At 34.1% G+C, this 72,089-nt stretch overlaps 1 protein-coding gene and 2 long non-coding RNA genes across 13 annotated transcripts; all 3 read left to right on the top strand.

The window, feature by feature from the left end:
* The first annotated feature begins 25,201 nt into the window (after positions 1-25,201).
* LOC106799464 (uncharacterized) lies at positions 25,202-28,816 on the top strand. Of its 2 annotated transcripts, none has more exons than XR_005892257.1 (3): positions 25,202-25,397; positions 25,556-25,739; positions 28,755-28,816. It is a non-coding gene; the product is annotated as an uncharacterized lncRNA (long non-coding RNA). The 2 variants fall into 2 exon arrangements; XR_001389204.3 differs by having other exon boundaries at positions 25,206-25,397; positions 28,738-28,797.
* A 307-nt stretch (positions 28,817-29,123) lies between these two features.
* LOC102669847 (uncharacterized) lies at positions 29,124-38,552 on the top strand. Of its 10 annotated transcripts, XR_005892252.1 has the most exons (7): positions 29,124-29,185; positions 32,778-32,991; positions 34,298-34,341; positions 35,300-35,429; positions 35,546-35,633; positions 35,727-35,813; positions 36,432-38,552. It is a non-coding gene; the product is annotated as an uncharacterized lncRNA (long non-coding RNA). The 10 variants fall into 10 exon arrangements; XR_005892253.1 differs by having other exon boundaries at positions 32,778-35,429; positions 36,432-36,530; positions 36,677-38,552; XR_005892255.1 differs by having other exon boundaries at positions 32,778-35,429; positions 36,432-36,530; positions 36,707-38,552.
* A 6,740-nt stretch (positions 38,553-45,292) lies between these two features.
* LOC100815805 (uncharacterized) lies at positions 45,293-48,986 on the top strand. Its single transcript, XM_003530271.5, has 3 exons — positions 45,293-46,056; positions 47,306-47,830; positions 48,560-48,986. Exons 1-2 carry the CDS (start codon positions 45,657-45,659, stop codon positions 47,806-47,808), a joined length of 903 nt encoding a protein of 300 aa, XP_003530319.1. The 5' UTR covers positions 45,293-45,656; the 3' UTR covers positions 47,809-47,830; positions 48,560-48,986.
* Positions 48,987-72,089: the final 23,103 nt, after the last annotated feature.

Genomic DNA, 72,089 nt, shown 5'->3' on the forward strand with positions numbered 1-72,089 from the left:
CATTTAAATCTTGGCCCAATTTTAAATGAAATTGGAACAGAAGGGGATACAAGGGTGATGGTAGCAGGTAATTCCTTCGAATATAATAAGGAAGGGGTTGACCTTTGTGACTCTCAATCTGGTCCTTTGACCCCTAAGCAGGATCACCAACCCCATAGTCCTATTCCCCCAAGTAGCTTTAATAATGATTTCAATGGAGTGGAAGGTGATCAGCATTGGGAGATAGCTCGTCAATTGGGTATATCTTTTGATGAAAATTTTAAAAACAGGGGTAAGGAGTTTTTGGATGAGGCTAGTACAAGTCATTCAGCTGCAGCAACAACAGAGATGGGAAACAACACAATTGCTCCATGAATATTCTCTCTCTCAACTCTAGAGGTTTGGGTAGTGGAGTCAAGAGGTCAGCTATTCGAAAATTATCTCTGGCCAACAAGATTGATGTTCTATGCATTCAAGAAACTAAGAAAGACTCCATTGATAAGAAGCTATGTCAATACCTGTGGGGGGATAGTAATGCTACTTGGGAATGTCTCCCTTCTACTAATTCTGCTGGTGGCCTGTTATGCATTTGGAACAATGATTCCTTTGTGGTGAATAGGAAGTCAGTGGGGAGTGGTTTTATTTTGCTGGAAGGATTGTGGGTAAAGGAAAACAAGAAAGTCATCATTATTAATGTTTATGCGCCTTGTGATATACAAGGGAAGAGAAATCAATGGGAAGAGATTCTGCTTTTGAAGTCCTCCTATCAAAATGAATTGTGGTGTATCTTAGGAGATTTCAATTCGATAAGAAATCATAATGAGAGATTGAGTTCATCTCAGAATCTGGCTAATGCATCCAGTATTGAGGAATTCAATTCCTGGATTTCTCTTATGGCTGTAGAAGAGGTTAGATCTATAGGTAGAAAATATACCTGGATCAGACCTAATGGAAGTGTTATGAGCAAGTTGGATAGGTTCTTCATTTCTGATAATTGGTTGACTCTTTGGCCTGATACAACACAGTTTGTACTAGACATAGATTTTTCAGATCATTGCCCTATCCTTCTAAGATCCAAAAGTGTTGATTGGGGTCCTAAGCCTTTCAAGGTCATGGATTGGTGGCTGCAGGACAAGGGATTTCAGGAAATGGTGACCCTTAAATGGAGCAATTATCACCCTAATGGATGGGGAGGATACGCACTCAAGCAAAAATTGAAGTTCATTAAAGCCTGCATTAGACAGTGGAGTTCATCCAATGGAGTTATTAATGCTAAGAAAATTCAGGTTTTAAAGAAGGAGTTGAATGCTTTGGAGGCTGGTATATCTAACAGAATTATGAATCAATCTGAAAGGGAGCTCAAGAAGTCTCTTCAGGAGCAATTATGGCAAGCTGCTAATGCCTATGAATCTATGTTGAGGCAAAAGGCTAGAGTGAAATGGTTAAAGGAAGGGGACAGAAATTCAGCTTACTTCCACAAGCTGATAAATCATAGAAGAAGACATAATGCTATTCAAGGATTGATCATTGATGGGGAATGGGTTCAGGACCCTAGTAGGGTTAAATTTGAGGCTTTCAATCATTTTAAAGAAAGATTTTCTGAGCAGAATTTCAATAGACCAACCATGGATGGTGTGCAGCTACCTTCCATTGGTCAAAGTGAGAATGAAGCCCTTGTGTCTAGATTTTCTGATGCTGAAATAACCTCAGCTGTGTGGGACTGTGATGGTGATAAAAGTCCGGGCCCGGACGGGCTTAATTTCAATTTTATCAAGAAGTTTTGGAAGACTTTGAAGCCTGACTTTATGCGTTTCATGGATGAGTTTTATTATAATGCTTCTTTCCCAAAAGGAAGCAATGCCTCATTCATAGCTCTTATTCCCAAGATCAAGGATCCCCAAGCTTTTAACGATTATAGGCCAATTTCTCTTATAGGCTGTGTCTACAAAGTTGTATCCAAGGTCTTGGCTAATAGATTAGCCCTTATTCTACCTCAGCTGATTGATGAAAGGCAAACAGCCTTTATGAAAGGAAGGCATATTTTGCATGGAGTGTTGATAGCTAATGAGGTTATAGTTGAAGCTAAATCAAAAAATAAACCTTGCATGTTCTTCAAGGTTGATTTTGAAAAAGCTTACGACTCGGTCTCTTGGGGCTTTCTTAATTACATGATGTTAAGGATGGGTTTTTGTGAAAGGTGGAGAAAGTGGATCCATGGTTGCCTTGCTACTGCATCAGTTTCCATTTTAATTAATGGAAGTCCCACCTCGGAGTTTGCACCCAAGAGAGGTTTAAGGCAGGGTGACCCCCTTGCCCCCCTCCTTTTTAATTTGGTGGCAGAAGGGCTTACAGGTTTAATGAGGACAGCTATATCCAAAAATCTGTACAGCAGTTATCAAGTTGGAAGTTTGAAGGAAGATATAAATATTCTGCAATATGCAGATGACACTCTATTCTTTGGTAATGCTCTTTCAGCCAATGTCAGAGTTCTAAAGTCTATCCTATCATGTTTTGAGTTGGCTTCTGGACTCAAGATTAATTATTCAAAAAGTCAGTTTGGATGCTTTGGAAAATCTGAGGAGTGGTGTAGAGATGCGGCTCTTTTTCTCAACTGCAGGCAGATGGATATTCCTTTCTTATATCTAGGAATTCCAGTGGGGTCTAGTCCAAAAAGTGGGAGTGTTTGGCAGCCTATCATCAACAAATTTCAGACCAAGCTGGCATCTTGGAAGCACAGATGCCTTTCTATGGGGGGCAGCATTACCATTATCAACTCTGTTTTGACAGCAATGCCTATTTATTTGTTGTCTTTCTACAGAATTCCCAAAAAAGTTGCTCAAAAAATAGTAGCTATCCAAAGAAACTTCCTTTGGGGCGGCGACAATGACACTTCTAAGATCCCTTGGGTTAAATGGGATACAGTCTGTTTATCAAAAGCCAGAGGCGGATTGGGTATTAAAGATTTGAACAAGTTCAATGAAGCCTTACTAGGCAAATGGGGTTGGCAGGTGGCAAATAATCCCCATCAGCTTTGGGCAAGAACTTTAGTGTCTATATATGGGGGATGGCAGGCCTTATTACATGGTAGAGGTAGTGTTGACAACTCTCCTTGGTGGAAGGATTTAAAATCGATCTTCCAGCAGCAACATCAGAATAGTTTGGCCAATAACTTGAGGTGGAAGGTGGGCAATGGGACCAGAATCCAGTTTTGGAAAGACAAATGGAGGGAAGATGATATAACCCTTAAAGACAAATACCCTGTTTTATATCAGGTGAGTCAGCAACAGGACCTCACTATCAATTTAATGGGTCAGAATATTGACAATGGGTGGGATTGGAAGTTTCAATGGAGGAGAAATTTCTTCGATCATGAAATTGATACGGTGGAAGCTTTCATGGATGAGATTGATGGGGCTCAGATTCACTCTTCTAGAATGGATTATCTCACTTGGAGGGCTGAACCTAGTGGATCCTATTCCACAAAGTCAGCATACAATTTCCTCATGGAAGACGGCGGATCAGATTATGAAGATAATGCTTCCAGGTTTATGTGGAATTTGAAAATTCCTCCAAGAGCAGCCGCTTTCTCTTGGAGAATCTTTAAAGATAGATTGCCTACTAAGGCTAATTTAAGAAGGAGGCAGGTGATGTGAACCTGAGTAGGAGCGGATCGTTTGATACAGGCTACGGAGGTTTTGGATGACGCCACTTCCGGTGAAGGAAGATAAGTCCGGGTAGACGCCACTTCCGGTTAAGGAAGATAAGTCAGGGTAGACGCCACTTCCGGTGAAGGAAGATAAGTCGGGGTAGACGCCACTTCCGGTAAAGGAAGATAAGTCTGGGTAGACGCCACTTCCGGTGAAGGAAGATAAGTCTGGACAGACGCCACAAGGATTACCTTGATAAGTCTGATAATTGGTTCAACCAGGAACCTAAAGAGAAACTCTCACCCAATTTTATGAAATGTCAAAAGTTTCTTATTCAAAACAAAAACCCATACTTATAGTGTAGCTGAACAAAAAGATAAAAATAGGCATGAGCCTTTTAAACAGTTTGGGCCAAAATTACAATAAAAATAAATTATAACTAAAAACTTATTTAACTTGGGCCTTCAAATTAGTTTGGGCCTTCAGCAAAAATTAATAGTCTTGATAGTGTCTCTGCCTCTGGGCCTTCATCCTTCTCCACTTGGGCCTTCATCCTTCTCCACTCGGGGGCTTTGTCCTTCTCCACTTGGGCCTTCGTCCTTCTCCACTTGGGCCTTTAGCCTGTATTTGGCCAGTTTCATGATTCTCATCATTCCCTCCTTCTTGGAAAACATTTGTCCTCAAATGTTCAGGATCATCACCGGGTTCAAGTACCACTTCCTTCCTTTTCTTGTGGGCTTGCTTGACATAGCTTTCATTCTTCTTTGCAATTTGCACCTTCACTTGGTCATACAATCTTTTCACATACTCAACTTTGGCATGTGCATCCTTACGTTGAGTCTCTTGGGGATTGCTTTTGTAAGTTGGCCTGTTAGGCAATGAAGCTCCGGGGAGGAGATCAACTTGATGTTCTATGCCTCTTGAAGGTGGTAGTCCATGAGGAATCTCCTTAGGAAAGACATTTTTAAATTCCTGCAATAATGGTTGAACACTAGGAGAAATAGAAATAGTAAACTCATTAGAATTATCAGTAGAAATTTTACTGTCTTTGCAATACTGTAGATTGAGTGGTTCATGAGCAGGTAACACTTTCGTCACTTCACTCGCCTCTGCAAAATAATTAAATTTTCTCTCATGTGTATCACTCTTTTCCTCGGGTGTATCACTCTTCTTTTTCATATTCCTTTGTGGTGCCTCACTATTTTCTTTCTCTTGTTCTCTCTTTTCTCCCATTCTGATTTGGTCATCACACACTTCTCTAGGGGATAGAGGTTTAAGAGTAAATGAAGAAGATTTGGCTATTCGTCTGTAGGGCTTTTCTTTGTTACGGTTCAACAAACGTTGCATTTGTGTAGTCCACGCATCCAGAAATAAGCGTTGAGATTCGTCCAGTTGATGATATACACCACCATTGTCACCAGCTCTTGCCATGATTAAGGAACAAAGAATTTTGCAATAAATTAAAAAAAAAATTCAGGACCTCACCACACTCTACTCACGTGTTTCACTCTTTGATGGTAGTTCACTCGTGTTTGATGCTCTCAATATAGGCTTTTGTGTGATGTTTTCACTCTTGCCTTTTACCACTCACTCCCTCTTAAGTTCCTGGATGGATCGAATTAGACACACAAGGTAATATAAAATAAAAGGAAAGACAATATAATTATCAGAGTAACAGATTTGATTTGGGATAATAACTTGGACTTGATTTGGATAGCAGATTGGATTTGATTTGGATAACAGATTAGATTTGGATAACAAATCTGATTTGGATAAAAAATTTGATTTGATTTGATTTGGATAATAGATCAGATTTGGATAACAAATTAGATTTAATTTGGATAACAGATATGATAACAAATAAGATAACAGATAGGATAACAGATAAGATAACAGATATGACAATTAAACTTCAAATGCTCATAACTTTTGTTACGGTTGTCTGTTTGAGGCCCACTATATATCAAAACGCTCAGAATTCAGAGGAGAATCTAGATAAGGGGATTTGGTACACGATTTTCTGCCAAAAAAAAGCCTCTAACTGCCTCAATTTCGTGTTCAAAGATCAAACACCCACTTTCTCTTTTTTCTTTTTCTTCTTTTCTTCTCTTTTTTTTTTTCAAAATTTCTGCAACTTTTTTTTTTAACTTGAAACAGAACTCAAACAATTTTTTTTTTTACACAAAGTCTGAAAGACACTAGAAACAAGAACACAAACGTGACAAGAACAAGAACGAAACAAAGACACAAACAAGAATGCAACAAGACGCAAACAAGAAAACAAATAACAGAACAAGGACAAAAACACGAACCTAGACAAATTACAAAGAAAAAAAATAGGATAGGATAGGATAGAACCTGTATCAAGAGCCGAAGCTCTGATACCAGATGATGTGAACCTGAGTAGGAGTGGATCGTTTGATACAGGCTACGGAGGTTTGGATGACGCCACTTCCGGTGAAGGAAGATAAGTCAGGGTAGACGCCACAAGGATTACCTTGATAAGTCTGAGATTGGTTCAACAAGGAACTCAGAGAGAAACTCTCACCCAATTTTATGAAATGTCAAAAGTTTCTTATTCAAAACAAAAACCCATACTTATAGTGTAGCTGAACAAAAAGATAAAAATAGGCATGAGCCTTTTAAACAGTTTGGGCCAAAATTACAATAAAAATAAATTATAACTAAAAACTTATTTAACTTGGGCCTTCAAATTAGTTTGGGCCTTCAGCAAAAATTAATAGTCTCGATAGTGTCTCTGCCTCTGGGCCTTCATCCTTCTCCACTTGGGCCTTCATCCTTCTCCACTCGGGGGCTTTGTCTTTCTCCACTTGGGCCTTCGTCCTTCTCCACTTGGGCCTTTAGCCTGTATTTGGCCAGTTTCATGATTCTCATCAGCAGGTGTGCCTTCCATCATATTCCTGTCCTTTATGTGATGGAGAGGAGGAAACTATTGGTCATGTCATGTTTGATTGCACAAGAACTAGATGCCTTTGGTGGGAGATTTTGAGATGGGCTGACAGAGTGGGTCCCTTCACCATTGATCCTAAAGATCACTTCACCCAATTCTCAAGATGGAGTAGCAAAAGATGTATAGACAATAGATGGGCAGTGCTTTGGATAGCTCTATCCATGACTATTTGGAAACATAGAAATTCAATGGTTTTTAATAACCAGAATTTCAACTCCGAAAAAGTCATGGATGAAGCTTTATTCCATTCTTGGGCCTGGTTAAAATGTATGGACAAAGATTTCCATATCCATTTTAATCAATGGTCCACTAGTTTGAGGGAGGAGCTGTCTTAGGGATTGATTTTTTGTTTCAGATAACGTTATCTTGTATTTTTCAGATGGGTTAGGCAATTTTGCCTTGTACTCTTTTTCCTGTATGCAGTACTCCTAGTACTACAATATATATAAAATTATATATAGATTTTTGCTGTGCAAAAAAAAAAGAAACTTAATGACAGAAATGACAGTTAACAGTTACAAAGTAGGAAACATATCATAACAGGGGAGTTCATGTCCACCTCAAATGCAATAAACAATGAAACTATAACTGATAGAACGAACGCAGGCAGAAGGTACCTTAGATTGAACAACACACGATGCTGGCCTCTGTGTTCTGCTGGCAGGAATGACGACCTGCGATTAAATTAGGGGTCTTTGGTCTGGTCATTTGACAAATAGTATAGATTATATATATATATATATATATATATATATATATATATATATATATATATATATATATATATATATATATATATATATATATATATATATATATAACTATTAATTTAATCAAGGGACGAAATTAAGGTTTAAGGATGAGAACCTGCAGAAAATCACGGTGCTGCGTGTGACTTAGCGAGTTAGGGTGTTGCAACTGGAGGATAAAAAGCACAAATTGAGGACCAGAGAGAGCTCAGAGCTGTTCCAATGTTGTTGAAGACAAGATGTTTAGAAATTTTTTTGTTTTAATTTAGATCATTAAAATTCAAAAAGGGGTAAAAAATAATAGAAAAAACATTGTGGCAAATTATAGCCGCCAATAAATGCTAAGACCAAATAAACCACAACTGTATGCTTTGTGACGTTTATAGCCAATCAGTATTTTAATTTTTAAACCGCCGCAATGTATATATTGTGTTGGGATAAAACACAACAATCCATTTTATCCCACAAAATAATGGCCATACCATAAAAAAAACAGAAAGAACTATTTATCACTTTATCTTTATCATGAAAATTTAATTGATTTTTTTCACCATCAATCTAATCCAAACACACTAGTAAGTTGAATTCCAAAGAATTCCTATGGGGGGGAAAACCAGATAGTAGGAAGATTGCTTGGATTTCTTGGAGCCAGTGCTGCTCTCCTAAGCATATGGGAGGGTTGGGGATTAGAGATCTTCCAAGTCTTAACAAGGCTCTGTTGTTCAAATGGAAGTGGCTGATGTTCCACCAACCAGACCAGCTTTGGACCAGAATTCTGATCTCTATGTACAATGGCTGGAGGGGATTGGAGTATGGTCCTCGAAAGCAGTATTTCTCTACTTGGTGGGCTGATTTAAGGGCCCTCTTTCAACAGCAAAATGTGGTCAGTGCTGATAATCAAATCAGGTGGAAGCTGGGGAGAGGTGACAAATTCCTCTTTTGGGAAGATCCTTGGGGTGATGAAGGAGTTCCTCTAAAGGATCAATTCCATGAGTTATTCAGTATTTCTTCCCAAAGAGATTTAAGGGTGGCAGAGGTGGGATCCTGGACAGAGAATGGATGGGTCTGGAATATGGTTTGGAGAAGACACTTGTTTGATAATGAGGTGCAGCTAGCCTCTATTTTCATTGATCACATCCACCAAATCAGAGTTAACAACAATCTCAATGATACCTGGGTTTGGGGAGCTGAATCCTCTGGGATTTTGTCAACTAAATTTGGTTATCAAGTTATTAAATCTGAGATGGTACATTCAAGGTCTGTACCTGGGATTCAAGAAACTTTGGGAGATCAAACTTCCTCCTAAAGCCCTTTCTTTTGTTTGGAGGTTATTATGGGACAGACTTCCCACGAAGGACAACTTGATCAAGAGGCAGATTCAGGTAGATAATGATTTATGTCCCTTCTGTCACAATCAACCCGAATCCGCATCCCATCTATTTTTCACCTGTGGCAAAACTATGGCTATATGGTGGGAATACCTTTCTTGGGTAAAGGAAGACAAGGTGTTTCACTGTAGGCCTTTGGATAATTTTATCCAGCACTACTCCTCAGCAACTTCAAAGGTTTCTAACACAAGAAGGACAATGTGGTGGATAGCAGCTACAGTATAAATTTGGAGGCTCAGAAATGCTATCATTTTTCAGAATCAAACTTTTGATCTCAATAGGCTGACAGATAGCACTTTATGCTAACTAGGATTCTAAATTTTGGGAAACTATTCAAGATTACGAATTTTATGTTATTCCTGGAGTGGATATTATTGTCCTACTTTTCTCTATTTAAGACAACAACCTTATTTCTTAAGGATTGAATTTTGATTTGACTTTAAATGCAGGACCTATCAAACTTTTACAATGGGTTTGGTATACATGAATGAAAATGGATGAAAGTGTGAGGAATGAAAAGAGATGAAAGAGAGTAATGTATACTATTCTCTGAGTGGCTGTCATTTGTTTCTAAAAGGAAACAGCATACTGACTCAATAATTATAATATAAACACAAAAAACAAAAAAAAACATTTGCATTTGGATATACTTATTAGTATAAATATGATAATCTGCTCCTAAATACACCATAATGATCTGATATCCTACTGTGGGTCGTGTTGAAACATTCAAATAGGATCTAAGTCAAAATGATTTTACAAAAAGAATCCCTTTGCAGAGGGAGCCACAAATTGTAACGCAGCAACTACAGAATCTACAGAAACACCAAAGATACACCAACTTACCAACCAATAACACCCCATAAGAATTTTTTTTTTAATCATTTGTAAACGCACAATCAAAATTAATAATCAAAAAGTACCTTGTGCCAGCAATAGATGCAGAAGGTGGTTCAGTCCTTATGGTCTTCAATTTAACCTTGTTGAGTAAGTCTTCCAATTGATCTAAGTTCCTCTGAAAAATGTAACAAAAATAATTCAAACCCAAAGTACACAACGCAAATAATTATCCAACTCGAATAGCAGTTATTGGACTCTTAGTTTGAGCTGTGTGCTTAATTACTCCAATTTGCTGACTATGTAAATGAGTGAAAAACCTGTATACATTGTTGATCCGATAACCAAGTAACACATGTTTCCACAAAGAAAATAAAAGCGAAGCTAACTTTTTCTGACTAAGTAGAGAAATGCCAAAACAACACATAAAAAATGGAAATACTTATAAAATCAATGATTTTAAACTGCATTAACTGCACTTTTACACGTAAACAAGAAAAAGAAAAAGAAAAAACACATGGTCAACAAAAAAAAAACAAAAAACAGGTTAGGATGTTACCTCTTATAATCTAACCACGTTCGGATGCTTCAGCAGCTTCAAGGTGGATATTTCCCTCTTTATCTGCTATGAAAAAATGAAGATGAGAAAACTGATCTTATGTATTAATTTGAATCATAAATTATAAGCAAAGAGAGGTAAAGAAACAAACAAACATAAATTTGCACAAAAATTGCCAAACAAAACCCAATACACTGTAAGAGTTTTTAACACCCAAATTTCCAGAACATTTTGGCACATTTGATTCATGCTTCTCATTTGATTCATGCTTCGCATATGTAATAATGGAAGAAAATAATCGAAACCACAATTGCATATGTAATAAATCCAACAACCTATGCTCGAAGTGCACCAATCCAGATAACAAAAACGCGAAACCAAAACAACCAACAACATCAACTTCGTTAGTACTCTGACTTAACTAAACCCTTTGGCCTTCAAATCCTTTTCGCATATTCAACGATGACATTGTTAGGGCAACTCAAGAAGTCGATAATCACATTTTAAAAGTCTTATATTATGAAACAAGAACTAAAAAACTTATATTATGAAACAAGAACTCAAAAACTTCGACATGCTTACCTTCACACAAGCAAGGTCACGACACCACTCCAAAGGGCACGAGATCGGATATGTGGTGGTGGTCAGAACAATGGCTAGGGTTTTTGTTCTTGGTGGTCGAAAAGGCAATGTGACGGTGGGCACGACGGAGTCGTCGCTGGGATGACTTCAGGCAACAGAGCGCTCAGGTATTAGGGTTTTGGTATAGCTTTTTCGAGGACGCGAGAGTGTTGAAGCATCGTGAAACAAGGAGTATTTAAAGAACAAAATTAAAGACGGTGCACACGTAACACCGTCTTTGTCTCTGACCACAACTACGACGGTGTCTTCAAACACACCGTCTTAGATTAGTTCCACCAAAGCTACAAACGCGGCGTTTAAGTGAAACGTCGTCGTATACGAAAGGCGCCGTATATAAAACTTATATATTTACGAAAATGCCACCGTGTGCATTACTACGTCGGGTAATGTATGACCGACGTAGAATGTGCGTCGTAAAATACAATATTTCTAGTAGTGTTTATTTCATTTAGATGTTGTTTACATTGAATTTATGGAATACTCTTCAAATGGCGGTGGTTTTTTATGCTTGGTTATAAATAGATGAGGCTCAAAACTTGAATTTTTGTTTAATTTTGAATAAAGCTAAATTTTTTGGACTAAGTCATAGCAGAGATTCATGTTTCTAACTGATTTCTAGGGACTGAGTTAGCTAGATAGTGTGTGGTTGTTTGTGTGAAGTTTAAACATCAAGTCACAATGATTTTCTTTCTCAACCCTTCTTTCTTTTTTTTACAAGTTGGAGCCTAATGCAATAATCACTAAGTTCTTCTTCAGTTTTGCAATTTTTTTTAGTGAATCGAACAAAAAGTAGGCAAAAGAGAGACTAAAAAATAGATTTATGCTCATTTTAGGTTTCTGTAAAATCTATGTTTCATTTCAGTAAACAATTAGATATTACTTGGAAAATTGGTTATGTTGAACTACATTCTACATCAGTGGATATGTTAATGTTTTTGCCTATTTTAATACATGAATATTTTAAAGAAATGGTTTTTTTTCTCTTATATTTTTTCGTGACCCAATTGCTCCCGTATTTCTTACTCTGAGGGATGTTGTCAATGTTATCAAATCGTGAATCGGCAAAGCTTCTTTGGTAGCAATGTAATTAATACATTTAATTCATCTTTTATATATTGATATTTATATGTAAATTTATTATTTTCATAATTATACTAAAGTAAAACTTAGGTAAACTTTTTTTCTTTTATAAAATTAAGATGAAAAATTTACACTTTAACTTACCGGAATGAACAATTAACTTGAAGCTATATTAAATTATTAGAGGAAAATTATTTTTTCATTCATTGTTATAATAATTTTAATTTAATTTATTTTTTCATGTTTATTATCATTTAACCTATTTAAAGAATTATTTTTTAGAGAATTTTATATTTTCATATACTTTGCATCACGTACTCAAACAAAACTGTTATTCTTTTTTAAATGTAATAATGCTAAAATGTGATCATAAGTGAATTTTTTTTATCTATATATGTCATTTAATTTAGGTTGGTTAAACATGGTATAAAAAGGACTCAACAAACAAAAATTGGAAAATTAAAATGACAAAAAATTTGATTATCGATTTTTATATGAACCATTCACTTTACGATATTATTATCAATATTGAAAAGTACTGAATATATTTAAAAAATATAAATATTTGTTTATGCATTGATATAGAAATTATATATAAAAAAAACTTTTTTACACTTTATTCCTGGGGTTGAATAATTAAGTAAAAAAATTTATATTTTATTCGTGAGGATAAACATTATAGAAATATTTTTTTCCAAATAATCAAATATGAAAATTTATACTTTATGAATAAAAATAACTTTATTTTGTTGCAAATTCAAGTAAGAAAATATATAATTTATCCAAAGGGATGAACAATTTATCTAAAACCACATTAACATTTAAATTATCATAGGTTAAGTTAATTTTTTTAATTCATTATTATAATAATTTAATATTAATATATATTTTCTTGATTATTATCTTATATCTTATAATATACAAATTTAATCAACTATATCATTGTGCGACGCACAAGTACGCACACTAGTATGTATGTGCATGTATATGTGTATATGGGAGGATAAGCCATTTGGGGCTGCACTTTATTTACATATAAAATTATTAACTATTGGACTTAGTTGAATTTGGGAAGAAAGTTTGAGTTCAAGTGGCATATAAGTTTATTCATGTTTGTTAAGGAGGCTACAATTGAGAACAACGAAAATGCCTCCCCCACCAACGATTAGTCTAGAAGCAAAATTCAAGCCATTTGGGGCTGCACTTTATTTACATATAAAATTATTAACTATTGGACTTAGTTGAATTTGGGAAGAAAGTTTGAGTTCAAGTGGCATATAAGTTTATTCATGTTTGTTAAGGAGGCTACAATTGAGAACAACGAAAATGCCTCCCCCACCAACGATTAGTCTAGAAGCAAAATTCAGAAACCCAATCATGTGGCCTACACAACTCTCCAAATGATCTTAAATTCGTACACCCCAATAAACCAAACGTTGCTCCATTAATCTCCAATTTACCATCAATTCCTGCTTCTGGTACCATTATAACCTTTTTAGAGAAATTGGATTGCTCCACGACCTAACAAGAAGGAAGTCGAGATGGAAGACAACATGGGAAAGAGAAAAATAAATTGAGTTATTTTTATTTTTAATTTATGTTACTCTAAATCAAGTAAGAGTGGCTTTTTTGTCCAAATAAAAAGGTATTAAATGTTAACATACACCTTCTAATTTTTAAATGAGTCTATGTTAGCAATCCATATATATATATATATATATATATATATATATATATATATATATATATATAACATTATAATCTCAAGTATATAAGGTAGCAATCACAATCAATATCATAATTAAAGTAGGCTCTCTTACACACGATTGTCAACCATGACATTACATAAACATTATAAAAAGCGAAGTAACTCTTATCTTAATCCTAAAAATATAAGGTGAGTTGGATGATTAAGAGAGATAAAAAGATGGAAAAGTTTGCAGGTTTGGTTTTATCTTAATTTCACATAAATTACACCTATCATGGTAACTATCCCCATGGTGTTATGATTGGTATGACATTTTTTTTATTTCTTAGTGTAATATCTACCATTTCCTAATTATGTTGTCTATGACCTTCATAGGGTATCATTGCAATGTCTAAAGGTTTACCCATACTATCAAGTTGATTTTTACCTAGTTCGAAAGATAAGACAATTATCTACAACTTTTATATTGATCTCAAGATCTAGTTTTATAGCCTACTATGCTGAAAACTGACAAGAACATGAAATTATTTACAAATTTTAATAACTTGATCTTTACTCACTAAAATAGTCATATCGAGGGTTCTAGAAATTTGTGTTGAGTAAGACAAAATCCATTAGTTAGCTAATGTTTAGTGTTGCAACTTTCATCAGACCACTTTTTCAAATTCACACTTTAAAATTGAGTTTTATATGTTGTAATCAATTGCACCCTTTGTAATTAATTACAATAGAACTAGAATCCAAAACCAACTTTGGAACTCAAAATATATTAGTTGCAATACCTTTTAATTGATTAAAACAGAACTAGGATCAACGAAGTAGCCTCTGGGACTCAAAGTAATTGATTGCAAGTCTTTGTAATAAATTATTATAAACGTAGAGCAAAAAATCCAACTCTAAGAACTCATTTTTTCTATTCAAAATGTAACATAATTTATCAAATTGTTAGTAGTGGTGAGAAATGAGATCCTACACCATAAATCTTGTTTTTTAACAACCCAACACCAATTTCAAACATAGGAACTTCCAACAATAAATTATATTATCCCAGCGCAAGATACATATAAGAAAACACAAATTAACACATTAAACAAAAATTACATGGTTCAATTTTAAAGAAAACAAAAAGGGGCAAAAACACCCAAATCCCACAAAACCCCAATTCAAAAATAAATCCCAAATCAGAAGAATCTCATGACAGTATAAATAGATTGCTTTAGGATATTCACAACCCATCCAAGAAATTAAACGTACAATAAACTTATACCTAAGATCATGCAACCTACTCATAGCTCATTGCCATACAAAGCAGAGAAGGGAAAGACAAAACTTACTCCCCTTTACATTAAGAAGTAAAACACAAGAAGAGGCACTCCTCCACTATTGATTCACAGTTTTGGTTACACTCTTTGCAACGATTCTTTCATTGGTTCTATGCTGACACAATTCGAGAGAAAGAAGTTATGGTTTAGTTTATGGGAAGAAAATGAGACTTTTCTTATCTTGGGTGAGGACATAGGTCTTTTTAATGGTTCATAAGAAAAAGGTCCACTAACATACATAAAACTCAACACTTAACTTGTTGAAGCATGTTCACAATGTTCTTCTATTTTTTCTTGTCTATTTACATAAAACTCATTTTAATTTTCTTTAGTTATAAACCCAAGTATCACTTATTTAATTAATTCATAGAAACAATTTCACAATATTTATATCATTTAAAACAAGCTAAAAGATAATATTTAATATATAAAGTATTTAGTAGCAATAGAAAATTTTCAATTATTTACATAAATATTTCATGAATGTTAGTGGGCATTTTCCTTATGATCCATTAACAAAACTTGTGTCCTTACCCAAAGAGAAGAAGAGTCTAATTTTCTTCCCAAAAACAAAACCCAAGCTTCTTCTTTTTCTTGGATTGTGCCACCATAGAGCCAATAGAAGAATTGTTGCAAGGGGTCTTACTAGAATTGTGAATCAAGATTGGAGGAGTACCTCTTCGTGTGCTTCTCATGAGGTAATGGGAGTAGGTTGTCTCTTTCTCTTCTCTCATATGTATGGTGTGACACCCTCTACCCCTCACATATATACTAACAAAGGAATAAAAATTCAAATATTAATTAAAAGTTTTTTTTAAAACATTTTAAATACAAGTCTTTTAAAGGGATAAAAGGTTCACATTCACTTTCTTCTACATCATATAATAAAGTCATCTCGGTTCAAACAAGACCATCTAAGACTTTATACAATTAATATAAAACCCTATACCCCAATGTCACATCCTATCAGAGCGTTGTGTCTTGACGTCCTTCAGCACAAGATTCCTTAAATCAATTCACCTAATCATCTGCTCCCCCGAACACAAAGTTCAAGATCATCATATGATCCAAACACAAACAACACACGGGGAGTGAGTTATCACATTCCTAACTAATAGAGAAACAAGACAACTAGATATACATATCATATAAACCAAATAAAAGTTACTTACACGTAATTCACGTAATTCCACCACTTTGTCATTCAAAGTTCACTTTTCAATCATCAATCACATTACACAAGAATCACACGCTCTGATCAAGACATAATAACACGTCAATTTCATATACACAATTAGCAAGCGTATGAGACAGTTATGCTAAGACTCAAGCCTATATGCAATGTGGTACCATGTCAATGAAAAACCACCCTGGGGCGCTTAGGAGTACATAACAAGACGCACCACACAATGGGTTTGTCAGATCACTCTCACTAAGTAAGATCATAGGGAGACCAGTCAGGGTCACGATGTTTTGCGAGAATGCTCCAACCATATGGGATCAGCATAGGCTTAAAGGAACACTCAAACTCGGTGACCCCCAAGGCCTACACTCCGAAGAGTCCGTCAGGGCCTCTCCCTCCTGATTCAGGTCCAACCCCTAAAATCATTTTAGCACACAGACACTGCTCGTGAATTATACAATACTCATGACCTCACACTCGTGTGTTAAACACGTACAACATATTGCGCTACAATTTAACACTGGTTCCTAAATAGGAACCTACACTTTCTCTTTAACACTGGTTCCTAAATAGGAAACCTACATTTTCTCTTTAACACTGCGTATTTACACTTTTCTCAAGATAACACTGGTCGGGTTATTGTACAATTCATAGCTTACAACACAAATAATGTCACATCAAGAGTTAATCACACACTTATTCACAACCAAAACTCATTCACAATTTCACATCTCATAATGTCACAATCCATCATCACATATTTTCACGTATCTCACAATTCAACACCTGTTCTACTTTACATTTTTACTCAATCTCAATAACAATATTATAATCTCAAGGCAACATATTATTCCACAATTCATCACATATTTCATTTATAAGCACTGCTCATGAATTATACAATACCACGACCTCACACTCATGTTTCAAGCATGTTTAACACAATTGCACTACAATTTAACACTGGTTCCTAACTAGGAACCTACACTTTCTCTTTAACACTGCGCATAAACACTGGTCGGGTTATTGTATAATTCATAGCTCACAATATAATTAATGTAACATCAAGTGTTAGCACATCCACTTATTCACAATCGAATATCATGTCCACACTTTAACATCTCATAACATCACATCAACCATCTCATAACATTTCCAATGATATTCATAAGGTACAACATACACATGTTCATGAAATTTAACCATAATATTCTCAAACTCCAACACTTAATAATTTTTGGAATCATACTATAACACTCTACAATATTATTTACATAAATTATTAATATAAATAACTACCTCTATATATACATATAAACTAGCATACATCATATTGAATCACAAATTACAAAGTAAGCTTTCAATGCACAAATTCTAAATAATTATATGAACACTTTGGTCAATTTCAATTATGATATTAATTTTTTAAATTATATATAAAAACCTAGACAGCAAGAAAAAGAGAAAATACAAAATCAATATCTCTCTAAATTTCTCCTTACTTTATTTCATCAATTCATATTAATTAGAAAAAGTACTCGATTTATAGGGTTCACGCTCAACATAATAGCATATCAATTTCACAACAATTGGTTTATCAAATATATATAATTCACTATAATAATTATAAGGATAAAATGAAAATTGCAAAAATACCCCAAAACTCATTCCAATTGATATCTCTAAGGATCCTTACACATGTTCTCACTAATTCACAATTGTGAATAACTCATCCATTACCTCTAAGCGGGCTCACGTGTCTTCAGCCAGCGATAACAGCATCTCTAGCGGTTTCCTAAAATTCCTCCAATTTTTTTTTCTAACTGCTCCGATAGAGTTCCCAACTGTCAAAGAGACAGAGAAGGGATTGAAGCCTCCACTTGTACTGTCATCATGCGATTTATTTTTCTCCACCCACAAATATTATCCGCCAATCCCAACGGTTAAAGCGTGCTAAACTGAATTTCGAACAACATATTTAAATTTCATGAAAATCCAACGGTTAACGAAACCGAGATCGTAGTTTTTCCGAGACAGCTCTGGGTTTCTGCTGGAAAGGAAAATGCTACAATGTGAGGGGTATTTATCTTAGCTCAGACATAATATCGAAATTCCCAATGGTGAGAATGCTCGGAAGTGGATTGCGAGCGTGGTGCTCAAATTTCACGACGATCCAACGGTGAATGAGTCCAAGATCATCATTTTTCTGAGACAGGTTAGGTGGCCTGCGGGAAAAAGTGAGGGTTTTGGGAGAAGAGAGAAAGAACGAAATTGCGAGGCAGAGGAGGCTGAGGAGTCAGTTTGAAAACTAACCTATCATGTTGCTATTTATAGCTAGGGGAATTTTCGACCTATTATTTACTCTATTTATTTATTTATTATTTTATAAAAAAAAAACTTGATTTTATTCTCTATCAAACAAATAAATAAAATACCCTTTTCATTTTTTCTCAAATCATTATTTTAATTAATAATTATATCTCCTTATTTATTTATTTATAAAATCTAATCATTATTTTTAAAATTCTATTTATTTATAAATAACAATTCTTTTTAATCTAGTTTACAAAAATTGGGATGTTACATATGGAAATGAGTCATGAGGAGGTCGTATGATCTTAGGTCTAAGTTTATTGTATGTCTAATTTTTTGGACAAGCTGTAAATACCCTGAAGCAATCTAATTTATATTGTCATGAGATTCTAATTTGAGATTTTTTTTCTAATTGGGGTTTGGTAAGGTTTGGGTGTTTTTTATCCTTTTCGTTTTCCTTAAAATTGAACCATGAAATTGTTGTTTGATGTGTTAATTTGTGTTTTCTAATATGTATCTTGTGTTGGGATGATATAATTTATTATTAGGACATTCTTATGTTGGAAATTGGTGTTGGGTTGTTAAAAAAAAATTAGGGTGCAGAGTCGCATTTCTAACCATTGTTAACAATTTGATAAATTACATTACATTTTGTCTAGAAAAAATAAGTTCTTAGAGTTGGATTTTTTGCTCTATGTTTGTAATAATTTATTACAAGGACTTGCAATCAATTACTTTGAGTCCTAGAAGCTACTTCGTTGATCTTGGTTCTATTTTAATTGATTAGAAGGTATTGTAACTAATTATTTTGATTTCCAAAGTATTTTGGTGGATTCTAGTCCTGTTGTAATCGATTACAAAAGGTGCAACTGATTACAACAACTAAAACTCAATTTTAAAGTGTAAATTTAGGAAAGTGATCATGAAAATTGTAGCCCTACCTGTTAGCTAACCCATGAATTTGGTCTCTCCCAAAAAAAAAATTTAGAACTACCAATATTATCATTTTAGGGAGTAAAGGCCAAGTTATCAGAATTTGCTAATAATTTCATGTTCTTGTTAGTTTTATGCATAGTAGGATATGAAACTAAATCTTGAAGTCAACATAAAAGTTGTAGATAATTGTCTTATCTTTCTAAAAAGATAAAAATAAACTTGATGGTATGAGTAAACCTCTAGACATTACAATCATATCCTATGAAGGTCATAGACTCATAATTAGAAAATAGTAGATATAACACTAAAAAATTAAGAAATGTCATACTAATCATAATAACATGTTGATAGTTATCATAATGGGTGTACTTTATGTGGAATGAAGATAAGACTTTCTTCTCTTTTTGTAATGTTTATGTAATGTGATGTTTGAAAATCATGTATATGTGTGCCTACTTCAAATATGACATTTGTTGTTACCTTATATACTTACATTGAAATTATAATGTTATGACGATGTATATATGTATATGAGGTGAATCAAGTCATATCATTGTAATGTGTTGTAATGAGAAGTATGTGACCCAAGTTCATGTGGAATAGAGACCATCATGTTGTGATAGTGTGAAAATACAATAGATATCTTGTATGCCTCATGTACAATATATATCATATTTTTCGAGCAATGTGATTGAGCTTAATTGAAGAGGGCACAAATGAGTTAAAGCATTACTATATCCTTGGGGTTGTTAATTGATTTGAAATCTTTATGTGGCTCATGTTGATCTCATAGGTTGGATTATTCTTGCAAGATGTGACAACCTTGATGCACCTTCGACAATCTCATCTCAATTAGAGTGTGCTGTTGAGTTTCTCATGGTGTGAAAATTTGTCAATTTCATGTCCTCGTAATATTTCGCGATGTTTTTAACTAGTACCACATGCATATAAAGTCATAAGCTAAATTTGCATCATAATGCATGTGTATATATGAGAATGTACATGATTGAGTGATTATGGTATGATTGAATTGCCAAGTGTAAGGATGTATGCTTTTATCTTTATATTGTATATAAATGAGGTGAGACGTATCTCACTCCCTTTCTTATTTGCATTGCTTGTGTTTAGGTTGATTGCCATATGAATGTGATGCTTAGTCAAAGGTTGATGATGTTGCAAGAGGAGAGGCTTAGACCTCATTTATTATACTTTAGGATTATATCTTATTATGATATATAGTGCTTGATAAACCGTGATGTCAAGGTCAAACTTATGATTATTTCATTTGGACTTATATTTCAAACTTGTAATAGTTTACTTATGAATTTGTATGGTGTTTGGATTGTCCAAATGTTTATTTAGTTTTTACTCGTATGTGATATTTGGGAATGCAAAAGTATGTGACGTGTAACATTATGATTTTCTTAATTATATGATTTAGTGATTTTAATTAAATTGAAAGAATGAATAATTTATTTTCTGTTGTTGAAAAATATAAATTAAATGAATGATGTTTTATGTTTTTTATGAGAAGTGAGTTGTATTGGAGGTTTTGGCTTGGGTCGTGGGCTATTGTGGGAGAGGCCTACTCCTCATTCCTTCTATTCCTTATAAGCCACCCTTGAGCCAAGAGAGACACTTTAATTCTTTCCTCTTATGAACCCTAAAGCTCTCTTCCTCTCTTCTCTCAAGAGCTCTCTCACTCTTTCTCTTTTCTCTCTTCTCTCAAGAATGAGACTTGATTTTCCCTTCAAGAACACTTGTTCTTCCTTTCCCTTGAGCTTGAGACTCCTTTTTTTGAAGTGGTGAGCTGTCTTTTTCTCCCTTTTCTACCTTCCACAAGGTGACCCATTTGGGGTTTTGATTTCAAAATCTGAGTTGGTGTTGTTTTGATTGATGATTTTTGTGGTTTTGGTAGACGTGTTGGTGTGTTTGAGAAGAAGCTTCTCTGTTGGGCACTAAGGAATTTTCTTTCTCCACATTATACCCAAATCTCAAAAGCTTGGATCTTCAATAGGTTATGAAAGCTTTACCCTTTTCTATGTTTTGGTTGATTTGGATTGGTTTAAAAAAATAGGTCGAGAATGAATTATGATGCATAAAAATGGTTGATTTGGACTAGTTCGAAATTGTTCTGCATAATTCTTGTTGGGTGCAACTTTTGGCTCATTGGACTAGAATTCAACTTTTTGAAAATGTTGTCTCTAGCTGGTTGGGCACCACGATTTTGGCTTGTTAGGCTAGAATTCATGTTTTTTAGAATGTTACTTTTGAAACATTCTAAATGAATCATGACTTCCTTTACTCACTGGGCTAGAATTTAGTTGTGTTGAAAATCCTCTTCAAACACTTCCACTTTTTTATGATTCAAATGACATCAAAATGTTTGTGCAAATAAAGTAGGCTTATTTATACGATGATTATGTTGTTCTTGAGGCGTTTATATTATGGTCAAGTGGTTTCATTGTTGTTACAATAATTATGTTTTGATGAGGCAAATGTATTATTTTTTTAGACGTATATGAACTATTGATGAGATGATGATGGGTGTGATGTGATTTTGGTTTGGAATCACCCCTATATGTTGGGAAGAGTTAACTCTGTCCTTTGGGAAGTTTCTTTTATGTTAAAAAAGGTATACTTGGGAGGGTGAGTTTCACGCCAGAACTTCGCCTCACTAAAGCGACCCAAGGGTCTTGCTTAATGGGGTATGCTCTCGAGTACCACCTCTATGTTTTGACTTTGAATGACGTGTTAGAGTGTTGAGAACTACTTCCCAAAAGCTTTAGTGACCCTTTAATGGATATGGAATGGGTTTTTCACTACTAAAAAAATGAGCTTTAACATCACCCTTTTAAAATCAGTTATTTGAAAATCGACGTCGTTAAGCACTTACAACATCGGTTTTCAAATAATCGATATTAAAATCACACTAAATTTAGTTTTAATATCGATTATTTGGAAACTGATGTTGTAAGTGCTTAACGACATCGGTTCTCAAATAACTGATGTTAATATAAACTTTTTTTTTTAATTATATATATTTTTAAAAAAAATCATATATTGCGTTATTAATTATATTTTAACTAAAAAAATATAATAATTAATAAACAATAATAAATTCAAAAGGTAAGCATTTAAAAATTAAACTAAATTTTTAAAATCAATTTCTTAATTTTAGTTTTATTATTTCATGATTATCATTTAAATATAACACACATTTATATAAATTATTTGATATTAGTTAATTTGAAAATAAAAAAAAAACTGTTTTTAATAATAGAGTTTAACTTTTATAGAATTTTTATAGAATGTTGGTAAAAAAAAATTATATCGTAAAAAAATTAAAATTTATTATTAATATATATTTATTTAATTATTATAAAAATAAAAAATTAGTTTTTTTCTTCTTAACAAGGTAAATGGAGAATATTGTTTAAAAATTCAATGAAATCCTACTATATTTATATTAACGTATTATCTTTAAATTTAAAGTAAATTAAAATATTTGTATATATTAATTTGATTTATTGAAAATATATGTTATAGTGGTTTAATTTAAATAATTATAGTTATCTCATATATTTGTAGAATTTAAAATAAATGATATTTTCATTATTTTTAAACAAATTTTTTAGAACAAAAATAAAAATATTTTCATGAGACACGAAAATTATGTTTTAAGTCTTTAAATTTAGAGTTAATTATAATCCACATGTAATTTATTTTTATTACATTTGTCATTTTTTTAATTATTTTTAACCTTATTTGTTAATTATGTTGGGTTACAAGTGTGAGGTGAAGTCCCACATCGGGTAAAAGTGGAAAGGTTGAACACCATATAAGTGAGGAGAAGACCCATAAACCTGAGCCTTAAGGTTTTGGGTTAGAGTGTGGTGTCAGGTCTCCTTATGTGGTGGCTTGTGGTCCACAGGTGTACCCCTCGAATCTCCCCAACAATTGGTATCAGAGCCGATGGTTCAAGTTGATGACCGGCTCAGACGAGTATGCAAGTACCACAGGTGGCCATGGCTATACTCGTGGATGATAAAGACTTCCGCTCGAGGGGGAGACTACCATGTGGAAGAGACTCACACTTGAGGGGGAGATGTGTTGGGTTACAAGTGTGAGGTGAAGTCCCACATCGGGTAGAAGTGGAAAGGTTGAACACCATATAAGTGAGGAGAAGACCCATAAACCTGAGCCTTAAGGTTTTGGGTTAGAGTGTGGTGTCAGGTCTCCTTATGTGGTGGCTCGTGGTCCACAGGTGTACCCCTCGACTCTCCCCAACAAATTATGTGAGTTTTTTTGTTAATAAATTTAATAAAAAATTATTTAGGAAAAAAAAAACAAAGAAAAAGAATTATATTTAAATAGTGATGAATTTTTTTTTGTCAAAAGTTATTTTAATACTCAATTAAATATTTTTTTTAGATTTACTTAATAAAACTTTAAATTTTAATTCACGAACTAAGTTTGAGAAGAGGAAGAGCATATTAGATCTGGTAACCACGACACACTCAAGAGGAACAAAACACGCCAACAAAATAAAACATAATGAAATATCAATTAAATTATTAAAAAATTATTAAATTATTTTCATGAAATATCAATTTTCTTTCATGTAGGAAAATTTAATGGGTTATGTCAAAAGTGGAAAACATAATGAACTTGTCAATTGATAATGGTACGGTGACATCCTTAAATGTGTTTTTCATGAACAATTATATGTTATCGTATTAAAAGTAAAAAATATACCTGGATATTAACATGTGGCGATGAAGATAATCAAAGATTATTTAATACTAAAAATATTATATATAAAAAAGTATTTGACAAAATATAATATATTTAATTTAATATATGTAATCATGTAGCTTGGATAAAAAGTTGTCATTAAAAAACAATATATATATATATATATATATATATATATATATATATATATATATATATATATATATATATATTAATTTATTTTTTAATTTATAAAATGGAAAAAGTATCTGAGCAACACGGGGTATGAACACTAGTTTTATACATCCAAAAACCTTGAATTCTATTTCTATCTACTGTTTCATAAAAAAATAAATCATGAAAAACATGAATTTTAAGATAATTATAATTATACTATAAGTCATGTGAAAAAATAAAACAAAAAACTAATCTTTAATTCAAGAAAAAAAAGCCAACAAAAAAATATTGAAAGTTGAAACAAATTCAATTATCGGAATAGAAAATTAACTCACATTATTAATTATCGGAATAGAAAATTCAACACTATACTCATAAACATACAAAAAGAATGAACTTTAAAATGATTAGGCTAAATTTTTATTTTATTTTTTCTTTAATAATTGATTCATAATTTTGTTTTTTTTATTTTTTTTTGTGACTTTAGTATTTTTTTCTTTAAAAAAATTACAATTTTAATCTAATAGACTAATATTCAATTTGCATATGTTTATTTCTTTTATTTTTATATTTATTTAATTAAATTATTTTTATTGTACTTTTAGTTAATATGTTAGCTAAAAATACTTGTCAAACATATATTAAATGTATATTCCATTTTTGAGTGAATGGCAACATAAAGGAAAAGGGTATTAAAAAAACAAAACAACAGCAGCAATTAACTAAATGTCAAAGAGGGAAAATAAAGTTTTATATTCTTTTTTCAGAATATCAATTTTTATTTTAGATACAGACAATTAATGAGACAATAAAAAGTTTTGTTTTTAGAGAGAGAAGTAAAATGAGAAAATATTGGTCATGATTATTCACAAATGATAATATTGTTTTAATTAATTTAATTTTTAATATTCTATTTCAATTACAAAGTTGAGATTGGTTCCTATTCCATTTTTATTGTACCTTTTTCGCTTCAATTCTACCGCTAACGCAGCCTCTTATTACCCGCAAAACAAATTTTAATTTTATTCTTTCTTTCCTTCATCCAACAACAACAGAGTCACCCACTACGTTCTCTAAAATTCACTCCCAAACCCTAAACCTCACAACACATAGAGGTTCGCTTTTGGTCAGTTTCTCCGCCATCGCAGTAGCACTCACAGCTTCACTAGGTCATTTTTTTTTCTCCGTTACCGATTTCACTACACACACACCTTATTCTTTCTTTCCATGTTCTGTGTTCGATTGGATGCGCCCTTTGCAAAAAGGTTTCGATTTTCCTTTGACTTTATAAATATGCTTTTAACTATATTAACGGTGGTTTTTACAGGAAGTAGCTAGTCCATTTGATTACTGTGATATTGTCACCTCAACCACTCACAAAAGTCTCTGAGGTCCAAGGGGAGGTATATCTTTTATAGAAGGGGGGCAAAACCAAGGAAATTTCAGATTGGTGATTGATGGGACCGACAATCATCTTTTGCTATGGGATCTAACAGCACTTGGCTTAATTGGTAATTTCCTCAGTCAGCCTCATTTTTTGTAGTTTAAAATCTTGGGCTTTATTCAATTAATTGCAAAGTAGAAAGAGCATATATATGGATTAAAATTTTTGATTGGTTTAACTATTCATCACCTAAAAATTAGATAAACTATTAGTATTAACTCTAAATCATAGTTGTTCTCTTTCATAACTACCCTTACAGTATTCCATAATATCAGAACAACATAGAGTATATGATAGAGATCGAAATTGGCACGTTTTAGGGTGGAAAAAATTGTGCCTACTTTGGAACTACCTGGACCATACCTTTGGTGCACCGACTTAATGTTTAGAACATTAGATGATAGCCTGATAGAGGCCTAAACTTCCATAACTAATACCAGTCGAGATGGTAAACATGAAAGCAACTATGATTTGTTTACATAAAAGGAAAAAAATTCATATAAAAGTTTTTTACCTTGTTCACTTTGGAATAATGTTACATTGGAATAATGTTACATTGGAATAATGTTAGCTCGTGGTGGATTGGAAAAAAAGTCCTATCAATGATAGCAGGAACAATGAGATTAGGAATGTAGATGGGAAGGAAGTATGTTTAGCATGTAGCTCATTTCAACGCCCCTCTGACATTTTTAGATTTTTAATAAATTTATGGAAATTGAGTTTTGATTTACCTTTTTTATAACTAAATATATTTGCTTGTGCTTATTGGTTGTGGCGCTAACATTATAAAAGGAAACAAATTTTTTTGATGCTAAACGGCCAGTTAGTCCTGGAATTAGAGAAACTAATAAAAAGTCCCTCAAATTAATCTAAAATATAACTTTCACCGGTCAATGTAGTTAACAGTTAACACTACTGATTTAGCAAGTTAAGTGCCATGCAAGTATTTCATGTCATGTGTCATCCCAATTAGCACCGACCAAAATGAACAATTTAATTATTTAATCACATGTTGCATGACCTCTTTCTTGGTCTCTACCTTCCCTGATTATGTTTCTCTCCCCTCTTTGAAGGTCTGTTTCTCTGTTCGTATATAAAAATTTGATTTTGCATTCACTTGGATTGAAATGCACCAATACACACAAATAGACAAGTACATATGTCGCAGCAAAAACACACATCCATAGTTCGCGGGTCTAAAAATTGTAACTTAACATTTATAGCATATTCTAAGGAAGAAAAAAATGAGGAAAATATGGAGAAAAGAGCTAACATGAAAAGTGACTAATTTTTACTATTAATAGTTGCCTAAAATTTTGTCAAATAATAAACAATATTGCATATATCATATAAAAGTAAATATAACAATAAATAAAAATCATTTACTTCTTATTTCTTTTAATTAAAAGATCATTCATCATTTTACAAACTTGTTTTGAAATTTCTGAATTTTATAATATAAGATGAGGATAAAATATATGAAATTATTGACTTCTTTATTCTTGAAGAATGAAGAAAGAGTTTTTTAAATTGTCATACTTTAGTACATTATAAAATTAATATATTACACCTAAAATTAATTTATCTACTAAATTTTAAATATTATAAATCCTTAGATGACAATAAATAAAATTATTTTAAAAAAAATTAAAATCAATTAGAAAAAATTTAAATTATAGTGTAACATATATCTATAAAGAAAAAAGATAATTAAAAGAAATTAAACTAGCAATCCAAATCCTATAAGATATATTTATCAATAGATAAAACTTATTATATATTTTATATGTTTTGAGTTTTGATTAGACAGAAAACATATAAAATAAACTAATGAAGTATATTTTTTTGGTTTAGAAAAAAAAGTATATTAATATTATTGATTTTTTTTAAAACATAGAACACTAAAACCGTAAAAATCTAAAAAGGGGTACACTAAGGGAGCAGCAACGTGAGTAAACGTGGACACATAATTGAAAGGAGCATGGGAGAGGGGGTGACAACATAAAATTCAAAAAGGAGAATATATTATACAAGTGTTTTTATACATACCTTAAGAACATCCTGGGAGTTCAGGGAGGTTACTACCCTTGCCGATTGCCGATTCAATCTTGAATTGAATCACCTCTCCTTGACAATTTTGGTAACTATTAATTTTTTTATTAGTCAAAATCAAATTCGGATATCAGAAAATTTCATATAATTTAATGAACAGAGTTAGATTTTAACTACATGCCCACTATTCTTGTATATTTTAACTTAAATAAAAAATAGGAATTCTTCTTCATTTCTTCATAAAAAATCAGTCAAATAAAATATAGAAGAGCAGTGGGCATGTAGTTTTATACAAGTTTTAGATTTTTGCCTGGTAACTTTTCACATATGTATGTTACGTGAATTTTATGAATATGTAGGAATTTGATGTTCCTACTTATTTTTGTTGATACCGTGTAAACTCTAAACTCTAATTAAAAGGTTTCTCCGCTACTAATTTTGTTAGTCCATACATACTTCATACTATTCTTGGCTGTATTTTAGTTACTATTATCAATGAAATGAGGTAATTCCATTTCTGTCAAAAAAAATTAAAAGGTTTCTTTTTTATATAGAAAATGGTCTATCAAGTATTTTTAGTACGACTTATGATTCCTTAGGGGAGTAACATTCGATTTCTCGTGTCACTATCTGCATTTCGGTTGATATGATTTAGAGTTGAAAGTTATTCCTTTCGACTAAAAGATGCATGCAAGAGTTGAATTAATGCAAGATGTTTTCGGTATGTTGTTTGCTTATGTCGTCCTATTTTATAAATATTTTTTAAATTATGTGACACTGAATTCGAATGTCATATTTCAACCAAAGAGTTGTACTATTTATGTTTAGCCGGACAATATATTGAATTTCTCTAAAGTTTAGAGGATATAGTGCACAAATTTTAACCCTTTATTATAATATAATGGTATAGTAGTACAAAAAGAGCTACCAATATTTTAGAGGTTTATTTTAACTAATGTAATACTTCCTTTAGTCCTTTATATATAAGTAGCATATTGATATCTGTTTTTCAGAATGATGATTGATGTAGGTGTTCATTCAGTTATTTCTTTGATTCTTGCTTTCATTTTGGACCGTGCTGCTCATCATCACAGGTACAAATGTTTGTTACCAATGAATATTTTTATTACGTGTTCACTGCCATTAATGACAATTGATATATGCTATACAAATTGTGTTCATGATGAGTGAACCTTAGATTCCCATTTGAGATTGGATGCAATGATTCTTGCGGACAGTTTGCATTAATCATTGTATTCAATCTTGAATACATAACAGGCCAGACAACTACCTTAAGGGAATAATTAACAGGTTAGTATTGTTTTCAATACATTTTCATTGGCATAACTCAACAACATCAATATTTTAATGTTCTTCATATTCAACACTAGTGCTTTGAAAGGACTTGATGATACTCCACAACCTAAATCCAAGGCTACTGCTAGGTGAATTGTTGTTAAGGTACGTGATTTAAATAAAACTTCTACTTATAGATATTTTATGTGTGCACAGTATTATCTAAAAGTTGGAAATCAAACATAGGATGTTAGGCAACTATGTAACTTTAGGTTACTTAATTAGTTTACATACTTTGCATTACATTTTTTACAATTGTTGTTTCATTTTAACATTGAATAACCTTTGTTGATAGCTAGTTTTCTGCTAAAACCTATTTGAAAGCAGAATGCAAATGATATATGTTGTGTGCTGTGTGGTCTGATTTTAAATTTACAGGTTAAATTTTGTTTTTTTTGTAAAAACAGAGACATTATTTAAAAAAAAATCCTAAAAATAACATTGGTTTTTTTGGAAAAACCAATGTTAACGAATGTGTTAATTTGACAGTTAACATTATATAACACATTCGTTAACATCGGTTTTTTCCAAAAACCGATGTTAACTGTTAACATTAACACATTCGTTAACATCAATTTTTTTTTTACAGAAAACCAATGTTAACTGTCAACATTAACACATTCGTTAACATCGATTTTTTTAGAGAAAACCGATGTTAACTTTCAACATTAATATACATTTTTTGGGTGCAATTCATATTACTAACCGATGTTGGTAATTTTACGTTAACATCGATTTTTAAAAACCGATGTTAACGATAATACTATCAACGTCAGTACTTTCAACATCGATTTAAAAACCGATGTTAAAAGTCATAAATAACCGATGTAGAAAATATATTTTCTAATAGTGTTTGTTGTGGATTGTTGATCATTAAGACTTGGTTCCTTCAAATTGACCATAGGTTGCCATGAGTTGATTGCCATGTACAAGTTAGACTCAGCCAGAGGTTGTTCACATTGCACGAGGAGAGTCGTAGACCTCACTTATAGTAGTTTATGTTAATGTTTTATTATGAGATACAATACTTCATTATATGATTTTTGGTGAACTGTATGCATCAAAAGGTGCATGTACGACTCTTAAGGAAAAAAATGGAATCCTAATCAATCGACTTTATCGAGAAAGATTACTTTTTTTAGATCAAGAGGTTGATAATGAAATATCGAATCAACTAATTAGTCTTATGGTATATCTTAGTATAGAAGAAGAGAATAAAGATTTGTATCTGTTTATAAATTCTCCGGGGGGTGGGTAGTAGATTATGACATTTGTATCGAACTTTATAATTGTTTCTTTAAGATTTATATTTCAAACTTGTTATAGTTTACTTATGGACATGTATGACCTTTGGAATGCCAAGAGGCTTATTTAGTTTCTATCTATATATGCTATTTGGGAAGTAAGAGTATGTGATGCCTTTTATTTTATAAGTTATGTTTAAAAAAGTTTTTGAAAAATTCATTTAAAATATATTCTGCGATGTTAACTAATAATGATAATTATATGTTGGGGTAAAGGGTGTCGCACCTAGAAACTAGGTGGATTCTCTTACTCTAAAGCAATTTTCTTGGCAAAGATTGCCTCACTTAGCAAGACAGTTTGTGAAACTTTCTATCAAATTTTTGTATAGAGACATTTGAATTCACTTAGTGACACTTACCTATTTTTCTCCCGGAGGCTAACTGCTTAGTGACTCACTACATGCATCCTAAATGGATTTATTATCTCAATTTCGCTCAGCCAATCCTCTACAGGAATTTCCTAGATTTTTATCTACATTTCACTCAACGAAAAGAAGTTTCCCCTAGCAACATACTATTTTCACTTAGCGAGATAAATCATGCCCAATGACTCTGCTACAGAAGTTCCACTCATTATCTGATTTTTTTTTTCACTCCCTGATATATAGTTGTTGCACAACAAATTGGCTATAGGTGTTTCCTCCTACCTACTACCTTATTTTCAGTTAGCGAAGGTGGATATTCGTATAGTAAATTTCCTCTCCCTCACTACTAGAAAAGATTGTATTTACGACGCGCTATCTACGACAGTTCTAAAAAACCGATTTAGAATATGGCGTGGTGGCAATTTTGTAATTAGGTGAATAAAAATTTGTTTTTACGTCGTACATTCTAAGGCGGTTATAAATAACCGTCTTAGAATGTGACACGATGGCATTTCCGTAATTATCAAAAGCTTGAACAACGACAGGTTTAAAGCAAAACTGCCTTCGTATTCCTTCCTTTACCACTTATTAACCCTAGCTTAAGCTTATCCTCCCCCATTGACGACAACTTTCTTTCTCTCTCTCTTTCTCTTTCTTTCCCCTTTTCGTATTCCTCCCCCATTGCACGCTAGGGTTTCTGCGCGCATTCGACGCTGCTCCTGACGCTCCCAATGCCTTCGTTCACGATGTTACAGTGCTCCGTGACTTCCTCGCCAACACGCGTAGGGACAACGCCACCGTTTAGGTCCCCGTCCCCAAGGTTCTGTCGCCGCTTCTTCCTCCGTCCGACGCTGTTCCTCTTGGCCCTGACGCACTCGATGAGTCCGCCTCCATGAAGGCCAAGCGCATCGCCCTCCAACGCAAGGGCGCCGCCGCCATGATTGTCGTCGAGGAGTACGCTCGCCACTTCAAGTTCGACGATGTTTTGGTGAGCCTTCTCTTCTCTTTTGACTAAGAGTGTTTGGCGTTGGTCCTCTGTGTGTGTCTGTGATGGAATCCTAATTTCATTGAATTGTATTGTTTTCACTATGGATATTTTTATTCCATGCTTCTCCATCCAGCACCTACATTCATCCAATTTAGAGTCTCAAATAGTACTACTCCTTTTGTTCCATGCTCTCTAGTTTTCATAAGCAAGTTTGGTGAATTGTGATTGCTTCCTATATGATTCAAATACTTAGATTTTTGAACTTTTCTTAGCTTCGTTTATTACTTAATGAGTTTTTCTGGTTTTATGGTCAGAGAGATTTTGTTCTTGCTTGTAAATTGTAGTTCATTATGTTTGTGCCTATTCTTCTTTACTTATAGTTGAGAATTTTTGTTCTTTCATTTGACTATTTGAGTATATTATCTCCGAAACAGAGCATTTCATCATGTTACTTTGGTTTTGGCTTGAGATATGCTGAATTAGTTCCTTTTCTGGTAAATCTGTTTTTATTTTCTTCTTCTTTGAAGCCTTCTAAGCTTACTTCCTTTTTTTATAAATGCTATTTTTTCGTGGAGGATATTTAAATGAAAGTTGGTTGAGATTGTAAGACATGAAAGGGCTTATAATACGGCACATAAAATTAATATAAAACAAAAATCTTAAATTAAAAGTTAGAATTATTGTTTTAAAATTAAGTATGAGCCATTACAGATTGAGGGTGTGTGGCGCATGGATAAAGTTGTTGCCTTTTGACAAAACAGCCTCTTTGATTTGATTGCGGGAAAAGCTTAAAAAATAATAAAGTGAAATGAATACTATTCAATGCAATTAGAAATGTCTAACATGGATATGTGTAGATGAACATGTATAGCAGTTCGAGCTTTTTGGTTAGACTTGTTTCATTTCTTTTTATTAGAATGGCGATTTCCAGAAAAATGTTTGATAAGGAGTGATGATTGAGTTTTATGTTCATAGTTTATTTTGTTTGCACTTGGATTTTTCTATTTGTTGATAATTCACTTGTGTGTTATGTCTGTCAGATAATTCTTGTGCTACAAATAGGGAAATTGGGTTGTTCAGAATGGTACAAAAAATGGAGAAAGAAAGATAGTGCTTGGAAGAAATATTCACACCACGTGCCTTGAAGTCACTGAGCCTGGTATAGATGATGAGGTTATTGGGGAAAGGGAAGCTTATATGGCAGGCATGTTGGCTAAATACAAAAAATCTCTGAAAGGACCAACTATCATTCAGGTATGATACAACATTTATTTCTTCCCTTAACTTCTAGAATTAGTATTTTCTATCTCATATACTAATGTTTATGAAAAATCTATTACAGGATACCCCTATAATTTGAATTTTGACTATGATGCACTCTCTCAGCTTTAGCATTTATTTCACCATATATACTATTGGTATTTTTTTAATTAATTAAGTTAATACGTGTATAAGTTAATTTATTCAAATGGATTATTTTTTTAATTTATTCAATTTTATTTATTTATTTATCAATTTATTGGCTGTTGTTCATGGAGATAGTTGGTGTCACATTTCTTTTCCCTAGCCACTTTACTATTTTCTTATTCACCATTTGGTTCTGCAATCATGGAAGAGTAGCTTTTTTTGGTATTTTTGTGTATTTATTCCTCCTGTTTGCCACTTGTTACTTATATGTTATAGTCACAATTTAATAATTTAAATGTTTTTCTTTAGCTTTAAAATCCTGCATGGTTACTATATGCCTTTAGAGTTTGGATTTAATTTATTATCATGCATATGAACTTGAAGTATAAAACTTTAATTAGCCTGATTTTTAAAATGATCTGGCAAATTTTCAAAAACACTTATACATGTTAAATAAATAGACTGCACTTGAGCATTTAATTTGAAAAGGAAACCAGATTTTTGTTTTGTAAACCTAATCTAACTGACTTAATTCACTTCCATGATCTCACGGATTGCTTTAATTAATTTGCCGTTTATGTTTAGATTTTTTTTATATTAGAATGTCATATTATTTACGGATCGAGACAAGAGAATTTTATTAGGAGCTCCACGTTTAATTAAGAGAAATATATTAGTATTTTATTATATCAATGAAAGTGTCCCACATAAACCTATTACTTTGAAATGTATCAATAAAGCAGGAGATAATAATAGCTTACTAATGGTATTACTCAGAACTGGAAAGTGCCAGTGATCACAAGATTCGAAAATGTGTAATTAATATCTTATTTGAGTATTTTTTTTTATCATATTTTCATATTGTTGCTCCTATTAATTATGGATTCCTCGTCCCTGCGTATGTAAGAATAAATATTTCTATAAAAATTGTTTACATGTAAGGATTGGATACATTGAAAAACATGGCACGATATGAATGAGGTTAGTTAGTTGCTTTTTGTTTTTTGTTAGAGTATAAATTTAATCCCTATATTCAAGATTGTTTTAGTCCCTTAATGTAAAAACTCAACATTTTGGTCCCTGCATGAAAAATTGTCTACAAATTACTCCCTAGCCTGTACCATTTATTAAAGTTATATTGCACCGAAACCAGATGAGGAAATGCCCAAAGAAGAGCCCTTGGTTGTTCGCCTCAAGGTAACCTTATTGTGCAGCTATTTATACTTTTCTTCGTCCTAGAAAATTCTTATTTGATTTTCTTTAGCTGGTTTTGAAATTATAGGGTTTAGGTAGGGAAGAAGGAAAAGAGAGAATCAAGACCGTGAATAATGGGATATTTATTTGATATGATATGATTGTGATACAAAATACTGACCCAATAATCTTAACTTCAATCTTATTTTGCTAACTAGGTATTGTCTTTATACTTTATATAGACCATTCTCGTCATTCTATCTCTTTCATGTCTTTAGAGCAATTAGCATAAATTAGATTAGGAGTTACAAGCTTTATTTTAGATGCATCTATGCGTCCAATTAGTTTCAACTAGAGAGTTTAAATGAGGACAATCAACATCATACTCTTATTCTTTTTTTTTTTTTACTGCACTCCTACACTTTTATTGAAAATATACCAAAACATCAGTGAAGTATGTCCAACCTATTTTGTAGGAAGACATACAAAACTGACCAAAAATATTTCTCTATAACTTATAAGTAATATACTAACTAATTTCTTTCAAACATATATTGTAGTGATAGTCACGAGAAAACCTGATAAAAAATTGATCTCTTGCAAGCATCCAATTATAAGAAACAATTAGATTTCTAAGGATATAAATTGGAACGAATGACATTCTTTAACTTAATGTATCCTGTTACTATTAATTTTTTATTACTTTTTAATATATCCTATTACTATTAAAAAATTTTCTGTAAAACATTAAGATGCTTGCACAGCGTGCAATTGTGTTTCTAGTTTATAATTATATTATGGTCAAGTGTAGTAGTATTATTGGCACAAGTCCTAAATCCATTAAGGTAACACGATTTAATAATCCTAATTAAGGAAATAAGAACTCAAGTACCTTGGAAATGGCGATGCCAATTCCCATGTTGAAAGGTCTTCAGAGATTTAGTGCGATTTATGATTTCAGGCGCGCATGCAAGAAATGAAGGAAAAAGAACTCAAGTACCTTGGAAATGGCGATGCCAATTCCCATGTTTGTAAAGTATGTTTTGAATCTCCAACTACAGTAATTCTGCTTTCATGCCGACATTTTTGTTGTGAGTCTCTTCCTAACTTGTCTCAATCTCTTACCCAAAAAATTTGTTGGTGATTTTCCTTTTTTGGATTTACAATTTTTGTCTGAATATTTATAGCCTCTTGTTTGATCTTGCAGTGTGTAAATCTTGTTCACTTGCTTGTTTTGAGGGTCCAATATGCCGCACAAGTATTACTGATAGGATTTTTGCTTTTACATAACAGAGGTCCTGCCCTTATCTTACAATATTTTTATGAACTCTATTAAAATGCTGTTAAAACATTAACGTGTTTAATTTTGGCTTTTTATTTTTTTGCAGGGCTTTATCCCATTGAATTAATATACTCCATGCTATTACGGGTGCAATTCTTTTATTAGTTTGCCTATATGTAACTGCGTTTAAAAGGTATATCAATATCTTTCTTTTACACTACCCCAGGGGAACTGTATTATAGGGGGGACAAAGGGGGTGCGGAGAAAGAATGTAAAAAGAAAAAAGGTGTAAACAACACTGCTGAAGTGCATATGCACAATATATGTTTGTTTTATGTAATCCAGCAGAATTTTGTTGCCCATCCTCTGTATGTTCTTTACTGAGTGTAAGAGTTGAGGTTTCTTATTGATTCTCTCCTGCTGCAACATGTGCATAATACTGTCACTGCGAGTTTTATCCGAAGTTTCACGAGTCTCTTGCACTAATGTTATCTATAATTTTTACAAACTTCAATTATTACCATTTAAGGAAAAGGAGGGATATATAATAAGGTACTAAAACTATTACCGGGCAGAATATTAAGTGATATGTCTAGAATCCTGAAGGATAGTAGAGATATATGTAGAGGATTAGGCCAGGTACTTTAGGCTATAGATTTGTTTTTCCATGGTTATTCAAGTAGACTCTTCCTGGGGAGATTTCTTTGGAAAGGATGGTTGCCACCCACAATCACCAATTCATTACTCTATTTCTTCCTGCAAAATGTGTTATTTTTCATCTAAACATGTGACCTTTTTCTGAACACTGCAGGTGCTGGATTTGGATCTAAGAGAAAATATATGTTTCGGAAAGTGACCATCCAGCTCAAGCTTGTGAAGGGTGACTCTGCTGGAACTGGACCATTTCTATGTAAGTGGAAATTTATCTTTTATTTTAAAGAACAAATTTGCTTATGATGCTCTTTTGATGTTTTAGTATGATGCTTGTGATAATTACTATTTACTAGCTATAGTGCTTAGTTAACAATGAACATAATTTACGGTGTACATATTCAGCTCAATGCATTGAGCTTTTCTCAAGTGCAGACAACCCGATTTGCATCAATGAATTGAATATTACCGGTTTAGGCATCATGGAGATTCCTATTTGCTTAGGTGGCTCCATTTCATCCACTGGCTCCACTTTATATGTGCTCATGTTTTCCTGCTTTTACAAGATCGAATGTCTCTTGGATTCCAATATATATGTCTTAACTTCTTAGTCATATATAGTTTCTGATACAACTTTTAATTCACTCCCTTTTTGGCTGCCAACCTTGCAAACGAAGGGTGGAATCCGTAGGCCATAATGTCTTTTGATTTTGATACAAGAGATGCTATAATGCATGAACCTCTTTGGGTCAAAGGTAGAATCCAATGCGCTTCAAAATGTCCTTTGTGACATAGGTTCCTCGCTAAGGAACTTATATTAGATAGAATAAGTCGCAAAGGGGTATAATGGATATTGCTATAAAAAAAAATTAAAGCTGCTAAACCTTTTTTTTAACTTGTTGAATATAGTAGAAGCAAAATACTAAAAATAATAACTTTACTGTCCTATACATTCTTTGGCTTTGTCACTAGTGGACTCTTTTAGTATTTAATTATGATAAAACTGTATCTTGATGTTCTTGATTTTTCACATTAGTCTTACACGTAGTTTGTGATTTTTTTATTACTGGCTCAAATATATGCAAATATGTGTATTTTTACATTTAGTAAATCACAATCATGCACTTTAACATCACATCATTATTTGAAGGGAAAATTGTAAATTTCGCAAAAATAATAATAAAAAATTCATTATTCTATATCGGTTGAGTGATAAACGATGTAGAAACCCTTAAATTCTACATCGGTTGACTTATAACCGATGTAGAAACCTTGTCATTATTACTCATTCTACATCGGTTGACTGATAACCGATATAGAAACCCTACCATTCAACATCGATTTCAACCTTAGAACCAATGTAGAAAACTCATATTTTACATCGGTTGAACTACACAACCGATGTAGAAAAGTTGTCATTTAAGGACGATCCTCCAACCGATGTCGGTATTCAACGACAATGTGTTACCACCACGCGTCGTAACCAATGTAGCAAGACCATTAAAACCGATATAGAAGACCTTTTTTTTAGTAGTACCTCAACAAACACATTCTCGCTCAGTGAGAAATCTAATCATAAAAATTCATCCCATTTTTTGTGCTCGTTTTGCTTAGCAAATTGAATAATGACTGACAGAAAGTTTTGCTCAGAGTTATTCTACATAAACTCTAGCACGAGGGTTTCCAATCACCTCAAAACTCACACAAAGGGTATATGACAAGTTCATAATGAAATCTAATCAACAAGGAACACATAAAACACGAATGCAAAGAGAGCAATTATTAAGATAATTCTGCAATTCATCCAAACACGAAATTCAATGCAAAAAATATAATAAGTGTTGGGGAAAATCATTTTCCTTTATGCAATTCAATCAAACATAGCAAACTGGGGTCAGAGGTCAACTATATTCGACTTGCGACTACTACCATGCCCATGAGCGAGATAACTTACATTCCCTTACCTCGAAATGACATTCACAACAAGAGGGCTTGACAAAAGCTTCTCCAATCCTCCGTTCACAGTAGCAATGGTGTTTCTTTCAAAGGTTCCCCTGATGACTCTAAGTGGAAGCACACGTTCCAAAGAAGAGAGTAGAAATAAAAGATTAGGTTTAGGTTTCGGAACATATAGGACTACGTATGGTTTATTGGGTTGCAAACACTAAGACCCGTGTCACATCTGGAAGGCCTAACAAAACAGGTCTATTATTAATAAAAGACTAATTTCACCACCATTTGTACATAAATATTGGGGGTGTTATAGTGATTCTTTACCAAATTTGTGTTTTCTCACGTCTAATCAACATTAGTGTGTATTATTATCTCATTAGGTTACTTATGATAAATGAAGGATAAAACTGTAATTTACAATATTTATAGTGTCTGGTTCTGTGTGTATTGGTTCTACGAAAAAACTATTCTTTGTAAAGTGTGTATTTGATACTAAATAAAAAATAATATAAAGAGTAAAAAAAATCTAAATTATTAATTTTTTTATTAAATATTTAATATGATTCAGATAAACTGCAAATAAACTTGATTAGTTTCCTATTTAAGAACTATTTATATTGTGTTTGACGTTGAATTATTCAAAATAGCGTGCAAGATGTTGGTTAGAGAATTGTATCAAATGAACTGTAAAATAGTATTGAAGAAGCTATTAATGAATTTATATCAAATGCATCTCCAATGTCAAATCAATTGGCCTACCTTAGTCTCAACACTAAAGAAGAATAGAAGAGGATGGAAATACATATTGTATGTTTTACATATTGTCGATGAGGTGGAGCCATATGTTATAACTTATAAGACATATATATGGGCATACTTAAGAATTTGTATCTAAATAGGAATTAAAATTGGATAGCAAGACAACGCAAACAACCTTTATACTGTGCCTGAAGGATCGCATTTTGTAAAGTTCATTTGTAAATCCTGGTTCAATTTTTGAAAATTTTAGATGGCTGATCGAAAACAGAATCTATTGAAGAGAGAGAAAAATGTCTTTTTTTCGAATTTCAAGCACTGGATTAACCCATATAAAAAAATAAAGGAGAAAGGAGGAGACAGTTCAACACGCTTTCTTATGCACATGATTACTCAAATAAATACTTCTTAAACTAGATTACTAAAATAATTACGTATAAGTCAAGTAAGTATCGTATTCTTTAATTGCTACTACATATGCTATACATCCTTCACGCTCACCCTCGTACACTCCTGATGGTATACAACATATCATTTGTCTCTAGAAAAATAAAAATGAAAAAAATCTGACATTTTTTTTTGGGGAGTAAATAAATGTTGATAGGAAAGAAGCATTATATTATCTACTTTTATATTATAAATTTAAATTCTTATCTTAAATGAGAACATTCTTTTAAGAATTATTTTTCAAGAGATCATTTTTAAGAGTTTTTTTTATATAAAAAAAAATGGGAGTATTTTTACGAGTCATTATCATTGATTTACTTTCATTGAGGCCCACGCCATATCCTAATATCATGTGTTTAGCATTTAATTTAATTTTTATTCCCAAAAAATGTACTTCTTAAATATAATTTTAATTTGATCTAACAACTAGCTCATCTTTATCCGCTATCTCAAACTTTCTTTATCCGCTATCTCAAACACCTACGTACATACACTCCTTTTATCTTTATCTTTATACTTTATTTTTTTTATCGTTTATTTCTTTCAATGTATCTTTTAATTCTTATTTTTAAACTGAATTTTAATATTTTACTAAAATAAATTATCGATAGTTTTTAAATCGACTTATAAATTCTCTTTTTGTAAATCCAAAATACAATATATATGTTTAAAACTAATCTTTTATTAAGAATTTCATCTATGATAATTTATATATTAAAAAATATTGATTTATCCTATATTTTAGTTATTCAAAAATTAAAAATAAGTATTTATCCCTGTTAAAATACTAGTATGCTATAAATTAGCAACATTAAAAAAGGGAACATATGCATTAAGTGATGAGATGAGTTTTATTATGAGAAAGTAAGAGGAATAAATCTAGAATATATATATATATATATATATATATATATATATATATATATATATATATATATATATATATATTGAATAATTAAGATTAAAAGTTATTTAGTAATTATATGAATATTTAAAAAAGTCAAATGATTTTAATTTTTAATCTTAACTATTGATGATTTAATTCAATGATTTACTCTTTTTTTAATCAGATGTATTGGAGACTCTTATTTGACATCCCGTTAATCCTCTCTCATCCCATTTGGAATAATATGATACATTTAATTGTGATTTCATATTCAAATTAAACTTTAGACTTTAATTAAAGAACTCAAGTGAACGGGTTGTAAGCATAGTTTTTTACTATTCTTACTCTTTAGTTTTTTCATAATAAAAGGTCTTTCCCACTTCATATGTTTCTCAAAAATAAAAGTGTGGCGTTATTTTACTGGTACATATATATATATATATATATATATATATATGCCTAATATGGTTTCCAGTTCTGCCATACGTACGTATTTTATTATTCCATCCTCCAGTAATTAACAGTACTCCACTATAGCACAATCGATTCCGTAATCTATACATAATGTAACACAAAATGATCTAGAAAACGTTTCTATAACTAGTTTGAATATTACTTTTTTTTGTCTAGAAATTAAATGAGAGAGATCGAGAAAGAAAAAGTCTAAGATAATTGACAAGATGAAGAGAGAAAAAACCAAATTCTGATATCTGTTGTATGAATAATATATTTTGTTTATATCACATATTTTTTTCGGAAAATAATTTTATTTAAGTTGAATAAGATGATTATGTACAATAATTTTTTTTAAAAAATATTTAATATGACCGTATAGTTAAGACTTGAACTCAAGTTATATGAATAATATAACTCATGTGTGCAGTATAAAAAATATATAACTCATGTGAAAATGCTTTAAGATCTAATATATAAATAAATTCAATGTATGATCAGTAAAAAGAAAATGTACCATAAAAGAAATTTGACATGTTGGTAACTAACTGGTGAGATAAGGTAGACGAATCTATGTTGGACTACGAAAAGGAGGTATCTCCTTCCTCTTTCAACCTGCATCTTCTTGTCTTTATTAAACAATGTATTGTTCAGCTTTGAATTATATTTGCAGTAGTAGGCATTTTGTTGCCACAATGCAAACGTTTAAAATATCCTAGCTTAGAGATTAATTTATCTAGAAGAAACATAGAGGCTGCGTTAGGTATCGAATTTTCTTTCCCTCTAATTAATAGTTTATTCTTCCAGTAAGTCTTAACTATATATAACAAAAAGTGACAACATAACAAAATGAAACTATATATGGTGGAAATCTTCTGTGGTGCTAAAAGTCTTAAAGATTAAAGATAGGAATACCGAATACGTATCTTGATTTTTCCTTTTTGCTGTGAAGCTTGTGGATTTCTTGAAGCCAAAATGGGATAAAGCAAATATATATGTGTACGAATAATATAATGGGAATCCCTTGCTACACTCAAACAAATAATAATTGGGAATCACTTTCAATGACATTTAGTCAAGTGATTGAAAGAGGCATCTAATAATTCTTCAAATATATGGTTTACAACTCAGAAAAAACAATATAAAATCATATAGGAGTGCAAATCCACATAGCTTACATGAATCAGAATTTTTTTTTTTACCAAAATACCTAATTTTATCTCGAAAGCAAATAACCCATTCAATTGCTCCAAAGAAAATCTTGACTTTGGTGGCAGGTATCGCATTTTATTTCATCTAACTTCAACTTCGCAGAAATCTCAATTTAATGGCCCCATCTGGAATCAAAACCATATGTTGGGCCCTAAATTATTCCCATGCTGGCTTTCCAAGAAACATATATATATGCCCTAGAAAATTGGTTCTATTACGTGTCTTCCTTGTATATATGAACATAGATAAATAATTGCCCTCGCATTGTGCATCCCTTCTTTTTTAGGGCCATACTTTGGTTAAAGTACATAGCAAAAGAAATTAAATTAATTGATTTGATTTAATTAATTTTTTTATAAAAAACAATAATTTTGAACAAATTAACCTAATTAATAATATATTAGTTTAAATTGTGTTTATATATTGATATTTGAGAGAAAACTTTTGGCTACGATAACAATGGTGTGAAGTTTTTCTTTCAAATTACGTTTTTTTATCTAAAAAGTTTAAACTTAAAATTTTACTTAAGAGATCCAACTGAATACTATTCGGACCAATAACTCTGATATATATACAAAGATACTTATATTGAACTTCCCCAAACAATTATTATTTTGTATTTTAAGAAGTATTATATGCATACATCAGAATCGAAAATGTGTTTTTAATTTTTTTAAACATCATTGATGTTATCGTGTACGGATTAGGTATTAAATAATAGAGATAGGCTCTTAAAGAAAATAGAGATCGGTGTAATTTTTCAATAACAAAAAGCTTAAATAAAATCAACACTGAACTAAAATGTTATTATTTCTAAAAAAAATTAAAATGTTGGGGAAAAGCATAAATTCCTTTATTTTTGTCGAACGTATGATTATGATGATTGAAATGATTGGTACATCCAATATAAAAAAAAGTGTGTTCAACACACGAAAAATAAGCGTTTTAGAATAATTGGAAAGGAAACCTAATGTACATGTATTAAATAAAGTTTCTTACCCACACATATTTATATTAATTCAAAAAGCATGAGAAATTGAGAATAATCTATTCTTATGTTATAAAATGTTATAAATGTAATTATTTACATTTGAACGAGATTTTTTTATATTTTTATTTTTCTTATACTATTTTTTAAATTTAATAATTCTAAGTTTAAATTTTTATATTAATTAGTAAATATGAAGATGATATGCCTCAGATAAATTAGTTTATTAATTGTGTAATTTTTGTTCTAATTTAATTTTTTTTTTCGTTCATTATAATTTTTTTTCTTTAATATAATCCTTTTGAATAAAATAGAATCCTTATTCAACATCATGAACATGTCTCCTAATATATTTTTATTAATTAATAAGGTGCTCATTCACTATTGGTTAACAATTAGGATAAGTTTATTTCTTATATCAATTTTATTTTAAATTTTACTTAATTTTAAAAATATCAATGACAAAGTGTAATGTATGTCCGAAAAAATGAATTATATGTCTTACTCAACCTTAAAACATCAACTTGTAAGGTGAGGGTTGTCTTTCCACTTATATACACTAATTAGGCTTTATCATTGGTCAGTGTGAAATCTCTAATGCCCTCCTCATATCGAGGGCTGGACAAATTGACCATGAAGTTTACAAGACTTTTTTTTGTTAACAAAGAGAATCAAAGTTTATAGGATGTGACATTTGTGAGTGATAGCGGCTCAATAGGGTGTGGTGCAATAGGTCCAACAATAAATCATTAAGATAAAATTTGATATCATCTTAAAAAATGAATTATGACTTTAACTCAACTTTATAAAATAAAATTAGAAGATGAGAGTTAACTCTCACTCATGTATATAAATTAGGTCTCATCACTACTGAACGTGACACATCTAACATTATGAAAAATTCAAATTTTCATTCAAAATTTATATATGTAAAAAATATATTATTAAATCAAAATTAATTATTACAAAATTTATTATATAAATTTATATATGTATTAAATATATATTAAAAAATTTAATGTCATATACAATAACATTAATTATTTTTTAACATAATTAGTTTATTAGCTTAATTAGTTAGAATATGATACTAATAATGTAAAAGTCACTTATTCAAGATTTGTATGGTTCATTAATTTTAAAGATCTCGACCGAGGTAAGCATGGGCCATGCCCCCTTTTTAAAAGTTTCATATATTTGTTAATTAGCAGTATTGTAAAGAGTCTTTATGCTTTCAATAAACACATAATAGCCAATATTATGACGTTTCATAGACCTTTATTACTTGTAGACTTTAATTAACGCACTATAGTCAGGTAAGGTGAGTTACTTGTCAAGTTTGTTTAAGTGAGTTTCCTATGCATGATTTTTCTAAAAGTCATTATCTGGGAAATAATTATTTATTAGAAGTTAAATGTTTTAATAATAATAAAGCTAAAAAATATCCCCGCCTTATATTTCTGAATTTGTGCCTCTGTAAAATTGAGGTGCTTATATTATTATTTTTTTTAGAAATCACAGGTGTCTTTTATCTTTTGGGTGAAAAAATAATTTGGTTTGTAGTATATAACAGTCACTAGCCTAATTTTTTTTTTTTACATATAAAAAGAATTAAACATAAGTTATTTTATTTAATAAATTATTCCCTCACATGCAAGAAACCTTACGTGGTTATAATTTGAGTACTTATATTAACGAAGCTTGTTTACTTAAAGTTATAGTAAGCTAACGGGGAAATACTATAACTTCTTCTGGAAGAGAACTAATATAATATATATATATATATATATATATATTAGAACTTCTTTCCATTATATATATTTATTGTCCTGTTATTAATATTGGAACTAAAACCTTTAGTTTAATGTCCTTTTTTTAAATAAAATATTAAAGCTGTAGGAACGACAAGTTAATAATAAAACCTTAGCTAAAAAAATAAAATCTGAAAAAGTCTTGTTGTTATCAATTAGCTAGGAATTAATATACAATTTAATCCGGGAAAGAAATAATTTATGCTATTTTGGTCTTGAAAGTGTATGTTTATACAAATTAATCCCCAGAGTGTCAGCTTACTAACAGGTTTACCCTATCAAGTTACCCAACATGTAAACAATCTCATTTTTAAGGAACTATATATATTTTTTTCCCGAGAAGCTTGAAGAATTTGTCCATAAAAGAAAACTTTCAGAGATCAAAGTATAACACACAAAAAATGTCAGTTTCAAGTACCAAATTAAATAGTTATTTCATTTTACCATATGACAAAATGAAAAAAAAAAGTAAAATAAAAACCTGAAAAAGACCAGACATAATATTTTAATAGATAAGTATATTTGGACGGGTCCATAGACAGAAGGGAGAGGACATGTTACAGGGTAGCACGAGGTGGCACAATTAAGCACGAAGCATCATAAATTAACAAAATGCCCCAAGAGGCAAATAGTACTTCCATGCAAGATGCTTTGATGCATGGCATCTTCTTAATTTCAACAACCTAGCTAGGTGTTTAATTTCCAAAGACATGAATAGTGAAATTTACTTTTGGCAGCCCCAATTAATATATATTCTCCACAAGGTGTTGCCATTTGTTCTACACCACTGAATCTGAGTTGCAAAAGGTTGCTAGCTTGGGAGAGAAGAAAATTTAATTATATACGTAGCACCACCAATTCAATTATAAATCCACCACCATGATGAAGAGCCTAAAACAAGTGAAGAAAACAAGAACCTACAAGCTTGAGAGATCTTCTTCAACAATGGAATACCAAATCACAGCCCCAAGTGACCACCAATATTCCACAGGCTATGTGACCAAAAAGTCCCCTCCTCCACCTGTGGAGTTTCCTACCTCACCACAACTCATATTTGGGGAGGAGATTCTTCACTTCAGCCACCCTCAGCACCCTCTCTCAATGGTGGATCTCCCTGACCTGTTCAATTGTGTGGGGTGCAAAGAGTATGGCTCTGGAAAGAGGTTTGTTTGCCAGCAATGTGATTTTCAGCTGCATGACTTCTGTGCCTTGGCTCCTCCTGCTCTCAAGGCACACCCCTTTCACTCACAACACTCTGTCTTGTTCCATTCCAAACCAGGTAAACCACGTACATACATACATATATATATATATATATATATATATATATATATATATATATATATATATATATTCATGAGTACAATTGTACAAATGTAATTTTTTATTTAAATATTATATTATAGTAAATGAAATTTAGACATATTCATGTCTAAAATTTATGAAATTCTTAAATTTAATATATTTCATAAAATATTTTAATTCAACAACAAAACTAACTCAATGTTTGTGATGAAATTTGTTTTTTCTTGCTGCCTTTATGAAAATTGTTAAACAACATAGACCAGCCTAACTCTCTCAGTTAAAAATTAGGCTATCTATTGTTAATCTTTCATTTAATTATATTAAAAAATTACAAACATTTATACCATTATCTATAAAATAACGTTCTGTCAAAAAAAATCTGTAAAATAACATATAGATAGTATAGAATGAAATATAAGGTCTTGTCAAATATAAATATGGTACTTTTTCTCTATCAAAACTTCAAAAAAGTCAAGTACATAGATGCTGATGCTGATAAATTAAGATCCACTTACATTAAAAATAAATTTGATCAAATGAATTCATTCAATAACTTTTTATAAATAATGAATCCTATCAATCAAATGATTGATTTTTAAAGCTTACACAATCAAACTTAACAAATTCTAAAACTTCTTCGAAATAAAAGTAATTTTAAAACTACTTAACTAGTCTCTTTGTGTGTTTTAGATAAAAAAAAAATGCTTTTTTATAACGAATCTTTTGTATAAATTAGAACAAAATTGATTAGCATCACATGTTTATGAGTTTTAACTATTCAATTTTCTATTTTCTCTCTCCATTATATTACTTTAAATTAGTCATTTCGTCTTTCATTACTTTTTGGAAGAAAAATATTCCTACTTAATATCCCAACTTTTATTTCGTATTCATTAATTAACTAACGAGATATTATTATCACACATTATCTTTTTTTCTCCATCTCACTTTTATTTTATGTCTTTTATCTCTTTCTTTATTTTATATCACATCACTTATTAAATTTATCAATTTTTCTTATCTTCTATTTTTTTCCCTCTCTTTATGTCTTTCATTCTACACCATGAGCCATAAAGAAATATAACTATGTTGATTAAAATGTATAGATAAATTATTATAAATTCTTTATACATACTATGGATGAAAAATTCTACACTATGAAAGATGAAATGCACTATTAACATTTTCTTTAATTAATATTGTTTTTTTTTTTTTTGTTTCAGCCAAGACTGGGATGGCAAAATCAAAATGTGATGTGTGTGGCAAACCAACAAAGGGCTTTGCCTTCCTATGCACTGCATGTGCCTTTCAGATGCACCCATGCTGTGCCATGCTCAACACCGAAATCGAGTACCCACCCCACCCCCACACTCTCAAAATGCTCCCAACAACCTCATCGACTGCCCCGGACCCCGCCTCCTTCGTCTGCGGTGAGTGCAAGAAGCGGAGGTCCGGGAAGGTCTACCGCTGCACTGTGTGCAAGTACCATCTCCACGCGGTGTGCGCCAAGACCAAGATCAACGGACTACAAGCCAACGGCATTAGGACACCTGAGAAGCCTAGCGTGCTTGCTGCTGCAGCACGTGTGGCTTCTCAAGTGGTCATTGAGTTCATTGGAGGACTCGTTGAGGGCATTGGAGAGAGTGTGGGAGATGTGCTTGTGCAGAACATTGCTAAGGGAAACAATGGTCCTGCTAATGCTAGTCCAAAACCACGATACAAATGATCATTATAATCGCCAATGAGAGGTTAGTAACATATTCGCTAACTTTCTTTCATAGGTAAATGGTTACTTTTTGGTTCCTAAAGTGTAAGATGATGATATTTTAGTACCGCAGAACGAAATTCTGATTTAGTATGTCCTATCATACAACTTAGAATAAAATTGTTTTATGAAATTTATAATTTAATATCAAAAAGTAGTTTTCTAAAAATATAACTCAATGTCAAATTGTTCATTAAATATTATCATTGATGATAAAATAGTCCTATGAAACTTAACAAATTTAATTGCCATATTTATTTTATATTTTAGGAATTAAATTAAAATTTTTGTTCTTTTAATAACTAAATTGTTATTGTTATACCCTTTTAGGGACGCAATTGATCATTTATTATTTTTATTAATACACTTTTTATGAGGAGTGCTAATGATATATTTTTTAACATATTTTTTTTAAATAAATTTTTTATTATTAATTAAAATTTATTAAAAATAATGAAAGATCTATCAAAATTTATGATTTTCAATAAATATAAGCCAATAAAGAAGAGTATGTTCAAAAAGTGAGTTTCATAATTAAAAGAAAAAAAATTGTCAAATTTATAAGGACAAAAAATAACATTAATCCTCTAAAAATATCAATCTCATACTTGGTAAAACATACATGAACATCATCTAAGAGAAAGTATGTCAAAAGAATATATATCATAGAAGATGCATTGCTAACATTTTTGATATTTACATATTGTTTCAGGGATGAATATTGTTTTTCATGTTTCCTCTCAAACTTTTGGGAAAGATACAAAGACAAATATCTATGTAAGGTTTACTATATTTGTTTTTTTACAATGTGTTTCTCTCCCAAATGCAAAAGGGAAACGAGAGGATCGATTCTTAACTCCCTCTGCGGGAACGACTCTTGTGTGATGAATCCCTGGTGTCGCTAGGTCCATTCAACATAGACATATAGTTTCCCTATAGAAAAAAATTGTATATCATTGATTAATGCAACTATTTTATATTGTTTGATTCTGTTGTATATTTGTTGTTGGTTTGAGGAGGGGAGTTGTAAACGGTGGCTAGGTTAGTGTTTCATATTATTTATGTTTTTATATAAATTTAAGTACTTTATATGTGTGTAAATTGTAAAATTTCATATATATAAATATTAATTAATCTCACATTTATCCTTTTTATGAATAATTTCTTGTGATGTTGATATCTTCCTTTATCTTTTATTATTTATCTTAATTTGTATTTATCTTTTGTAATTTTTCAATTATCTTTTGAATATACACTATTAGAAAATACACTTTCAACATCGGTTATTTAGAACATTCTACATCAGTTCTAAAACCGATGTTGAAAGTGCCGATGTTGAATGTATGAATGTTAACATCGATTTTGTAAAACCGATGTTAACATATATATGACAACATCGGTTCTTTGGATACCCGATGTTAAACACAATGAACAACAGCAAAAAAAGTGTACGCATGATGAACGTTGACATCGGTTTTGCAGTACAACCGATGTTAATATGTTATATTAACATCGGTTTTCTAAAAACCGATGTTAATGTAATATATTAACATCGGTTTCCTATGATAAACGATGTTAATATATTCCATTAACATCGGTTTTTCTAGAAAATCGATGTCAACGTTGATGATGCATACACTTATTTGGTGTACTTCTTTGTGTATAACATCGGTTATGTGTAGACAACCGATGTTAATATTCAAATGTTCACATCGGTTATTTATAAATAACCGATGTTAATATACAAGAGTTGACATCAGTTATCTACAGATGACCGATGTTAAAATACAAACGCTGACATCGGTTATATACAAATAACCGATGTTAATATACAAATGTTAACATCGGTTGTCTATTACAACCGATGTTAAGGTTCATGTCGACATCGGTTTTTGTAAATAACCGATGTTGTTTATCATATTAACATCGGTTTTTGTTAATAACCGATGTTGTTTTCAAGTATTTTTTTTATATATATACTTTCTGTTTTTACAGTAAACCCAAAATTGTACCTGTCAAATGCAATTTCAAGGCCAATTCACAGTAAATAAACATTTTATTCTGCTTTCAAGCAGTTTTAATGATAATAAACATCAAATAATTGATTTATCATAAAGAACAATCATCAAATGAATTCAATGTTCATATTAAATAGAAAATATCAAAAATGTTAAACCAAAGTAAACTAAGGAAAAAACCAATGTTCCTAAATCCTAGGCCTGATCTCTAACTCGGAGATAAAACTGTGCCCACTGGATCCGCAATGCCTTTAATCTCTCTGGCTCCAATGGTCTAGGATCGTTAAAATACTGCATGATGAAATAAATCATAATAAGTTAATAATGTAATACAAATTATAAATAAATCAATTTTGTTTGAAATAAACTTACTGCTTCCCAATTATTCCTAAAAGTTCCTAAAATGATGGTGGACATCCAGTGCATCACATAGTAGCCGCACTCAGTACTTCCTTTTTGTCTATTACACTAAATACATAATGAAATTTGGATATTTATTAAACAACTAGTGTATAGACACATAAAGAAATATATATAAGTCGAAGTTTTATGTAAATGACGTACTTTGAAGACAATTCACCTAGCAGAAGCCTTTGATTTAGGCTGTGGAACATCATCAAGACCTTTTAACGCATTGTTCCAGATGACTAACAATTAACAACTGGTGTTGTACGATGAGGTATTACAATGCAAATGTATTGAAAAGAACACTAACCTATTAATAATCCCCTTAAGGTAGTTGTCTGTCCTGTTATGCAATGAACAAAACCAGACAACTAGGTGTTCCTTGGGCAGGATGACCACCATCTGCCAGTGTTCGCTGCAGTGGAACCTAAAATGGGTTAGTACATTACTAAACATTAATTAAATTTAGTTATTTTGTGACTTACCCATTTAGGTAGGCTCCAAGATAGACATCGCGTTGTGAACTCTGCATCCAACTCTTTATGTAACTTTCAGACTCAAACTATGATTACCCAGACCTCTGAATGGACTGTGGCTCGAGGAATCCATAGATATCATAATTCCCCACTCGCATACATGTTTCAGTGAGATGCCTGTTTATGTTAAGTCAAAGTTAAATATTTATGAATTGAAAGCAATAACTTAGGCAATTAAAAGTAGTATAAAATGACTTACAGAATCCACAACTGTAACACTGATATGTTGAGACATTGACCACCGTGTGCGATTTTGGAGAGGTCTTCGTGCTTTATGTAGAGGGGGAAATCTGGATTAAAGACCCCGAACACGGTGGCATCCCATCTAACCTGATAAGGCCTCAAGAAAAGCTCTGGGATGATCAATGTCATCAGATAAAGCGGATCATCGACCTCCGGATCGGGCTTTGGAGGTGGTTTTGCCGGAGACACAGCTACCTGTTCATGAAACAAAGTTAAATAGCCTAATTTGAGGCACATTTAATGAATTAATTTAAAAAGAAGAAACATATAGTAAGGACAATAAGTACCTATTGTGATAAAGACTTGACCAGATGTGTCGGCCAAGCAAGGAAGGTGTGAAGTTCCTGCCCCACTAAGGAAACCTCATCAGTGGGTACAGGAACTGGAGCATCTGCACATGTAACCTCCTCCACACTCACCTTTACTTGGCCAGGCAACAAAGGAGTATTATGAACAACAGTGGATCCCTCATAAACTATCCCCATGGCAACCAGGCGGGCAGGATCTACTTCTATGTACAACCCGCACCTGTCAGAGTCACCCGTCTCAGGATCATTTCCTGAGGGATCAACACAACACCCCTTTGTGCTCACTCGAGGACCGGAGGGACCAACCAGAGGTGCCATGACCTGCCGCGTCACTTTCTCTGTGATGGACTCCTCTAGCTGGGACTGCATGTGGCTGAAGGATGCCATGACCTGCCGCGTCACTTTCTCTGTGATGGACTCCTCTAGCTGGTCCCTGATTTGCTGGGTCAGCTGCTACAATTCGTCAGGAGGCAGGGAGGAAGCGTTGCGGGACGTCTGTGAAGCCGATCCAAAGTATTGCTTGATGATGATACCGGCTCCTGCAGCACGGACACGGATAAGGTGCTCTGGACGTCCAATAGCAGCGGCGAGAACATCCTGACGTCCATAGGGGACGAAGGATCCCTGTGTGGCCTGCTCCTCAAAGGAATCCTGCACAGAAAACACACAGTGGTACATGACATTCACAAAATATTGAAATATAATTGTAATGGTTAGTTGAAAATGACTTACAATCTTCTCAGCGATTTCCTTTGCGGCCTCAGTCGTCATCTCCCCTATTTTCTTCGTGCGGACCATCTTCCACTTCACGTGGCATCTGACCGGGGATGGAGGGTCGATGATGCCATCAACGCTTCTTGACTGTGCAACTTCCTCCAGCTTCTTCTTCGTCTTCTTAGCCAGGAGCTTCTACTCCAAATAATCATAACCCTCACGAGACAAAACGTGGGGGGTAGTATTCTACTTCTGGATGGCCTGTGCCTTATTGCGCATATCCTGAAAAAATTAAACAATAATATTTGAAATTGGTAGAATGAAGTATAACAACATCATGTTATTTGAAAAACAACTTAAATGGCAAGGAACATACCTCCCAAGAAGGGTCTCTGCGAGTCTGGCAAAATTGGGCCCACTTTTCCTTGCTGATGTTGTATTTCTCACAGACAGTGTCCTCGACACCGTCCTGATCGGCTGCAAGGGCCCATTTCCTCGTGAGGTCTGATTTAAACTGCCTCCATCTCTCCCCCATGGTCTGCAGTAACTTCTTTTTCGTCCTACTATTAGAAGCCTTAAGTTTATTTGTTACAATAATGTATTTTTTGGCTATTAATTAAACAAAATTAAATAAGCAAAGAAAAATACCTGAATATCCTCCCAAATCAGGTCCTTCTGAGTAGTAGGGACCTCCTTCCAGTTCTCGTAGGTGACGTCCACCTTATCACGTGCCACAATCCCCAAATATGTTCTTAATTTCTTCCTGTGGGAACTGTCGGCCTTCCCGGTAGTAGGATCAACATGCACCATTGGTCTCTCAGCACCAGGTGGTCTAGTGGACAACGATCATAGACATGAGGCTTTGCGTGTCCGCTTCACGGCAAACGACAAAGCTGATGCGTCCAAAGGAGGAGGAGAAGGAGTGGAGGCAGGTGGAGAACCCTTGATCTTTTATACAATACATACAACAACATACAAAATAGGATTAATCAAAAGAGGATCAGTCATAAGTTTTTTTTTGGAAGGCAAAAGTATAATATTATTAATAAAACATAACAGTACCAGAGGTACTGAGGACATCACATACAAGACACCCAAGGTGCCACCTTCCAAAAACAAAAAACCCAACAAAAGGGGTGCCCTGAAAGTGATTTAGTTGTGCTTTTTAATTGTGATTTGGGGCAACCATGTTATAAAAAGTGTATTACATGTAATCAACAGTCAATGTATGCTTGATGGAATGTAAATACCATATCTTCAGAAATACACATGTACATGGCATCCTTAGGACTTCATCCAGCTGATGTTTGTCGCCAGTTTCATCATCCACCATCCTTACCTTTTCTGCCTTCTCACGTTTATTGTTGTTAAACCCATATTTATGCCTTCTTCCCTTCATGTCTTGTTTTATCACAACTTTAGCCGAATTTCCTATCTTCAGCACAGTTGAATCTCCTGTCTTATTCTCCAATGACACACTTTGATGGCTTGTATCTCTTTTCTTCATATGTTCTAGTGCTTCAGCTTCAGAATGCATAGAGCAATATGAACTTTCCAGTCATCACCAAAGGCTTCTACATCAGCATTGACACTCTCAACCCTTTTTGGTTTATGCTTTTGTGTTGCATTATGTGCTTGCTCCTTATAATTCTTAGATTTATTGGAGGTCTCACTAGAAGAATCAACACCAATCTGTGCCTGTTCCTCCTCTACCAGCTCAATATCTTTCGTTTCACCTTTCCTTTTGTAAACTACATTGTAATTTACAAAACGAAAGTTGAAAGGAAAGATATTGAGCTGGTAGACGAGGAAGAAGCACAGATTGGTGCTGATCGTTCTAGTGCAACCTCTAATAAATATGAGATTTATAAGGAGGAAGCATGGAATACAGCACAAAAGCATAAACCAAAGAGGGTGGAGAGTGTCAATGCTGATGCAGAAGCCTTTGGTGATCACTGGAAAATTCAGATTGCTTTATGCATTCTAAAGCTGAAGCACTAGAACATACGAAGAAAAGAGATACAGGACATCAAAGTGTGTCATTGGAGAATAAGACAGGAGATTCAACTGTGCCGAAGATAGGAGATTCGACTAAAGTTGTGATAAAACAAGACATGAAGGGAAGAAAACATAAATATGGGTTTAACAACAATAAACGTGAGAAGACAAAGAAGAAAAGGGTGGTGGATGATGAAACTGGCGACAAACATGAGCTGTATGAAGTCCTAAGGATACCATCTAAAACAAAATACCGATGCCTCAATCAGAGAAAAATGTAGCTGTCACTTACTTGCTTTGGTGACCTCTGTCTCTGCGGAAAATTACATTAGACGATGTTAATCAATTCTCCTTCATCATGATCATTTCGATTAGCATGAACGTCGTCAGCTTCTTCTTCTCCGAAAACGTTAGGAGTGATTTGAGCGGTCAAAGGACTAACATAGGTGTCCATGTATGAATCATCATCTTCTACATTAACACCAATTGTTTTGCCCTGCAGAACCACGCACCACCTTTCATCACAAGGGTCTTGCACGTAAAATACTTGTCTAGCTTGTTTTGCCATGATGAAAGGGTCATTGTGGTAACCAAGTTTCTTTAGGTCTACCAACGTAAATCCTATATCATTGGTGCGCACACCGGTGTTGCTGTCAACCCATTTACATTTGAAAATACATACCGTAAATTTCACATAGTTAAGATCCCAAATTTCATCAATGAACCCAAAGTAAGGGATGGAAGCTACACAGGGATTGGCGTCATTGACACTTGCAAAGTGTTGAGATTCAACCCTTAGGGTGACCCCTCTGTTCTGCATTTTACTTTTGTCATCTTGTGATTTTGTGTAAAATGAATACCTGTTTATGTCGTATCCTTGCCAGGTTATAACATTTCTTTTAGGCCCATCTGCTAGCTTTCTTAATGTTTCTGAAACATTCTCATTTGCAAAGATTGTATCTTTAAACCAATCACAGAAAGTCTTGTTATGCTTTTTCAACACTCAATTCTTTGACATTTTCGGATTATTCTATTTGACTAAAGCTTCATGCTTAACTATGTATGGCAAAACTTCATTGCTGTTGTTCAAGACATACAAGTGAGCTTGTAACAAATCTTCAACACTTGGAGTGATCACATGTAGTCCTCTTGAACCCTTACCACCCACTCTATCATCATGCCGACACTCAAGAAGCCCAACAGGTTTAGCCTTCTGTAATGTACCTCTCAACAAACACACACACATAAGATGGCTTCTTCTGCAATGTACCTCTCAACAATAAATGCTTCTGGACGATATAGATTCTTTGTATACCCTTTTAAAATCTTTATGTATCGCTCAACCGGGTACATTCACCGTAGATAAACAGGACCACAACATTTGATTTCTCTGACCAGATGCACAATCAAGTGAATCATGATGTCAAAGAAAGTAGGGGGAAAATACATCTCCAACTGGCACAATATAATTGCGGCCTCATTTTCCAACTCATCAAACTTGAATGGATCAATGACTTTGCTAAACATAGCATGGAAGAAAAAGCACAGACGAGTTATCGCTAACCTGACTTTGTTTGGCAAGATATCTCGTATAGCCACGGCTGAAAATTGTTGCATGAGGACATGACAATCATGAGACTTTAACCCTACAAGCTTAAGCTCCTTTAACTGCACAAGGCTCTTAATATTTGAAGAGTATCCTTGTGGAACCTTCACCCGACAAAGACACAGACAAAAACTTATCTTCTCCTTCTTGGACAAAGTATGGCAGGCTGGGGGCAAGTAAATTTTCTTCCCATCAGACCTTGGATGCAACTGTGATCGTATACCCATATCAGCTAGATCTTGACGGGTATTCATGCCATCCTTCGCCTTGCCTTGAATGTTAAGGAGCGTCCCAATCACACTGTCACAAACATTTTTCTCCAATGCATAACATCAATACAATGTCTAACATCAAGATCACACCAGTACGGAAGATCAAAGAAAATGGACCTCTTCTTCCATATGCAACTCTGACTTTTATCCTTCTTTTGGGTCTTCCCAAATACAGTATTCAGGTGTTGAACCCGCTGATATACCTGCTCACCAGTCAACAGTATCAGCGTAATATCATGCTCTTGACTTCCATTAAAAGCTTTTTTCAGTCGTCTGTAAGGATGATTGTGTGTTAGAAAGCGGCGATGCCTACTGTAGATAGTTTTTCTCCCATGTTTAAGTTGTATGTAACTTGTATTTTCTTCACAGATGGGGCATGCATGATGACCCTTAACACTGTAACCGCTGAGATTCCCATATGCTGGAAAGTCATTAATGGTACAAAAAAGCATTGCACGCATTTCAAAGGTCTCCTTGTGAAATGCATCAAACACTACAACCCCCTCGTCCCACAAATTTCTCAGATCTTCAACCAACGGACTTAGATAAACATCAATGTCATTTCCTGGCTGTCTTGGGCCCGATATCATCATAGACAACATCATGTATTTTCGCTTCATGCACAACCAAGGAGGCAAATTGTAAATTACTAGCAGAACTGGCCATGAACTGTGTTGAGTGCTTAAGGTGCCATATGGATTCATTCCATCACTGGCTAGTCCAAGTCTAAGATTTCTTTGCTCTTTCCCGAAATCCAGATACAAACCATCAATCTTCTTCCACTGTGAGCAATCAGTCGGATGACAGACCAGTCCATCAGAAATCCTTCCATTTGCATGCCATGTAAGGTCTTTTGCGTCGTCCTCGTTAGCAAAAAGACGCTTAAACCTTGGAATGATAGGCAGATACCACGAAACCTTTGCTGGCGGACCCTTCTGTGACTTTTCATCATAACTGCTTTCCTCGGCATCCTTCACTTTGTACCGTGAAGTCCCACACATAGGGCATTTGGACTTTTCTTGGAATTCATGCCTGTAGAGTATGCAATCATTGGGGCAAGCATGAATCTTCTGATACTCCATACCCATAGGACACGGTATCTTCTTCACCTTATAGTAACTTTTAGGCAGCGTGTTGTCCTCTGGAAGCAGATTGCGCACTACCTCAAGCAGTGAGGTGAAACTTTTGTCACTCCACCCATACCTGGCCTTCACATTAACCAGACTTAACACCGCAGACAACATGGTTAAGGAATTCTTGCACCCTGTATACAAAGGCTTCTTTGAATCACTCTGCAATCCTTCATACACAGGGGCGTGTGCTTCCTGAAAAGACTCTTGTCCAAGGTCACGAATCATGTCCTCCAAGCGATCTCCCATTTCTACATCAAATAGTTCAGATTGGGACCCACTCTGCATGTCAGTCACTTCACCATGCCATATCCACGTCGTGTAATTCTTCTTCATCCCATCACACAATAAATGGTCCTGTATGTCGTCAAGTAGTTGTCGTCTTCCATTCAAATAGTTGATGCAAGGACAATAATATTTTCCTTCTTCATTCGGTCGACCTCTTTCTAAAGCAAATTGCAAGAACTACTCCACGTCATCCTTATATTTTGGGCTCATGCGACTTTGATTGATCCAACTTCGATCCATCTAAGCAAATCCATGCATGCAAATCTCACTTTTTTATTTATAGGTGTGGCCCTATCCCATTTAGGAAGATTGTCTTTTATGTTAGCCTCAAACGTCATGGTTATCATTATTTTGAACAATTTGAGTAAATTTCGGCAGCATTTCGCATTGGTCTCCAAGTACATGACATGACATCAGTGAAATGAATTTCACGATAATCAAGTATGCACTCAGAGAACAACTTGAAATGCATTCAACCAAAATTTCATCAAATTAATCAAAATAATAATAACCTGACCGAATGAGTCTAACATAAAAATACCAGTCTCCCCAAACTGTCCAAACAGACATTTCAAGACTAAATACAATGACTAATGCAAACTATCCGCAAGAATCATTGCATTCAGTCTCAAACGGGAATCTACGGTTCACTCAGCATGAACAACAATTATTTATATAGCAAATTACATTCAACACGTATAACAACATTCATGACATACAAGAACATTCATGACGTACAAGAACATACAAGGACATCAACAGTTGTGTGTGTGTGTGTGTGTGTGTTTGTCTCTTAATGTGTGAGTATGTGTGTGTGTGTGTGTGTGTGTGTGTCTGTCTATGTGTGTGAGTGTGTTTGTGTATGTGTGTGTCTGTGGCTCAGTGTGTTTGTGTGTTTGTCTGTCTCTTTATGTGTGTGTGAGTCTGTGTGTGTGTGTGTGTTTGTGTTTGTCTCTTTATCTGTGTGTGTGTCTGTTTGTCTCTTTATGTGTGTGTGTGTGTGTCTGTCTATGTGTGTGAGTGTGTTTGTGTATGTGTGTGTCTGTGGCTCAATGTGTTTGTATGTTTGTTTGTCTCTTTATGTGTGTGTGACTCTGCGTGTGTGTGTGTGTGTGTGTGTGTGTGTGTGTGTGTGTGTGTGTGTGTGTGTTTGTGTTTGTCTCTTTATTTGTGTGTGTGTGTCTGTTTGTCTCTTTATGTGTGTGTGTGTGTGTGTGTCTGTTTATGTGTGTGAGTGTGTTTGTGTATGTGTGTGCCTGTGACTCAGTGTGTGTGTCTTTGTGTGTGTGTCTGTGGCTCAGTGTGTTTGTCTGTCTCTTTATGTGTGTGTGACTGTGGGTGTGTCTGTGACTCAGTGTGTGTGTCTTTGTGTGTGTGTCTGTGGCTCAGTGTGTTTGTCTGTCTCTTTATGTGTGTGTGTCTGTGGCTCAGTGTGTTTGTCTGTCTCTTTATGTGTGTGTGACTGTGTGTGTGTGTGTATCTTTATGTGTGTGTGTGTGTTTGTGTTTGTGTTTGTCTCTATGTGTGTGTGTTTGTGTATCTGTGTGTGTCTCATTGCAGGGTAGCAAAGGATCATTAAATTGTAAACATCATCAGCCACATGATGAGGGAAGCTGATGGAAGCTTGCTTGTGGGGCTTCTATGGAGGCTGGATCTTTGAGCTTCAATGAGGTCCTTTAATGGTGATTTTCCACCATGGAGATGCAGCGGAAGACAAAGGAGAATAGGTGAGAGGAGGCGCCATCCACTAGGGAATAAGCCATGGAAGAAGGAGCTTCACCACCAAGATGAGCCTTGGATAAGAAGCTTGGAAGGATGCTTCAATGGAGGAAAAGAAAGAGAGAAGGGGGGAGCACGAAATTGAAGGAATAAAAGAAGGAAAGAAGTGGAACTTTGAAGTGTTTCTCATAAGACTTTCATTCATCAAAGTTACAACAAGTGTTACACATGCTTTTATTTATAGACTAGGTAGCTTCCTTGAGAAGCTTTCTTGAGAAAACTTCCTTGAGAAGCTTCTTTGAGAAAACTTCCTTGAGAAGCTAGAGCTTAGCTACACACACCCCTCTCATAACTAAGCTCACCTCCTTGAGAAGCTTCACACTAATTTTGAATTGAAATTTCCAATTATAGAATAAGTTTTGAGCCAAAACAACAAGCACCCTTCCCTTTCACCTTTTTTTTCTGGATACTGATTTTCCTGCCAACTTGTGCGATTTTTCGTATTTTTTCCTTTTATCCAAATCACTTGTTTCTTTTTTTATAACTTTTTTCCAGATGTCTAGAAAATTCAGTAAAACTTTCAGCTCAAAATTCGAAGTAACCAATTCTCAGTAATTTTTACAAGTTTGTATGCCCAAGCTGCCAGCACCAGCGATTTGTTTCTTTAAGCATGGTATATTGATTGCCTTGGGCTTACTTTCAACCTTCCTATGTATGTTGAACTCACTAGGATTGTTTACCACAGTTTTCGGAGTTCAATATTCACTTAGGATCAACATTTCAGCCAGCAATTCAATCACCAAAACTCAAATTCACAATAGACACAATCATAAAGAAACCTAAAAGTTCAAGAAAAGGTTCACAATCAAAGACTCTCTAAGAATTTTGCATGAACATGTTAAGGACTAATTAACATGAAAGATTTGACTCAAATCAAATAATAGGCTAAAAGAATTTCATACACTCATGAACAAATGAGTTAGACAAAGAAACAAGAAAATAAAATTCAGCACAACATAAGAAATCTTATGTGACAAGTTTCATGACTAGACATGACTTCTATGACAAAACTACAATAGGTGAACAAGTCACTCTAGATTTTTGAGGTTTTCTTCTACTTTAATATTTTTGTAAGAATTTTATGGTTTAGTATTCAGCCACAAAAAATAACAAGACAAAACTCAAAGGAACCTAAACTCAACACAATTCAAGGTTCAAGAACAAGAACAAGAAATTTGAACCATAGAAAATCAAATCTAACTTCTATAGCAAGTTTAATCGGTGGAAACTCTAAAGAATCATGTTAACAACATTTAGAACAAGACATGTGAGGAGATACATGGAGAAAAATGAAGAAACAACAATGGAAGAGAAGGTAAAGAAAAAAAATAATGGAGGTTTAAGGAGCACCTACTTGAAGCTCTTGTGCTCTGATTACCACTTGATGGAACCTTGCTTGTGGGGCTTCTATGGAGGCTGGATCTTTGAGCTTCAATGAGGTCCTTTAATGGTGTTTTTCCACCATGGAGATGCAGCGGAAGAAAAAGGAGAATAGGTGAGAGGAGGCGCCATCCACTAGGGAATAAGCCATGGAAGAAGGAGCTTCACCACCAAGATGAGCCTTGGATAAGAAGCTTGGAAGGATGCTTCAATGGAGGAAAAGAAAGAGAGAAGGGGGGAGCACGAAATTGAAGGAATAAAAGAAGGAAAGAAGTGGAACTTTGAAGTGTATCTCATAAGACTTTCATTCATCAAAGTTACAACAAGTGTTACACATGCTTTTATTTATAGACTAGGTAGCTTCCTTGAGAAGCTTTCTTGAGAAAACTTCCTTGAGAAGCTTCTTTGAGAAAACTTCCTTGAGAAGCTAGAGCTTAGCTACACACACCCCTCTCATAACTAAGCTCACCTCCTTGAGAAGCTTCCTTAAGAAGATTCCTAAAGAAGCTAGAGCTTAGCTACACATACCTCTCTAATAGCTAAGCTCACCTCCTTGAGATGAGAAGCTAGAACTCAGTTACACACCCCCTATAATAGCTAAGCTCACACCCATGACAAAAAACATGAAAATACAAAAAAAAAAGTCCTTACTACAAAGACTACTCAAAATGCCCGAAATACAAGGCTAAAACCCTATACTACTAGAATGGCCAAAATACAAGGCCCAAACGAAGGAAAAACCTATTCTAATATTTACAAAGATAAAAGGGCTCATACTTAGCCCATGGGCTCGAAATCTACCCTAAGGCTCATGAGAACCCTAGGGCCTTCCCTTGGATCTCTAGCCCAATCTACTTGGAGTCTTCTACCTAATGCCCTTGCGGGATAGGATTGCATCAGAAGCAGTATCAAATCAATGCTTTACAAGCTTTTTGGTAGGGAGCAATAAGGTGCTTGTGGATGTTCTTCAATACGCTGACGATACGATATTCTTTGGAGAAGCATCTATGGCAAATGTCAAAACTGTGAAGGTTATTCTCAGGAGTTTTGAGCTGGTTTCTGGATTGAGAATTAATTTTGCTAAGAGCAAATTTGGAGCTGTTGGTCAATTTGAGGAGTGGTGTCTTCATGTTGCAAACTACCTCAATTATGCTTTGCTCCAATTTCCTTTCTGCTATTTAGGCATTCTGATTGGTGTCAATCCCAAAATAAAGGTGGTGTGGGATCCTATAATTAGGAAATTTGAGGATAGGTTGAACAGGTGGAAGATGGGTAGGGGTGACCAAATCCTGTTCTGGGAAGATGCTTGGGTTGAGGATTGGATTCCCCTCAAAGACCAATTTCCAGATGGGAATTCACACCATTAGGCAGATGGGAATTCACAATGACAAGGGCTGGGAATGGAAATTTTCATGGAGAAGACTGCTTTTTGACAATGAAATTGATACAACCATCAATTTTCTTAGGGAGGTAGAAGGACAAACCATACAGCAACAGCAAACTGACATTTGGAAGTGGCTAGGAGATCCATCAGGGAATTACTCAACTCGCAGCGCTTACAATCTGATATGGGAGGAAATTGTTGGTGGTCAGAAGGAGGATTAGAGTATGGAACTATGGAACACAAACATACCTAGCAAAATTGCGGTATTCGCTTGGAGATTATGCAGGGGCAGATTGCCCACAAAAGAGAATCTGCGTAAAAGGCACATGCAGATCAACAATATGCTTTGCCCTTTCTGCAGTGGAACTATGGAAGATGAATCTCACCTATTTGTTCATTGCATCAAAATCCAACCAATTTGGTGGGAATCGATGTCATGGATGAATATCAAAGGCGCTAAGCGATGAAGGTATTGGTGGTTGGCAGTAACATGGTCTATATGGAAGCTTAGAAACAGAATTTTGTTTGCAAATGCAGAATTTGATACTAATCGGCTTTTTGAACATGCTATCTTTATAGTTTGGACTTGGCTTAGACAATTTGAGAAGGACTTCACAGTCCGTTATAATCAGTGGTCAAGCAATATTAGACAAGGTTTTTTGTTTATGTAGAGGGAGTGCACATAATTCAGCAATACTTGTACACCACACAAGTAGACCTATTTGACTACTTATGTACTACATATAATAGTCCATACCTTTGTATTAGTACCTCTGGTACTTTATTTCAATATAATATATTTATCTTTGCTGATAAAAAAAAGGTTTAATAAGCATTTTTGGAAGGAGCTGAAAGCTGAGTTTCTAAGGTTTATTGCAGAATTTCATGTGAATGCTTCATTTTCTAAGGGACTCAATTCCTCATTCATTGAAACCAGTATGCAACATTTTACATGAAACACCAGTATATAACATTTTAAAGCAAACACCAGTATATAATATTTTAAATGAAACAGCAGTATATACATACTAGTTCCTACGTACGTACCTAGAGTTGCTATAACCCGAACGACCTTCAACAACAATGTCAATTAAAAGTAGTATATGATAACCTAAAAAAAAACCATAGTCCATGTCATACATAACACTGAATTAATTTGTTCTGAAAAATAAAATCAGCAGTGAGGAGGAGCAGAAGCTAAATGATATTGAAGACAAGAAATGACATGATAGTCTAGAAAGTTTTATGTATCAGCAGGGAGTTGCATTGACTTGGACCATTTCGCAGCAAAGAAATGACATCATATTCTCCAATGGGAGTTTCAACCCTAACAGAATATTAGATGATGCAATTTTCTTGTTATGGACATGGCTGACACATTTGGAGAAGGATTTTGGTATTCATTTCAACCAATGGTCATCCAATATCAGAGCAGGATTTTCTAATAGTATAGGATACCAAAATCAAACAAGTAATTGTATTATCTTTACTTTCTCAGCATTGGTTCAAATACTGCATGTGTGAGTAAGTGCGTAACGATCACTTCTATTAGTGGGAGTTGTGTCATTTGCTTAAGAAACCTACAGTTGCACACTAAATTTTCAATTTTTTTGTAATTGTTCTATTTAGTTTTATGATTACTTACAATGAAGATAACTTGGTCTTCTCTACAAACTCCACAATTTAAGTACATATCCAATTGGTAATGGTCTTTTATGCAGACGACAACGAAAAATTGAACCTTTACCCAACCGTTGAAGCTCCTGTTGTGTCCTAGGACCGATAAGGCATTTTGACCCACATGTTGGTCAGCAGAGGAATCCATTTGAGGAAACCTCCGCAGGTACAGACCGCCACTCAGAAGGGAAGCAGGAACACCAGCATATGAAGGTAGTAAGTCTACCAACATCCTCTGCCCAGGCCGACAATAGGGATAATATATCCCTAGACCAGACCGACATAAGAATGGAAAATGGGGATATGGGCCTCAGACCTCCAGACCCAATCCCTGGTTCTGTTGATACTAAATTTTATGTTAGACGAAAAATGGCTAGGGGGTCTAGAGAACAGGCCCAAAATAACTAGGAATTGGTTGTGGATCCTCTAACATCTCCTATAGTGGTTCCTCTTAACAAAGGAACCTTGAAGACAACCCATACCACTACAGCATCTCACCTGGACTCAAAATGCAAAAATCAGGACAATTGCTTTGGGCAATCAAACCCCCATATCCTGGGAAGACAGTGTGCTTTAATAGAAGAAATAGGTATGACCCATGGGGAGGACAGTATGAAGCTTCGAGAGTTGATGTCAGACATGGAAAAAAGGGACACTAAGCTGGCAGTTGAGATGGGAATTAAACATGCTCAACCATGATTATTCTCTCCTACAACTCAAGAGGCTTGGGCAAGGGAATTAAGTGGGCTTCCATTAGGAGGATCAATATGAAACATAAGGTGGACCTTGTCTGTATTCAAGAGACAAAAAAAGGATTCTTTTGATAAGACTATTTGTCAATCCATGTGGGGGGGACTCCTCTATATCCTGGGACTTTGTTCCATCAACCCAAGCATCAGGTGGCTTGTTGTGCTTGTGGAATAATTCTGATTTCCAGGTGGAAATGAGGGTCAAAGGTAGGCATTTCCTAATGCTGGTAGGCAAGTGGGCAAAAGAAAACCAGTGGTTGCATGTTGTCAATGTCTATGCCCCTTGTGACCAAGCTGGGAAAAGGATCTTGTGGGATGAATTGAGACACCTCAAGTTCTCTAATCCTAATGGCCTATTGTGTGTCCTTGGAGATTTCAATTCTATTAGGAGCCAGGATGAGAGAATCAGCTCATCTCAAAGGACTGCTACCACCTCAGATATCTCAGATTTCAATGATTGGATATCTGAGATGGAGCTTCATGATATTAGATGCCTTGGAAACAGCTTTACCTGGTTTAGGCCCAATGGCAGTGCCAAGAGTTGGCTTGATAGATTTCTGGTGTCTGATCAATGGTTATCTATGTGGCCTAATACCTCTCAGCATGTCCTACAAAGAGACTTCTCTGATCATTGTCCACTCATCTTGAAGACAAAACTGGTGGACTGGGGCCCTAAGCCTTTTCGGGTTGTGGATTGGTTGCTGAACCAAAAAGGCTATCATTCTATGGTTGAAGAGGCTTGGACTGCAGGTCAGCAGGGTGGTTGGGGTGGAATTGCCCTTAAAAATAAGTTGAGGAACTTGAGAAATTCTATAAATCAGTGGAGCAAAGATAAGGGGGACATTAAAGCTAACAAGATCCAGCACTTGAAGCAGAAGTTATCTGATTTGGAGACTCTTGCTTCCCATAGAACTTTATCTGAAATTGAAGTTCAAACCAAGAGAGCCTTGCAACAAGAGTTATGGGATACTACAAATGCCTATGAATCCTTGATGAGACAGAAGTCTAGGGCCAAGTGGATCAAGGAGGGGGATAGTAATACAACATACTTTCACAAGGTGATTAACTTCAGAAGATGCTCAAATGCTATTCATGGAATTTTCATTGATGGTGCTTGGGTTCAGCAGCCTCATCTTGTCAAGAATGCAATGTTTACTTTCTTTCATGAAAGATTCACTGAACAAAACCTTTGTAGACCTACCCTGGATGGGGTCAATTTTCCTATGATAGAACATAATCAAAGAGATGGGCTGACTGCCCCTTTCTCTGACACAGAAATCAGAGATGCTATTTGGAGTTGTGCTGGTGATAAATGCCCGGGGCCAGATTGTTTTAATTTTAGATTTATCAAGGAGTTTTGGGGGGGTGCTCAAACCTGATTTTCGAAGATTTGTGGATGAATTCCATGCTCATGGAAGTTTTCCTAGAGGCAGCAATGCCTCTTTTGTGGCTCTTATCCCTAAGATAACTCAACCTCAATCCTTAAATGACTACAGGCCCATCTCTCTCATAGGTTGTATGTATAAAGTAATAGCCAAACTCTTGGCAAATAGGTTGAGGATTCTGTTGGATGGGTTAATTGATGAAAGGCAGACAACTTTCATAAAAAATAGGCACATTCTGCATGGAATTCTGATTCTCAATGAAGTGGTGGATGAAGCTATTCAAAGAAAGAAGCCTGCCATGATCTTTAAAGTGGATTTTGAAAAAGCTTATGATTCAGTATCTTGGTCTTTCTTGGACTACATGATGGAAAGGCTAGGTTTCTGCCTTAAATGGAGACAGTGGATTTCTGCTTGTCTTCAATCAGCTACCATCTCAATTTTAGTAAATGGGAGCCCTACAAAGGAACTAGTCCCCTCTAGAGGACTGAGACAAGGAGACCCTTTGGCTCCTCTGCTCTTTAATATAGTGGCTGAGGGCCTTACTGGCATGATGAGAGAGGCTTTGAATAAAAACCTCTATAGAATTTTTTTGGTTGGGAAGCAAAATGTGCCTATAAATATATTGCAATATGCTGATGACACAGTCTTTGTTGGAGAGACTTCTTGGGATAATATTCTTGTGCTGAAGTCCATGCTTAGGGGCTTTGAAATGGTTTCGGGGTTGAGGATTAACTATGCAAAAAGCCAGTTTAGGGTTGTCGGGTTTCAGACCAATTGGGCTTATGAAGCAGCCCAATTTCTGAACTGTAGGCAGTTGGACATTCCTTTCCATTACTTGGGTATGCCTATTGCTGTTAAATCCTCCAGCAGGGTGGTTTGGGAGCCTTTGATCAACATGTTTGAAGCCAAGCTCTCCAAGTGGAATCAGAAAAATTTATCTATGGGTGGCAAGGTCACCTTGATAAAATCTGTTCTAAATGCACTTCCTATCTATCTTCTATCTTTCTTCAAGATTCCTCAAAGAATAGTAGATAAACTGGTGTCTCTTCAAAGGAAATTCATGTGGGGGGGGGGGGGGAATCAACACCATAAGAGAATTTCTTGGGTAAAGTGGGCTGACATATGCACTCCAAAGATTGATGGGGGATTGGGGATTAAAGACCATGTCCATATTCAATGCAACCTTGAGGGGTAGATGGGTCTGGGACCTAGCCTCCAATCACAAGAAGCTGTGGGCCAGAACTCTAATCTCCAAATATGGAAGATTGTCAGATTTGCAGAATGGTAGAGATAAAGGATGGCACTCCCAATGGTGGAAGGACCTTAGAAAGCTTTATCATCAGCTTGAATTTCACATTATCCACCAGAATATGATCTGGAAGGTTGGTTGTGGGGATAAGGTAAGATTCTGGCAAGACTTATGGCTAGGACAGGGATGCAGCCTTCAGCAGAAGTACAATCAACTATTCATGATTAGCAGACAACAAAACCTTTCCATCTCTAAAATGGGAAAGTTTCATCAGAATACATGGAGTTGGGATCTTAAATGGAGAATGAACCTTTTTGACCATGAGAATGAGCAAGCAATAGCTTTCATGGATGATATATCCGCTATTTCAATTCATCAGCAGGTGCAGGACACAATGTTGTGGAAAGCTGACCCTATTGGGATATATTCTACCAAGTCAGCATACAGGCTCTTGCTGCCTATCAATAGCCCTGGTCAGCACAGGAGGAACTTCCAGATTCTATGGAAGCTTAAAATCCCCCCAAGGGCTGAGATGTTCTCATGGAGGTTGTTTAGGGATAGGCTCCCTACCGGGGCTAATTTGCTTAGGAGAAATGTGGCTTTACAGGATATTACGTGTCCTCTTTGTGGTAATCACAGAGCTGTTGGAGAGAGCCCAGAAAATATGCATATAAAAAATATCTTGTACATAGAAAATGACGGAACTTCTAAGGGGCCAGAGGAACCTAAAAATATCTTTTCATTTTTTTAATTACTAATATGACACACTATTTTTTTTTAATTGCTATGTATGTTACACTAAAACCGCCTATGGGCTTATAGTCAGCCCCTAGCCCAGGTAAAGGAAAAGAGTTGAGTTAGGCTCCTTGACAACCAACATAAAACTTGCCAAAACCTCAACTATGGATCACTTACAACAGATTCATACTAATACTAGGTTGTTACTCGGAAGTAATGCATTGTATGGCTCAAACACAGCGTTAAATGAGATAGTCAATGTATCAGCATTCAGATGCAGTGTTAAATGAACAAGGTCCTCACATTTTTCTGTATCAACGTAAGTAAAGAAGCTAGTTCAAAAATGCTTGATTAAGTTTAGTCCTTCGATTATTGATACTTTGACAAGTCTTTAGAGATGGTGAACGTCATCATAAGGAGAAGAACTAACATCATTTATCTTCAAGAAACTAAATGGGCTAGAGAAAAAACTGAGCTGGACAATACAAGGATTAAACTTTGGTATGCCATAAAGGTTAGAAGAAAGAATGGAGTGGGTATATTGTGGACAGGAATTGGAAGAAAAATGTGGTGGATGTATAATGGATAGGGGACAAAATCTTATCTTTAAACTTAATGGTTAATGGTTACACAAGAGACTATCAATATCATCAGTGTTTATGCACCACAAGTCCACAAGTAGGATAAGAAGCACTTTTGAAATAAATGTTTTGGGAGGGTTTGGCGGGGTTGGTTCAAGGCATTGAACAAGAAGAGATTCTCATAGGTAGTGATCAACAAAGCACTATCATCTTGTATATTTATCATGATAGCAACAAAAACTTAGGAGAATAATTGTTGCAGGTTTCTACAATTCAGAAGATTGTCTAGGTTTCAAGAAGACTGTTGTGATAGTCTTAGATTAGTACTGAGTATAACGAGAGGATAATTAGGAATCATCATGTTTACAGGTGGTTAGGTTTCAACTTTTAAGTTAGCAAAATCAATGTGCATTATATAATTTTCTACTTTAAAGTATTGAAATTTCTAAGTCCAAAAATGTATCTAGATTCTAGATCATCTTATGAATGATGAGATGTTTGCATTTGTTTTTGTAAGCTCAAGTGCAGATTATGAAGATAAGCTAAAAAAAAAAAATTCGCGAACACATAAGCAGTTTACTTCAGGATATGTTATTGTAAAACAGTTACAAGCATAGTTTATTTGAAAGCACACTTACATATGAGAACTTTTAGAAACTACCAATACGAGGCAAGTGAATAGTTTATAAACAGTCTGGAAGCATTCAACAATTAAGCGAATAAAATAGAAAAGAAAGCAAGCAACCCAATTCCTTAAATCCAGTTGGGTAAAAACATGCATTTAGTTACACAAAATTCCCATGCAGCGATGTAAATAGAGTGGAATAAAACGTGGCCTAGTCAAGAATTTGCAAAAGCCACAATTGAAAACAGTAATTACACGCAAAGAAACAACTATATTCACCCTAAAAAGCTCCTAAGGGTATGTATATCCACGCTCCATTAATTTAAGAGTACATCACAAACCAGTGATCTAAACCCACAACTAAAATTGAAGGGTAAGTATACAAGATACACCCGTGTGCACTTTAAAGGCAAACTGGAGGGAGCTTTATCTATACTTAAGCATCAGTTGCTCAAGAAACAAAAAATATGTTAAAACAACAACAGTCAACCCCCCTCTATTGGACAGTAAAATGTTAAAGCAATTGTAGGCAATTTCAAGACCCCTGTGGATCCATCTACAGAAATCATAGTTGATTCTCTGTTATAGTGCAAACAGAATAACACGTTACTAAAAATCATGCAACATTAGTTATTACTACCCAGAAAAAAAAATAGGTCAAATGAAGTATAGAAGTTAGTGTTACCTTGATCAAGAGAACCCAACAACACACGCACGTGAGCGAAGCCTGTAGAATCGCAAACAAAAACCTTTTCTTTATTATCCGATGCCACTCTCAATTTGGGTCAAACCACTCACAATAACAGGATCCTTATCACTAGTTATCTCTACTGGTGCTCCAAGCAGTTTATAGATTTAACAGAGACAAACTTCAACATGTTTCCTAAGTAAACTACAAATGAAAAATAGATGAAGCTTACCTCAAACCCAAACAGTGACAATGGCAGTGAGATCTAACAAAATGGCATGAAACTTTAAGCTTTCCTTGTACCTCAATCAGCAATACTGCAACTGAAGACGTATTATTATTATTATTATTATTATCATCAATAAAACATGAACACCCACGAAAACTTAGCATACACGAAGTTGACCTACGTACCTCGCGGAGAAAGCTTTGAGCTTTGAGCACCCACGAGTGTTTCAGCACCCTAGTAGCAACAGTGTATGTAGGGTTTTCTTCGAGCGAGGACAATGTGGGTTCTGTGGGGTTCAAGCGAGGACAGTGTGGGTTTTCCGGCAGTGTAGGGGGTTTTGTGGGTTCCAGCGAGGACAATGTGGTTTTTTCGGTAGTGTAGGGGGTTCTGTGGGTTCGAGCGAGGACAATGTGGGTGTCGAGGGAGCGGTTTCCGGCATATTTCAGGCGGGAGGAGAAAGAGAAGAGCGATTTTAGGCAGGAGGATGACAAAGAGAAGAGGGAGGGCAAGGTTTTCGAGCGCGCGCGGCTTGTGAAATCTCAATTTTTTTTAACTTATAAACATAACAACATCGGTTTTTTATGGATAACCGATGTTAACTGAATATAGTTAACATTAGTTTTGTAAAAACTGATGTTAACATCAAATACATTACATCGGTTTTTAAACAAACCGATGTTAAAATCAACTCCTTAACATCAGCCTTCTCAAAACCGATGTTAACTCTATGAAGTTAACATCGGTTTTGCCGAAACCGATGTTACCATATTCATCTTAACATCATGTTAACATCGGTTTTTTAAATAACCGATGTTAACATGAAGTAGTTAACGTCGGTTTTGCAAAAACCGATGTTAAGTAACTCCATTTAATTACAAAAATGCCACCGCGCTTTCGTTAACATCGGTTTTAGCAATAACCGATGTTAATAGGGCGATGTAGAAAGCCTTTTTTTAGTAGTGATATAAATGGTTACTCTTCTTAGAATGAATATATATAATTATTATTCTCTCTAAACTCTCTTTTTCTATTGCACGATCATTTAATTTGGTTCATGTAACATCCTCTAATTTTCATAACCAAAAATAGATGTTTGATGTATTTCTATGTTATTTAATTATTTGATTAATTTGCATTAGTTGAAGTGTAATGTGAATTATCCTTGTGCTATTGGTTGGTGTGGATGTTAGGTTATGTAGAGTTTCATTATCTGTGTTGGAATTGTGTGATTTCGAGATTGACCCAAAACCTGTTTCGGTAAAATCACAATCTCGGGCTCATTAATGGTTGGATCACCTTCACTCTTGAACTGTAGGTTCACAACCCAAGTTTACACGTTTTGACCATTGGGATCTACGAAATAACATCTCTGATCATCTCGCTTAGTGACAGTAGCTCACTAAGCGCAATTCCACCTAGAGGAAATAATTCGCTTAGCGAGACTAGCTCGCCAAATGCAATTCTAGCCAAGAGAGAAATTTCGCTCAACATGAAATGTCTTGCTCAACACCAAAAGTTAAATTTTGCTTAATGAGATGAGCTCGCTAAGCGAGTCTTGCAGATTATAAATACGTTTATCGATGTGAAAAACGCGATTTTCACCTCTCTCTCTCTCTCCCTCTCTAAACCCTCACCCAAACCATCGAACCTGCTTCTCCACTAAAAACAACCATTAGTGACTGCTACGAGTTGTTGCCGCTTGTTGCCGGACCACCGCAAGGAGAGGAACACTTTAATTGGAGTGGAATCTTTGAAACTCAACTCGAGGATTTAGTAGAGAACGGAGCCTTCGACCTTCCCTTCACGGTTTCTTCAAGGTAACTGTGTATTCTATGCTTTCTCCTAGTTAGTTTAGCCTTCCTTAGTATCTCTTGTGATTTGAGTGCCATTATTGGATATTTTTATACTTCCTTCGAAAAACCTTTGAAAATGAGACGTTGTAAAAGTTACATTTTTATAAAATTGATGTTGTTTTCGTGACCTTCACTGAACCCCAATCACATTGGCGTGATTAGAATTTCAAAATGACGTCTATTTGATGTGGACTCCAAACACACATTTTTAGTTCCCTTTAAATTTAAGAGGGTATTTGACCCCGAATGTTAAATTTGACCATGTCTTCGAAATCTATACTGAATTATCTTTGATTTGGTATATAGAGTTTTATGTTTGAGCCAAAGGACGCGAACCTGCACTACTATAATTTATAGATTTAACATCGCGTGGTTAACATCGATTTAAAAAAAACGAAGTTAACAAG

Source organism: Glycine max, chromosome 7 (genome assembly GCF_000004515.6).
Source record: "Glycine max cultivar Williams 82 chromosome 7, Glycine_max_v4.0, whole genome shotgun sequence".
NCBI classification, from domain to species: domain Eukaryota; kingdom Viridiplantae; phylum Streptophyta; class Magnoliopsida; order Fabales; family Fabaceae; genus Glycine; species Glycine max.

Excerpts from the sequence above, each read along its gene's own strand:
- LOC100815805 (XM_003530271.5), top strand. The coding sequence starts at position 45,657 with ATGATGAAGAGCCTAAAACAAGTGAAGAAAACAAGAACCTACAAGCTT. Across the intron at positions 46,057-47,305 it reads CTTGTTCCATTCCAAACCAG|CCAAGACTGGGATGGCAAAA; the intron begins GTAAACCACGTA and ends TTTTTGTTTCAG.